At 30.9% G+C, this 71,242-nt stretch overlaps 7 protein-coding genes across 13 annotated transcripts; 4 read left to right on the top strand and 3 right to left on the bottom strand.

The window, feature by feature from the left end:
• Positions 1-3,673: 3,673 nt before the first annotated feature.
• LOC113863334 (arabinogalactan protein 21-like) lies at positions 3,674-4,237 on the top strand. The gene has a single exon (XM_027496886.1). It carries the CDS (start codon positions 3,779-3,781, stop codon positions 3,956-3,958), a length of 180 nt encoding a protein of 59 aa, XP_027352687.1. The 5' UTR covers positions 3,674-3,778; the 3' UTR covers positions 3,959-4,237.
• A 10,650-nt stretch (positions 4,238-14,887) lies between these two features.
• LOC113863472 lies at positions 14,888-16,438 on the bottom strand. The gene is made up of 2 exons (XM_027497066.1): positions 15,486-16,438; positions 14,888-15,166 (listed from the first exon to the last, which is right to left on the bottom strand). Exons 1-2 carry the CDS (start codon positions 16,194-16,196, stop codon positions 15,050-15,052), a joined length of 828 nt encoding a protein of 275 aa, XP_027352867.1. The 5' UTR covers positions 16,197-16,438; the 3' UTR covers positions 14,888-15,049.
• Positions 16,439-20,899: 4,461 nt separating this feature from the next.
• On the bottom strand, positions 20,900-24,050 carry LOC113863126 (5'-adenylylsulfate reductase-like 5). 2 transcript variants are annotated; one of them, XM_027496557.1, is made up of 4 exons: positions 23,547-24,050; positions 22,298-22,479; positions 21,861-21,985; positions 20,900-21,631 (listed from the first exon to the last, which is right to left on the bottom strand). In XM_027496557.1, exons 1-4 carry the CDS (start codon positions 23,691-23,693, stop codon positions 21,213-21,215), a joined length of 873 nt encoding a protein of 290 aa, XP_027352358.1. In that variant the 5' UTR covers positions 23,694-24,050; the 3' UTR covers positions 20,900-21,212. The 2 variants fall into 2 exon arrangements, with proteins under 2 accessions (XP_027352358.1, XP_027352359.1); XM_027496558.1 differs by having other exon boundaries at positions 20,900-21,622; positions 23,547-23,868.
• Positions 24,051-34,912: 10,862 nt separating this feature from the next.
• LOC113863937 (vacuolar-processing enzyme-like) lies at positions 34,913-43,097 on the top strand. Of its 3 annotated transcripts, none has more exons than XM_027497735.1 (15): positions 34,913-35,042; positions 35,528-35,864; positions 35,981-36,124; positions 36,292-36,393; positions 36,759-36,882; positions 37,011-37,162; positions 37,297-37,397; positions 37,542-38,370; positions 38,460-38,616; positions 39,453-39,538; positions 39,644-39,843; positions 40,068-40,116; positions 40,286-40,495; positions 41,196-41,402; positions 42,605-43,097. In XM_027497735.1, exons 8-15 carry the CDS (start codon positions 38,176-38,178, stop codon positions 42,785-42,787), a joined length of 1,287 nt encoding a protein of 428 aa, XP_027353536.1. In that variant the 5' UTR covers positions 34,913-35,042; positions 35,528-35,864; positions 35,981-36,124; positions 36,292-36,393; positions 36,759-36,882; positions 37,011-37,162; positions 37,297-37,397; positions 37,542-38,175; the 3' UTR covers positions 42,788-43,097. The 3 variants fall into 3 exon arrangements, with proteins under 3 accessions (XP_027353536.1, XP_027353535.1, XP_027353537.1); XM_027497734.1 differs by having other exon boundaries at positions 34,914-35,042; positions 37,011-37,196; positions 42,605-43,061; XM_027497736.1 differs by lacking the exons at positions 34,913-35,042; positions 35,528-35,864 and having other exon boundaries at positions 35,872-36,124; positions 37,011-37,397; positions 42,605-43,095.
• Positions 34,927-37,854, top strand: LOC113863936 (ferrochelatase-2, chloroplastic-like). The gene is made up of 9 exons (XM_027497733.1): positions 34,927-35,042; positions 35,534-35,864; positions 35,981-36,124; positions 36,292-36,393; positions 36,578-36,677; positions 36,755-36,885; positions 37,011-37,159; positions 37,293-37,397; positions 37,542-37,854. Exons 1-9 carry the CDS (start codon positions 34,990-34,992, stop codon positions 37,852-37,854), a joined length of 1,428 nt encoding a protein of 475 aa, XP_027353534.1. The 5' UTR covers positions 34,927-34,989.
• Positions 43,098-43,855: 758 nt separating the features above from the next.
• On the top strand, positions 43,856-56,332 carry LOC113863129. 4 transcript variants are annotated; one of them, XM_027496564.1, is made up of 12 exons: positions 43,856-43,907; positions 43,984-44,067; positions 44,554-45,007; positions 45,549-45,596; positions 46,664-46,708; positions 46,809-47,044; positions 47,200-47,282; positions 47,585-47,695; positions 49,402-49,672; positions 50,588-50,693; positions 53,315-53,458; positions 53,995-56,332. In XM_027496564.1, the coding sequence occupies exons 9-12, from the start codon at positions 49,410-49,412 to the stop codon at positions 54,250-54,252; spliced, it is 771 nt and encodes a 256-aa protein (XP_027352365.1). In that variant the 5' UTR covers positions 43,856-43,907; positions 43,984-44,067; positions 44,554-45,007; positions 45,549-45,596; positions 46,664-46,708; positions 46,809-47,044; positions 47,200-47,282; positions 47,585-47,695; positions 49,402-49,409; the 3' UTR covers positions 54,253-56,332. The 4 variants fall into 4 exon arrangements, with proteins under 4 accessions (XP_027352365.1, XP_027352366.1, XP_027352364.1 ...); XM_027496565.1 differs by having other exon boundaries at positions 44,876-45,007; positions 47,200-47,695; XM_027496563.1 differs by lacking the exons at positions 43,856-43,907; positions 43,984-44,067; positions 44,554-45,007; positions 45,549-45,596 and adding an exon at positions 46,371-46,530 and having other exon boundaries at positions 47,200-47,695.
• Positions 56,333-56,441: 109 nt separating this feature from the next.
• LOC113862239 (5'-adenylylsulfate reductase-like 5) lies at positions 56,442-58,952 on the bottom strand. The gene is made up of 4 exons (XM_027495338.1): positions 58,911-58,952; positions 57,708-57,889; positions 57,288-57,412; positions 56,442-57,058 (listed from the first exon to the last, which is right to left on the bottom strand). The coding sequence occupies exons 1-4, from the start codon at positions 58,950-58,952 to the stop codon at positions 56,640-56,642; spliced, it is 768 nt and encodes a 255-aa protein (XP_027351139.1). The 3' UTR covers positions 56,442-56,639.
• Between the last annotated feature and the right edge of the window lie 12,290 nt (positions 58,953-71,242).

The raw sequence follows: 71,242 nt of genomic DNA, 5'->3' as shown, positions 1-71,242 counted from the left end.
ATTTATTTGTCCCACTCTAATTATGAATCCATCCTTTAAAACTTCTATTTTTTTGCATATTGATATCCAAGTAAATGAACAATGTTGGACTTTTGTGGCTCTCAAAATGTGAGATTTTTGCAAGTATTTAGTTGACATAAATTGAACTGTAGCTTCTTCGGCATGTAAAGAAAAAGATCAAACTAATTTTTGGAAGAAAACTATGTTATGTACCCTAACTTGATGCACTCGCAACCCTCCCATGTTTTTGGGTTAGGTAACAACTTACTAATTCATAGGACTCCAATACCTTGTAGCATTATCCTTCAAAGGATGATGATAATGAGCTAAAGACCAAAGTAGCAAGTGTAAGTTATTGTGACTTATTCAATAATTTTTTTTCAAGATGCAAGTCAAGAATAATTTATGTCTTTAAGAAACTTAAACTCCTTCCTGAAGGCTCTCTCATGCATGAGTGAGAGAACTAAGTAGCATCCCAAGTTATTGGTAACTTGAATTATATATATATATATAGCTATATTTTTCACATTTCAACCATCTCACATTCTTGGTGGCATAGAAATGAGAATTTTGAATATTAACTTTAAATTCTGATACTAAATAAGAGGCATAAAGTGTTTTATGCATCATACAAACTTGAGAGGTCTTGGTCTTTACACATAAATGATAGTCATTAGTGAAAAAAATGATGAGATATAGAAGGGCCATACCTTGACACCTTAATAGACTTTCACAAACTTTTTGAAATTTTCTTTGAAATCATTAAAGTAAGTTTCCTCATGTATAAGACAAACAAATAGAGTGAAATGGAATTACCCTGTCTAAGGCCTTTAGATGGATCAAATAATATTGTGGTATTCCTATTTTAAATTAAGTTTAAATTTAATAGTTGATCACTTGTAAAAATTCACGATGGTGAAATGAAGAAAATATCGATATTATAATAAGTCTTTTTTAAATCAATTTTAAAGATTCTTATTTTATCTTTTCTTTTCTCTTATTCCATGTACTAACCTTTAAAGTGAAAGTGTTATAAATTAAAATAAAATTTTGTATAACATTTTTTAATTTCAAATAAAATTATAATTTCTCACATTGATTCAAATATTTAGAAGCAAAACTAATTTTAATATAAATTTATTAAACATATTAAGACAAATTTCAAACTACATTTATCTTTAAATATGAATTTAGATATTTTCATATCCAAATATGTTATTAATACATTAATCCGACACAGATATTTGACAATTCCGTTATAAAAGCATATTTACATACAACAAAGTAGCTAGATTTTTGAGAGATGCACTGGTGGAAGCTATTTGATTTAACAACGAGATTCGAAGACATGTTGACAAAAAAGAAAGTTGGCACATTGCTAAGATTGGAAGCAAGTTAGGGGACCATTTGTTTGAAGTTTCCTTTCCCTGCCTCGGCCAATTCCCCGAAAATAATATGTGAATGTACTTTTGTTCTCTTTTGTTATTTGTTTCTTGCTAATACCCTTTTAAACATATTTGTATAATTAATTAATTTTTAAAAAGATAAACCATTCAAAACTACTTTTAAATTGGATCATTGAAGATCCTAATATCCTATAATTTGTTAAAACAATATGTATCCATTTTGGATAGTGTAAAATAACTTGCCACACTTTCAGTGGAAGATGGGGGGCTGGGGCCCTGTTATGCCCATGTTAGGTGATCAACTAAAGAATCAAAAACCTCTTCATTCTCATTTTCTGAAATGTAAACCTATACCGTTATGAACACTCCTTTTGAAAAACTTATATAAAGTTGCGTTAAAAAAGCAAGTGCTAGCGCTATTAAGGTTTGAATTTGATGTTGAGTTGCATCACTTTAAAAAAACATTGAGAAACCGTTAAGACCAAAGAATTGACAGAAGACCATGTCAGCAACTTTGTCGGTATCAATTATTTGATCTGATTATCAAACCACCGTTCCTAATTAAGCACAGTCCTAGGTCTCCAAATGTAAAACTCACGTTATGTTCATCATCATTACTAAAGTCTCTTTTGTTTGGATTTTCAGTTTAATTGTTTTGCTGAATAGAAACCTCTTGTAATTCATTTGAAGGCAAACAATTAATTTTAGAACAGATTTTTAGTAGAATTATCAGTTTTCTATCCACGGTATTCTTAAATTTAAACCCAAATCATTCAATTTTTAACCCTTAAAAGATTATTATAATGAATTTGTGTAATACAAAATTTGAATATGAAGTCAACCGTTCTTAATTTACTAACAAAGTTCGACATAATTAGTTAATTATATCTCTTAAAGATGTTGTATGAAAAGATTCTATCAAGAGAGACAAATTTGATTTTAATAATTTTATACATTAAAAATACTAATTGTCTCCATATGATATGATCTTTAAGTGAAAAAGCATTTTGCAATAATATTCCTTGCATGCATGTCATAAACTGGATCTTGAATGTGATCAATTGGTTCAAATTCGGGCACATTATGGTTGACTCCAAAATGGTATTAACAGTAACAATGTTGATTTCAAAATGAGAAAGTTATAGTAATAAAACTGAAAACCACACAAATCTGAAAATGCTTCCGAAAATATCACCTCTAAATAAAACGAACAACATTGATTAGGTTCACGCAGAGAATTGTGATGGACATTCATTCGTACATGGATATCTGAATTGTCTCTCGTGAATTCAATTGTCATGTTGCGATATCAGTTTTCTTAATGACAAGGGCAAAGGAGTTACGAATGTGAGGTTCTTATCCAACACTCTCAATTAGAGGCGTAAAATGCAATAGCCATTAATGAACTCGTCCATATAAAGAATATATATATATATATATATATATATATATATATATATATATATATATATATATTTCATGAACTGATTTATATACCCTTTTTAAAATTTAATATGTGATTTCATGCATATATACTTCAAAGTATTTATAGAACATCTCTCACATTTAATACGAAAATCGTGTACCGAAAGAAGAATCATGAATTCTCTTGATTTATAAATGAAAAAGTATTACATAAATTTTATACCTTTTGTTAGAGATATTAAAGTGTATATCAATATGCTTAAAGTACTATAATTATTATTTGAAAAATACTTAGACGATTTTCAGAAAAGATATATCTTTATATATGACAATGACGAACCAAATGACAAGCAAGGGAGAACAAGTTCATGAGAATACTTGGTTAACGTCAAATATATCAATGTCCAAATCATGTTAAAAACAGAGAGACTTGGAAGAATCGATGAATATGCAGGTAACATGAGCCTCCACCAGCTCAACAGTACTACTAAAAACAAATTAATTAAATCAATAGAAATAATTAAGACCCCCAAATTAGTATGAATGGTGGCCAACCACTGTACTCCAATTATTATTCCTTTAAACAAGGCCCATTAAAAGTTACATAATTATTATTTGTTTGTGAAAAAGAAAAAGGGAACTTTTAGAAAATGTAAAAATAAAAAAGAAGAATAGCCCCACAAACGGTTGGCGACAGCTGTATGGCACAAAGAGTTGCAACGAGGACACTCTGTCCAACAAATCGGGCAGGTGCGGCTGCCCGACAACCTCGAACCTAGAAGTCCGGGCAGGGTGCCCGTGTTTTTCCCTGGACTCAGCTATATAAGATGAGGCATAGCAGCATGATGTTGTCCACCCACTGCCACCACCCATTGTCTCAAAAAACTCCTGTTTCTGATAGAAGAAGAAAAGAAAAGGAAAAAGAAAAGAAAAGAAAGCTTTGAGCAATGGAGGCAATGAAGATGAATGTTTTGTTGGCCTTGGTTTTTGCCATGTTGGTGATGGCAGCAAGTGGGGTTTCAGCTGCTGAAGCACCTGCCCCAGGTCCTTCTTCTGATGCCACCACCCTCTTTGTGCCAACGGCTTTTGCTTCCTTCATTGCTTTTGCATTTGCCATTCTCTTCTAATTCCTCAACCGTTGTGGTTGTCTGTTACATATGGGGTTCCATTTGTGCAGAGGTTGTTGTGTTTTGTGTCTAAGGCTCTTTGTTCAACTCGCCTACGTCAGTAGTGGTTGGTCATTACTCTCCTGTCACTAGAATGGAGAAATTTAAGACACACACAGGCTCTTTTGGTTGGGTTTTCTATATTATTATCATTCATATTCTTATGTAACACATTCATTCCTCCTCACTGTACTTTTTATGGGTTGTGATGATATAATATTATTGTGAGTTGTTTCGTTTTACTCGCTTTTGTTCTTTCAGTGTTGTGTCGTATTGAATTTTATAAATCATGGGCAGAATTATTATTCTAAAAATGATATTAGTTATTTACCAAAAAGCATGGTTTGTAGGTGGCAAAATGTGTGGGTTTTGGACCTGTGGTTATTGACACCCAAGGTTTGGTTAAGTTTTTCTCGAAATAATAAAAGAGAATGGATGCCTCTGAATTTGAATTGTGTCGGCAAGTCTACGGCAGGAAGCGCAAGAGGAACTTGCCGTCACAATTAAGCGTCATCTTGCATCTCAAACATGGTATTGTATTATTTTTATTTTTTTTATTTCTCATTATTGAAAATTAAAAAAAAAAAAAAGTAGTTTCACTGTTTTTCATATGATTTTTTTAAACAATATAGTAACAGTTTTCTAAAATTAATTAACTATTAATTTTCTCAAAGAGACTTTTTTTACTTTTAACAATGGATGTTATAATGATGACAAAATAAACAAACTCTAAATAATCTAAACAACAAAAACAATAAGAGTTTTGCTAAGCTTAATTTATTCAACTAAGTTTAAATATTAAAAATAAATTATTTTTTGTTAAAAAATACATTTACTATATTAAAATTAAAAAGCATAATAAATATTTTAATAAATTTTAAACTTTGTATAACTTTATTAAATATATATATGTAATTTAAAATAATTGAATGTATTACTATTATTAAATAATATAATTTTAATAAAAATATACTATACAAGAAGAAAATCTTATAAAGTGCAATATTTTACAGATAATACAAATCATTTAAATAAATACTAATATTTTAATATTTTGATGTGTTTTAAATGTAATTTTTGATAAATTATTTATAAGTTACTATAAATTAAGATTTTTTTATAATTATATATATATATATATATATATTGTTAATAGGTTACTTTAACCCAATTTTATTAAGTTTATAGAGAAGTCATTATAGAAAAAAATTAATATAAATAATAAATAAAATTTCTCTTATAAGTCATAAATTAAAAATAAATCATTTCTTAAAATTTTGGAGGAGTCAAATAAAATAGTCTCTTAAAAAATAAAGAAACAGATTATTTCTATCTTATAAGAAAAAACTATTTATTTTTTATATTGATTTTGTTTTTCTATAAGGATTATTCTAAAAATCTGTCCAAACTAGATTAAAAAGGTAAAAATTATACGTTATCTTTTTATTTTTTGAAAAATAAAATTATTGATAGGCTCATTATTAGATTTTGGTGTTTTGTTTGTAGATCACCGAAGCAAAGGCAGTGTTCTTAGAAGTGGAATTATTATTTGTGTTGGAAAATTTTGAGTGATTAATTTGAACTCGATTCACATATTGTGACCACTTAGATTATTTTTCAATAATTGTATAAGTTAAAAAGAATAACTAATTAAATCAATTAATATTAAATAAATAAAAAAATTGTAGATAACATAAAAGATGTTTTTTAATAGGATATTTTTCAAAATAAAGTTTTTATTAACCAACATTTTTTGAAGAATTAAAATTAACAAAATATTAAAATTGTGTTAATTTACATTAAAAATTACAAGTATTTTAAAAATACTCCATTTATTCTTTTTTATTTGTCACTGTTTAAAAACCTTCCTTTTATTTATTTATCATTTTAGAAGCTTAAGAAAATATTTATTATTTTTTTATTGTATATTTACTTTTCATAAAATTCTTAATCATTTTACACATTTACCGTAAAATGGGTAATTAAAAAATACAAAGTTAAGAGTTAATAAGACCAAATTACAATATTTTCATAATTTTTTCGCACATTTCATTAAATATTTTTAATATTGAGAGTTATTGAGTAAGTTTAATAAATAGAACAAGTTAATTAATTGAGAGAAAAATGATAAAATTAGAAATTAGATAGTAAATTTTATATAAACTAAAATATTAATTATTTATTAAAATTATACAAAGTAATTTACAATAAAAACGAAGAGAGACAGATATAGTTATTTTTATTAACATTTTAAAAATACTAAAAGATAGTTTCCAATAAATGATACTATTAAAAGAAATAAATTTTAATTTTTGAAATAAATTATAAACTTATATGGCTTAACATATTATACGTGCGTATTTAAAAATATGTTAAAAATATGTAAAGGTGAATCTAATAAAAGTTACAATTAAAAGCATTAAAATAATTATAAATTATTGATTATTCAAACATAAATACACGCACGCTTTAAATCAATTAATGTTAACACATGTTTACCTCGCCATGTATCGAATCTGCTCTAAACAAAGTTTGCATAATAATATTATTGAGGCAGTCAAAAGCATCGTGGTCAATCTTCTACACTTTTATAAACTCCTATTCAAGTGTTGCCTTTGCTGCTTGCTAAATAATAATATTCTAAGCACAACTCTTGGATGTTCTGTCCGATATGAATGTACAAATAATTGCAATGAATTAGGCACAATTTTTGCAATTAGCTTTGGCAATCCCCACAAATAATGTAAACATTACAAAATTTAAGTTAAAATTCGTATTTGAAATTTTTACTCAATACAAATTTGGAGTTAGATCGATAAGCTCCACTAATTTTAAAAAGGACCTTTTGTATAAATTAATTTAGTTAACTTTAAATTATTAAATTTAATAAAAAATAAAAGAATAATCACAATCAAAATGTAGAAGAAAATAAAATAATATTTAAATTTATTAAATAAACTCAAAAATAAAAGTACAAGTAACATAAAATAAAATCATTATAAGTCTAAGAGTCGCATACTAAATAACGTTGTTAAAGATTATTATTTTAAAAATTTTAAATGTTTGGAAAAGAGTTCATAACTGATTATATTTTTAATTTTTTTATAACATATTTTTTTCTTCTTTTTTAGTGTATTTTTTTTACTTTGCCTTGTCATTGTTTTCTAGAAAAACCTTTTAAATGGAAATATAAAATTTCTATTTATAGATTACATAGAAAATTACTAAAAAATAACAACTAAAAATATGCTGACTGCGAATTACATATGAGTTAAATAATGTTCCTAAAATATGTTAGATAACTTCTAATATCTATTAAACTTACATTCTTAAAACATATTAGATAATTTCTAAAATTTATTAAATCCATATTTTAGGTTATGAACACTGTGATAACTATTGCCATGCCAATTGTATATGTCCACTTGGTGGATTTACTTTTGATTGAGATTCTTTAATTAGCATTTGTGGTCAAAATACTCTCTAGTTGATAGAATTGAAGACTACTTTAATAAGTTCCTCTTAAAATTGATAACTTCTTGGTTAAATTATATCTTTCAATGTCATCTAGTGCAATGTCAAACTACTTACTTTGATCATTATCTTCCTATATCTGCACCTAACTTTAAAAATTGGCCAAAGGCCAATGGTCAGATTGATGTAATTTAGATTCTAATTGAATAATTGATCTAAGGTTCTAAGCATCTAACGCTTAGCCACTTTTATGGTTGGTTAAACTAATAAGACTTACATTTTTGTCCAATCACTATCCTGACTAATATTGTTGGTTGAATTGTACTAAATATCTAACACTTAGTCACTTTTGTGACTCTAATAGTAAATATATTTTAAACGTCTCTGTGGTCGAATTACACTAAGTAACCAATATTTAGTCATTTTTATAATTGAAACTGATATGACTTAACTTCTAACTAAATCTTGATTTAAGGTTCTAGGTGCTCAACACCTGGCCACATTTATGAGTGAATCATTACCTTGACCAATATTTTAGTTGAATCACTAATTCTTGACCAAAGTGCTTAACAACCAATACTTGATTACCTTTATGGTCAAACCATTATTCTAATCAATATTTTGATTGAATCACTAATCTTTAACTAATGTGTCAAACGACACCAACACTTAGTCATTTTGGAGATCAAACAACGACAATGACCAATATTATAGTAAAATTATTAATCCTTGGCTAAGGTGCCACATGACCAACACTTAGCCAATTTTGTGGTTGAAGTTTGACATAGGTGAATAGATGCCTCCCAAAAATGCATGTCTTGTAAATGAATATGAAAAGAATTGTGTTTTTAAATTATTGTTATTTTTGTTAAAATTTGGAGGGAAATGTGGCTATATCTTTTTTGCCAAGTTAATTTCCTTTGAGCCTCTAGTTTTAGGATTCTCTTGTATTTCTCAAAATGCATGAGTTCATTATCATATATGCAATCTAACCTTTTAATTGATTTAACTATTTTTTGCTTTTCTATGGTCTTTTTAAACTTGAGTTGTTGTTTAACAAGTTTCTTTTTTATTGAGCAGTCTAAACTTGTCGTAGTCATCTGAACTAATTCTTGTTCAAGTATTGGGTTGAACCATCTAGCTTTCATTTGCATGAACTTATTTAAACATTCATCAATAATCTCAAAGGAACTCTTCTTTATATTAATCAAATTCATTAGACTAAATTTACCTTTGCCCTTAAAAAATTATTTGTGAAAACTCATTTCTAATGGTTTTAAGAATAAGTTGAATAAGTGGGTAAAGTCGTGAACTATTTAAAGGCACTCTTAGTTAAAAAATCCAAAAAGTATTTTATTTTTAAATATTTATTATTGACCAAATCACCATATTCAATTTAGTATTTGCCTACATGTTTAACCATAGATTCTCTTATATTGTCTTCAAACTTACTAAATTTTAAGATTTTTCAATTCTTGGACAACTTAATTGCCCTCAAATTTACTAAATTTTAAGATTTTTTAATTCTTGGATTACTTGACTTGAAGTAAGTTCTATTTGCATAGTCATTGTTAAACCTATGTCTATCTCTTAAACCAAGTTATCAACAAAGTGATGCCTCCATCATTTTGTTTAACTGTGCTCGAGTTAGAATTTGGTTCATATTTTGATTTTGACCCACTAACATAATATTACTTTGACTATTAACTCTCTCTGTATCATGTGGTGTAGAATTTGTTACTTGTCTAATTATAAAGTCTTATTGAGGTGCTTCTAAAACTTTAGCCAATCTTAAGTTGTTTTTAATTTGTGTTAAAAGTTTTATTTATTTTTTATATTAATATTTTTTCTTATAAAAATTTGTGTAAAAATTACTTAAATTAAACATTTGTTAAAAATGTAAAAATTACATATTAATTTTTTTAAGTTATTAATAGACACATTTTTAGATTTTGATATTTTGTCGGTTAATTATCGAAGGTTGGTATTATTATTTGTAGTAAAAAAAATTTAAGTGATTAATTTGAGCTCAATCCATGTAATTAGTTAGATTACTTTTCAATAATTGTATTAGTTAAAAAGAATAACAAACTAAATTCATTAATATCAAATAAATATAAATTTTGTAGATAATGCAAAATATATTATTTAATAGGATATTTTTTAAAAACTAAAAAGTTATTAACCTATAATTTTAGAATATTTTTCAAAGATTTATAATTATAAAATATTAAAATCATGTTAAATTACATTACAAATTATAAGTATTTTTTTTTATTTGTCTCTGTTTAAAAAAATTCCCTTATATGTATCGCTTTAGAATTCTAAGAACTTATTTATTATTTTTATTATATATTTACTTTTTATAAAGTTCTTAATTATTTTACAAATTTATCATAAAAATGGAAAATTAATAAATCCAAAGTCAACAAAATTCATAAGACCAAATTACAAATATTTTTATAATTTATTTGCACATTAATTCATAAAATATATTTTATATTCAATATTGAGGGTTATATAGTAAGATTAGTAAATAGAAAGAGTTGATTAATTAAGAAAAAAATAAAATTAGAAATTAGATAGTAATTTTTGCATAAATTAAAATATTAATTAATTTTTTAAAATTCAATAAAGTAATTTAATGACATATTAAAAAGGAAGAGAGGGAGAGAATTTTTTTTTGTTATTAAGATTTTTTTTGCTTTTAACTCGTAAATCAGTGGCATAGCATTTGTCTAAACTAATTTTGATATTTTTATACTAAAAAAATATGTAAAGGACATTGACCAACTTATGTATTGATTAGTTAAACATGATTGATTAAGCATGTTTTCAATTAAGTAAATATTTTATAATTTTATAATAATATTATAATAACTATATATATATATATATATATATTATAATTTAAAAATAGTTGAAGACCTATAACTTGTAAATATTTAGCTAATGACTAATTAAAATTTTAAAATTTTAACTAAATGATTGAATTAGAGTTGTATAAAACTAGTTCTCTAACTAGTTGAAGTGTGTTAAATAAATAAAAAAATGATAAAAAATTTAAAAATACTACAAGCTAATTCTAAATAAATCATATTATTAAAAGAAATAAACTCTAAACTCTTAAATATGTTACTAAGCATACTCTAAGTTGAAATTTAAAAATATGTTAAAATTAGGTAAACATGAATCTAATAAAATATTAATAATAAATTAATGATTATTTAAGCATAAATACACACATGGTCTAGATCAATTAATGTTAAAACACGTTTTCTTTATGTCTTTGCATTAAAGGACTTGTATCAAATCCGTGTGAAGACCAAGTTTCGATAAGAATATTATTAAGGTAGTCAAAAGCATCTGCTCAGTAATCTTCTATATTTTTCCCATTCCTTTTATAAACATTAATGATTAGGCTTAATTTTTGCAATTTGCTTAGGCAATCCCTACAAATAATGTAAAATTAAAAGAAATTAAGTTACTATCATAGAAAAATATTAATTAAATTTCCAGCAAAAAAATTTATTAATTTAATTAAATTGAAACGTATCCACTGTCACACCTTCGGCTTAACACTCATTATAATCATGTCAATGGCATATCAGTTCTCTATTTTCCTTTAAAAGACATCTAAATTGAATATAAAAAATATTATTAAATCCTATAAAAAAATTATTTCACTAACCATCAAATCAAATATGTGGATTAACGAACCATATGATATGCTCGTAATAGTTTTACTCAACTCAAATAAAATTACTTTAAATAAAAAATCCATGTAATGTAAAAAATATCTTCGTTATATAAAATCATTACATCTGCAGTAAAAACAAAAAAATCATTACATCAAATCTTTATTATTATTATTTCATATTTTTTTGCATTTTAATTGTTAAATGGCCCAATATAGTAATTAGTAAAATTTAAAAAGTACAAGATTATTTTTGAAAAATATTATTTAAGATTACATTTTACAATTATAAAAATTATTTATTTATTTATTAATATGATAACAGTGAAATTATATTTAAATGATTGCATTGAAAATTTAAGGATTTATTAACATATTTATTTTATATTACAATAAATATTAAGCAAGTAAATCTTCAGTGATAAACTTACTTACCATATCCAAATCTAAGTACGCGATCTGAGTCAAATCTGAATTAAATCGGAAAAGAAACAAAAATAAAATAAAATAAAATAAGTAGAAAATATTAATTTTTATTAAATATATTAGTTTTCTTCCAAATATTTTCAACAACATTTATTGAAATATATTTTAAATTAAATAATAAAATTATATGTATTCACGATGGGTAATTTTAAGAAAATAATGTAGGATTTATAATATAATTGATATAAATTTAATATAATATTTATAGAATTATTATTTTAATATATCACAAATTTTTATAGAATTTATTATAGTATTTATTTCATTTAAATTTTTAAGGTTTAATTAATATATTTTTTAATTTTATATGCCAAAATATTTGTAAATATATAAAAAATAAATGTTAAATAGATATCTTATACTATGTAATAAAAATGTGATCACTTTGAAAAAAAGTCTCATAACTTTTTAAAATTATTACATGACTTTTATGTTTTACTTTTAACCATTTAAGATGTAACAATTCAAATTTATTTTCACATTCTAAAATAAAATTTAAAATTTAAATATTTAATTAACATTAAATTATTTTAATATATAAGAAAATTTTTTATGAAGAAACAACTATAACATATATAATAATTTAAAAATTAAAATACGGTAAAAAAAATGTATTTCAAAGTAAAATGCAATCATAATTTTATTAATAATTATGTTATAATTATTAATACACTTACTCTTTATCTTACAAATGTATATTTATACAGAAATTATTTTTTAATTACAAAAATAGTCCATATTGTAATTTATTAATTTTTTATAAGATTTTAATTTACATATACTGATAATGTAAACTTTTACAGTGTCACTGGATCATAAATTGTTATATAAAAAATAATCCTTTATTTCTGTAAAAATTAATATAAAATTTTTATTTATGGTGTATTTTTGTTGATTGGCAGAGTAAACTTTTTTACACTACAGTACATCAAAATTAAACTATTTTTATAATAATATTATAGATTAAATTTTAAAAGTATAATGTAACACATTTTTTACCAATTTAATATAATTTTACTGCACAATGTAACAAGTATAGTTCAATTTGATTTTTCAAAATAAAATGTATAAGATCCATTTGTAATTATAAACTTATAACGTCATTAAAATTAATTTTAACTCATTGTAATTTGAATTTAACATGCACATATAATTTTTTATTTAGATAAAGAAAGGATTAGCACTTCTTTAATTTAGAGGTAACGAGCAATCACCTGAACAATGATTTTCTTTTGTTAATACTTCATTAATTTGGGCCTTAATTACCTGAGTTCAGTTTAGGAATTGTTATTAAAACAAAGCCCATGACATGGGCCAAGTTGAGAATTTGACTGGGCCTATTGGCAATTTTGAAATTTCATGAAAATGGTTAGAGGCCGTTTCTATCATTGACTTCTTTAGGAGAGGATTCTTTTTCCCCATAAATACTAAAACTATTTTCTCTCACTTGTTTAATAATTTTTTAAAAATAATTATTTATATCGTAAATTTGATAATGAAATTTATTAGATGCCTTGAAACAACTTATAAGAGTAATAAGATATTTCATAAGTTGTTCATAAATTCTAAACAAGCTTATGCCGTGATTTTTATCTATGATTTAATTTTATCATTACATAGCCGTATATTAATAAGAATTAATTTTTAAATCAATTAATTTTATAATTAAAATTTTTATTTAATAAATTTTAATTATTAAAATATATTAAAAATTATGTTAATAATATATTTTAATATGAAACAATTTCATATATATTCTCAATGTGTTATATTATGGGTGTAGTAGACCCATATATTTATATAAATAATTGAATTTCCACAATTTAATTTATTTTAGTAGTGTATGAAACTTTTTTTTTGTATTTTCAATATAATATTTAAATAAAATTATATTAAGTTTTGCATTTCGTTAATGATTTCAAGTTGTAATTAATGAAAATTTGAACACTGATTTTGATTGCTGATTTTAAATGATTAATAAAAAAGGAACTTTTATTGAGAAAGAAAGTATTTATTATATAAAAAGTATAAAAGTGTAATCAATATTTACTTTTTTAATAAGGAATAATTTCTTTAAGTAATTAAAAATAAAAGATAAGAATTAATATGAACAATATCAATACTTAATATCAATAATACTAGTTAAAAATATTTATAAAAAATTGCAAAACAAGGGTTGGATAAACTTAATGGACTTTTACAGTTTTCAACTTTTAACCATTCTGAGAGAAGTAAAATTATTGAAAATTAGTAATAGCCAGAGCCAGACAAAGTTGCATCAAACGGGCCACACTTAAGAGCAAGGCTCATAACTCTCTAAACCTTTTGATAGTCTTAAATGATTATAGTTATAGACAGGTGGACCAACAAAGCAAGAAAAGATTCATGGAAAGAAGGTGAAAAATAAAAAAAGAGAGGAATCAAAACTAATCGAATCATATTATTGCTTTTGGTAAACTATTGTTTGGCAAAATTCAGTGAGCAAACACATCGAACAAAGATTCCCAGGGGATATTTGAACTTGTTTTTTCTTATCCATGTTTTGATTTTTGAATAATTGGAATCCATGGCTATCCCACATCAGCAAATGACAAACAGCGCCCATTTGTGTTGAATTGGTTGCCATTGTTCCTTTTTTTCCTTCCCTATTCAACACATAATTTGGATGGGGCCAATGGCATCACATCATTGAATTTCTCTTATTCATGTAAACCACAGCATATAGCAAAGTTAGACACTTGAGCCAATGAATAATTGAGTCTCATTTTCTGTCATGTCTCAGTAAGACTCAGATAGTTTGGTTGTTCAATCAGTCACTTTCTACTCTCTTAGCCTTGACATTCATTCATACCACAAATATCTTATTTCAAATGGATAAATCTCATTCTTTATTACCCTTTGGATCCATTTTGGGTTGTTTGTTGAAAGTGTTGATCACTCTTGTAACCTTATACGTGTCGCTGCTCTGAAGCGTAAAAGCAATAATAATTGTAACGGAACATTAATTTTGTAAGCGTTTCGTTTTCTTAATTTTGCCTACCTATGCCAACATTTTTGGTCGACCATGCCTAATATTTTCAAGTTTCTATCCCCATTTCCACGTTTCCACCACTCATTCATTTTTAAAACCTTTCTTCCAACAATTGCTCCACAACTTGCCCCACCTATCAGATGCACTATTTTATCCATCAAAACCAAATCTATAAATTAATTAATGATAATAATAATAATAAAAAAATAAAAATAGACCCCTTAATTTACGAGACAGAAGACACCATACCTCGTTATTTTGTTTTTTACAAGAAAAAACTATATGATAGACCAGAATAGAACATTTTTTTGCCGCATCGTTGACCCAATTTGATACTCAAAAGTTCCCTCAATCAATGCCTCAATCAAAGACCATCGTAGTAACCACCACAGGTTATGCGAGCTCTACTAAGAGGAACACCACTCACTGCTGAAATTGCTTCATTCAATTTGGTTGCATGCTCTACCACTTGCTTAATCCTCTGCAATCACAATCAAGTGTACTTTAAATAATTCAATATCCAAGGATCCATAATCAATTGAATTTGGACCTGATCTAATTAACTATTCAAGAATAGTAACATTGCATACTTGATGCAAAAGTAAACAAAAAACCTTATCTTCCACCAACTGCAATTATTATTTTTTTCCTATGACATCATTTCATAAGATGACAGAATTGGCCCTTCCATCACCGTCCTATACTAAATTATGCAAAAAAAAAAAAAAAAAACTACATTTTTTTTAATTGAAGATAACAAGCCAAGAATTGATAAAGAAAAATTAAATGCATTTGCTCACCTTGTCATCAGTGTAGATCTGGAAGCGAATCTTCTGGTCCTGGTGGACTCTGTTCTTTTGCTGGCTTCCGAAAAACAAGACACAGATTGTAGCAGCAGCAACCCCAAATGAGCAAATAGCTCCAACACCACTTAAGCTCCACTTCCAAAAGTTAAAGCCGCCACTAGAGTCCTCCACTTCTTTGTCCACAATAACCATTCTAGGAGAGGCCATGATCTCTTGTGCCTCACCATTGTCCTCAAATTTCAAAGCACCTGCATCAAGTGGAGGGAACAATCCTTTATCACCGGACTTTGGAGACTCCATTTCCTTGATCTTGAAGACAACATTTGCAACGGTGTCTTGATCAGCTTCCACAATAGTTCCTTTGGTTTTCTCAGTGGTGGTGGGTGGTGATGGGACAATAGTGACTCCATCATGATCCCTAGTGTTTTCTTCCACTAACCCTTCGTCTGGGACCTTCCCAATTCTTGGTTCCAATTGAATTGGAACATGGACAACATGTGTAGCTACCCTTGGATGAAAATTCCTTGATGCTTCTTCAGAGGTTTTTCTTGATTTTGGTGAGCTGCAGAAGTAATTCATGTCAATAACACTTTTTGAATCTGGGTTTCTTTTCCCCGAGAAAATCTGCTTCTCATCACCATCTTCATTGGTGTCAAAAAAGCCATCGTCATCAGAAAGGAGTACCCACTCATTAGTATCCATCATCAGAGGGATTATTCTGTTAGATCAAGTAAGGTTCGGAATTAGGAAATTGGTCTATATAGGAAAAAATAAAAAGAAGGGGTAAAAAAAAAAGGATTTTGATTATTGGGTGTTGATTTGTTGAATCAAAGGTGGCTTTTGTGGAGTTTTGCGTGGAACTTGATCACTTATAGTGAGAGCAAGTGCCACCATTTATGTGTCTTGTTACTCTTGTAATGTAAAAGCTGAGCTCACATGCCATTGACACATGATTTGAGTGTGTGTTTATCCATCTAGAAAATGACAAATTGGAGAAGGGTGAAAGTGGCCCGCCAAGAAGAATAACTTGTACGCTGGGAATTAGGATTCTTCTTCTTGTATCCTAATGTGTTTCTTTTCGGTTTTTTTTATTGGAAATTGGATTATTAAACTCTAAAATAAAATAGTTTAATCATAAATGTTAGGCTGTTAGTGTTGGATAAAGGTGAGTTTTGAACGGTAAGTGCAAAAATAGTGGAGGGGTGACCAAACTTTGTCAAAATTGAAGATAAGAGTAATGGCTAAGCTAACGAAAGATTCTCCTTTTTATTTTCTTATTTTGTAACAATAATAGGATGATTTTCTTTTATTACTAAAAAAAGGAGTGAGATGATAATGATGAGTTGATGTTGTGAAAAAATTATTTTTAATATTTTTATTTACTCAAACAAATATTTCTTGTTTAAACAAATTATAATAATATTTTTTAGAACTTAATTATTAAAATAAGTGAATTTAATTCTTTTCGAGATATATTGAACAAAAGTATAATGTGACCCATATTATATTTTAACGTGTGATAATCCTTTAAAATAAATAAAAAAAATGATAGAAAATAATTGTGAGAGTGGAAGAAAGATAAAGCACACCGGTTGTACAGTGTTAACGTTCATGTTTGGTTAAAAAAGTAAAAAATGAAAGCCATGTGTTTTTTTTTTAATTTTGTTTTTATTTTCATGATATTGTGTCACATTTGAATCACTAGCACACTTCTTTATCATAATAAATATCATTTGCATAACAACTCCTTAAAAAAAGCTACTAACCTCTGAAATTTGTGTCAACATTAATTTTACTAAAATTAGTTTTTAAATAAAGTTTCAAACTTAAAGAATACAACGGGTTAATCAAGAGAACTTACTAAAAATTGAACTTATCTTAAGGCTCAAAAAGACAAAAAGTTTAAATTGATAATATTTTTTAATTTTTTTTTTAAAAAACTCTTTGTGGCAACTAGTGACTCGAGTACAATAAAAATATTTTAAGAAAAAATCTTGCTATGAAAAAGATATTTTTTAAATAACCAAAAGAGTTGTGAATGCCATCAAAATTTATTTTTTAAAAATTTTAAATTTTTAAAAAATAATATGATTTTAAAAATTAAAAATAGATTTAAAAATTATTTACGTGTAGAAAGATATTAGTATCTATGATGTTTGTTTAAAAATAATTATTTTAAATTTATTGTATAAATTTATTTTAATTTTAAAAAATATTTACTTAATTTTTAAATAATAAGTGTTATTTTTTTTATTTTTTTAAAATAAAATTATTTATTAAAATATTAATTAATATTTTAAAAATTATTTTAAAAATAGTTTAAACTTGATGGATTACTACTCCTATGTATTTTAAGAAATTCAAAGTCATATAATTTTAAAACTAAGTAAAAGAAAGTTTATTTTAAGATTAAAAATATTTTTATAAAATTAAACATTTAAGATATAAAATATTACGATTATATAAATATTTTATAATAAATAATATAGATTTATTATTATTAATTTTAATTAAAATATACATTTTCTATTATTTACTAATGTAAATATTATAATAAAATGAAGCCACCTGCATACAAATGGACATAAATGTTAATTACCTAGTACATATATAATGCTTATGAAACAATATCAACATTTAAACCCAAAATTAATAAAATAATACTTAAAATCAATAATATTTAAAAAAATTAAATGGATTGAATTTAATATCAATTAAAAATAATAATAAATAACATTGATTAAAATAATTTATAAAATATTTTTCATCTTCAAAGAATTAAATAATAATTTTCAAAATAAAATATATAATAGCTTTAATACATTATTTTAATTAATTTTTAAAAAAATTGGTCCATACAATTTTTTTTAAATAATTAAAATAATTTTTTTTGTTTTGAATTAAAATTTATCTAAAATTTATTTAAATTTCGTTTTAAGTCTAAAAAGTGATTGGGTCGGACCAATCTTTGTTCTATGGCAAGAAGACATGAAAGTAAAGTCTAAACTACATCTTCAGGCATCTTTCACCTAGCATTGAAGGTTACCATATCATATTATATAATATCAAAGTCTAAACTATATTATGAATTTTTTGGGGTAAACTCTAAATTTTAGAGAAAAAAATATTACTCATCGTTGTATTTAAACCATTCTTCTAGGTATAACTCTTTATTGTTCTTCAATCTTCAACATTTCCCGTTCTTTTTCCTTCAACTTCATTTTCAAGAAAGATATTATTAAATTTTTAATTGGAATAAATCATTAAGGAGTTTTAGTCTAAAACAAGCTCAACTGTTGGGTAACTTTTAATTTTTTTTGTTAATTTTAATTTACATATTTTTAAAAGCAAAACAAAAGAAAAAATGTTTTGATGATTGATTAAATTTAATATATGAATTCATTTGTATTTTTATTATACTTGGTGCCTTGAACAAAAAATATGTAGCTCCTTCCCTAATGTGAATATCAGCTGGTTCCTTAGCAGATAGGATGTGTTAGCTATCAGTTACATTGATTAGCAATGATTGTGTAGCTGCGTAAATGTTAAGATTATGTAGAGTGTGATACTGCTGCGTGCATTCTTCTTGTAAGCTACGTTTTTTTAACCTTTTGGAATATAAATAGATGTTTGTGGGTCATTTTCTGTTGTAAATCAGTGGCCAAAACTATGGCCTAAAGTTTGAAGTTGAAATTATTTGGCCACTTCTTTGTACGCATTCACAGCTGTCAAATAATTAAACATAAACGTGATAACAATGTTAAAAGGGACAGAAAATGAAGAGAGAGAGAGAGAGAAGAAAACACAAAAATTGCATACCAAAATGAACCTGCATTCATGACTCTTGTTCATATGGAAAAGGACTTGAGAGTTTCATTAGGATGATTAAATCCTAATCGGTTAAAATTGAAACATGAAGAAATGGAATTTTGTGGATTCATATATCTTTGTTGATACATTAGAAACTCTTATTATCAACATAACCAGCATTTGGTATTGATGTGAAATTCAGATATTTTGCGTGTTTCTGTGTGCTGGTTAAACGCTAATGAAATATCTTTTCCCATGGATCTTTACAATATTCTGTTATATCTCTGAAATTTAATTAATCGATTTTCTTAACCTATACAACACCGCACATAATAAGATATAAATAAGTAGTATATTTTTTTTTATTGAAAATTATATCATTTAACCATATCAATACATTAAATTGCATTAGTTTGTAAATCATTTTTTAAAAAAACTTATTATATATAACTTGTACCTTCTGAGTGAATTTTTAGATAGATTCTTGTAGAAGAAAAAAATTAATATAAATAATGAATAATTACTTAATAGATCCTTTTTGGCTGTTTTAAGGGGAAAAATTATCATTCAAGTGTTTGGAAGAATTCACACCAAAACCCAAACTTTGAGGAGACTGCGGAATTCACACCCTAACTTGAAGGATCACAAATTGTACATAATTAAACTTCCTAATGGAGGCTTTTTGCCTTAAAATTTCCATGCAAACCACACAGGGCATAATTAAACATGCTCCAATCAAAATTTATATAGGCACTAGCCAACCATAACATAAGCAGAGTTTTACAGAAATAAAGGAAAAAAAAAATCAGTAGAAGAGTTGGCATAGTGGAAAAAACTGGAAGCAGCAAGAGCTGACTAAAGCACTGAAAGCTCTTACAGCAAAGCCCAAGTTTCATAATTTGGACTTACCTCTGCTTGAATAGATGGCGTAAGGGCTAAATTCCCATGGGCATAGTCAAGTGATTAAGCATTCACATGAAAAAGATTTGCCATTTTTCCATCTATTTTTGCAACAGAAACTAGAACATATAAACGAATAGCTTTGCTTATTTTACATCTGTTGACGCCCATAGTTAATTCAACCAGCCCAATAGAAGTTACTATAAAATGATTAAGGCGCGGGTGTTTGAGATCCATAAGCTTTAGTGTGTGTTTAAATTCATATTGAAAAATTAATAAACGTGAATTCAATAATCCAAAGTAGTCACTGCAGGACCAAGCATGCACTTGTTCTTACAGCAAAATCAATTCCAATAAAGGTGACTCACAAGTGTCTATTATAATTAATAAAACTGATTTAAAGGTGAGACCAATAAATTTTCACATACACATACCAACACAACAATACTACGAAAGTAACAACCCCGTAGTTCAACATTGATTCTTCTAAAGGTAAGCACCCTTAGAACAACAAAAATAAATCCGTGTTGTCTTTAACAATACAGTAGTACCATAGTTTTGAAAAAGAATGCCAGTGTAACAAGAGACAAACCTGAAAATGAGAACCTTTCTTGGCACTATGTCATTTCACCCAAATATTAATTTAGTAGTTGGAGTATGGTATAATACCTGAATCAATTTCAATAGATATTTCCTCCAAAAATAGAAAAAAAAAAAAAAAAAAAAACTTTTTATTAAACATAGACAATGTGTGTATACATTCATACTCACAAATTTACAAAGGAAAGCTGTTCTCAAATATACACACCCCTTCACTTTCTCCCAAAATTCAACTTAAACTTTCACGTCCTTTAACTAATAACAAAATTAGAGAGAGAGAGAGAGAGAGAGAGAAACTGTTACGGGTTCCCAAGCTTCACTGCAACTTGAAGATATTATCTGATTAACTCTTCACTACCCTCAAAATGACTATAACAACATGGTTAGTACAAACATTGAGATTTGAGATTATCATCTAGCTGATGAAGATGACTCACCCAGAGAAACAGAAGCCAGAGATGATGCCCAAACTTGGGCACTCCTTGCCCTTTCATGAAAGTTCCTGGTCTTGCAGAGTCTTAGCTTGGTCAAAATCCTCTTCACATCAACTAAGTTAAGAACACGCCCTACCATGTGGCTTGTCTCGCCAAATATTTGCAAGTTCAAGTGAGGAACATAGGATGCCCAGAGTGCTTGGAGACGCAACATAATCTCAGGAAACACAAACAGAATAATCCTCAGACCGAGAAACAACATAGATAATGCTAAGTAAGGTTCCCTGCTTGATATTTCTTTGAGGGAGAAGCCCATCAATGACTTCATAGTTGAATGTTCATCAATAATCAAGTTGCTTAGTCCACCAACAACAATGTTGTCCCTTGCTTCAAATCCTGAGACATGGCAAGGTTATTATCATTTATAAGTCATGGAAGGTCTTGAGACTAGGTAAATGGACGTTGTTTTCAACACATTATTTTCCTATGTAAATTCTGAGATTAGAAAAAGGACTACAAAGGATCATTTGTAATAATCATCAAGCTATCAAATTAGAATCAGGTAAAAAAAGTAGTGTAGGGAATTCCACCAGAAATTTACAAACATGATTTAGGATATGCTTACCTGTGTTACTCTCATAAAACTCTACAAGGGCGTTAAGATTGTTGGGACCATGATATCTCAGCCATGATGTCTGGTTCACCAATAAGATAGCAGGCAAACTATGGATTGCATATTTTGAATATAAGCTGCACGGAACAATATATGAACATACAAATCAAGACATTTGTCAAGTTTGTGAATTGATAATGCCAGATTATCTGTTATCTGCCAAGCTTTACTAATTCAATGCACAAATTACAAAGTAGCAGAAAAAATAATCTACTTTAACATTACTTCGTGGCATTAAACTAGCCACATGCAAGCTAGTGAACTGCCACCTAACTACTGCAACTTGTATATGAACCCTAAACTTTGAACCTGAAATACAGCTAGGGAAATAAATTTCATAATTATCTAGAATTACATAACAGTAACAGAAGCAGAAATAGCTTCAAAACCTTGGTAAAGCTGATGATTGTTCAAGTGCCACATGTTCTACATGAGGAAACATGGAACTAAGAATCTCAAATTCAGGAACGATTCTATGTGAAAAAGGACACCAGGAAGCATAGAAGAGTATAGAAATGTATCCAACCCTCTTTTTGTCAGACAAAAGCCCTTCAATGAAATTCCCATCCACCTGAACATACCAAAACAATAAATAAAATATACGTCACCAGAATATTCATATTGATCCAAAATTAAAAACTAACCAAAGAAATCAGTAAAATATAAATAAATATTCAAATCTATGTAACTAATATTAGAATGAGATTTAAGTTGAGCATATTAATATAGAATTAAAGTTTTATACTGCATGCGAATTGATGAGTGTTCCAAAATTTAGATCAAGACATGATGTAAAGTAATAAATCTTAATATGATAAACCAGCTCATAATAGCAATGCAGTTACCGGTTATGTATGGTATATGTATAGGTATAACTGTATAAGTATTATATGATAATACAATACAAATATCAATACAGCATTTTTTGAAAATTTCAGGATATGAGAATTGTATATTATCTTAATAAATTTCAGAATATGTTTCAGAATTTGCCAAGTTACTAATGCATCACATGACATATCATTTGTAAAGCACAAAAATGTAAAAAAAAATCAAACTAGACCTCAGTTTTCAGTCTGCTAAAAACAACATAAAATTTTTATTTATCTAGATGCCTGGGACAGGATAACAAACAATTTCTAGGACTTTAAATCATCAATGTCAAACCCACAACAATTACTTATCTAATTATGTTTTGAACTAACTAACCTCTGACAAAGACATGACGAAAAATTCCAAAGTTTAATTTGAATAGAAAAATGAAGTTCTAAATAAACATATTATCCAAATAGAGGAGGAAATAGACCCAACATACTATCCTTAAATACTATACCCCCAACTTCCCCAAAAGTTTCCCACGTAGTTAGCCATTAGATAATTGCCAACACTAATATTCCGATTCCCCATTTTCAAATTATCAAGCCCGAACCTTATTCTTCAAACTAGGACACCCACGAATCAAAACACCACTAGTCAGAAGCAAAGCATTGGCATAAAACTAGAAGCGATAAAATCAAAAGCAGTGAAGACTTCATATCAACGAATAAAAACAAATTCCCACAATCAAAATCACATGAATGAACATAAGAACACGTAAAAAAAAGAAACTTTAGAATCGACATAGATAGGGGGAGGCACCTGAAGAGGAGGGTTAGGGGACATGGCGAGAGAGCATTGGGATTGAAGAGCATAGAGAAAGGAAGGAGAAGGAGGAGGAGGAGAGGAATACGAGGATTGTAGAAAAGAGAAACAAGTGATGAAGAGAAGATGAAGAGAAGTGGCCATTGAACATTAAAGAAGCTAAGAAGGGTATGTTACACAAAAACTATATTACAACACAAACAGAGTCTACAGGAAATAAGGTAAGTGTCGTTGTTTATGTCCCTTCTTTGTGTCTCTATGTTTAGAATTGTATAGTGTTGTCTGGTAATGTTGATGGTGTGAAGTGGGGTGGGTTAAGGTGGAGGTGGGGGTGGGATAGCAACCGTGTAGAGGGTAAAGAAAATGGTTGGGTTTGGTTGGGTTGGGTTGGGTTTGGTACGCTGATTCCAAGTTTCCAACACGAGGGGTCCAAGGAAATCGGAACCTACTTTTCCAAGCCAATCCTTTTCTCTGCACTCATTTCTCGAAACAATTTCGCACAAGTGTCTACTTTTCTTTTCTTGTTTTAAAAACGAACTAAATTTTAAGAGGAAAAATATTATTAAGTTTTATTTTTATATTTGTAGTGTATTTTTAAAGTATATAAAACAATAATAAGAGAAAAATAATAATATACAATATTATACGTTAATATTAATTTTCAACGATTTAAATAATAGTACTATTTGAAAAATGTTTTGGCGTCGTTTTACTAAGAATTGATTTAATTTTCTTTTATATTATATCTTTTCAAAGCCTCTAACAGACATCTTTACCAAAAGGCTTCTGATCTTACATTCTTTAAGTATATATTCTCAAGAATCACTTTACAAATTCTGAATATATATATACTTTATCGAATATTTTTATAAGTTTTTATTTTAAATATTTTCTCATGTTATCTTTGAATACGTATCAGCAAAGCCATAATTAAAGCCAGTATGCATTCAAGTGATCAAAACCAAGGAATTTGGAAAAAAAAAAAAAACCATGCTGTTGATATGCATTTGAAAAGACATTTTATCTTATTATTAAATAAATATTTTATTTAAAATGTCTCATGAGTACTTTTCAACATGTAACTACCTTTTTAGGTTCATTAGAAGAAAAAAAAGACATGTAAATACCTTTTATAAGGTTTTTTGACGCCATTAATTTAAATATTAAAACATTTTTTAAAATAGAGTAAAATAAAAATATATTATCGAATTAGATAAACTGTGCTATAAAAAAAATACAGAATGTAGAAGAAAAATGTGCCACATATCTAGAAGATAACACGTGTCACAGCCGTGTTAAGCTGATTCAATAGGTGCCACACACTTACACTTCGAAGTATTGAGGTGGATCAACATGTGCTACACTGCTGCCAGATGCTGACACGTTTTATATTCTGCAAGAAAAAATCACATATAAAGCAGCGTTCATTTGCAACGTGTATTCAATTTTTACGTTAACATTCACTTTTGCGTTAAATTTTTAGTTATTTGAAGTATGAAATTTTTATCATAAATTATTATTTTTTATTATTTTGTATTATATGATCAACATTATTTATGTATAATTTTTTATTAATACATATAATTGGTTATTGTTTAATTATTTTTAATTAATATACTAAATTATCAAACAAACTCTCAAATTAATCTTTAAAACTGTGAATATTAAATTTTTAATTTTCTATTTTAAATAAATTTATTAATAATTTTGTGATAAATATATTATATCTTTATTATTTTATATTTTTTTTAATGAAAAGGGGTTAAGAATCCAAGCAAGAAGAAGAAACTAAAGTCTTACAAATTAGGAATTAGAGACATCTAGATAAAGAAAATAAAATAAAAAAGAAAGAAAATTATGTAAGCAAGAATAAGGAACACAATTCTCTATCTCAAATTTAGTAAGCCAATTAACACTTTGATTGGATTTTCTACAAGCAAAATTAAATCTAACAAATTAGACTTGCTTTAACAAAGACTTAATATCAGAAAGTAGAAAAAAAAACAGATGAAAAATATGTTGAACATTCAAAACAAGCTGTAAAGCATCCTTAGAATCCCCTTATACCTAAATACAATGAAGTTATTTCTAGATGACGAGATGAATAACCCAAAATAAAGCCCATAACTTATTAGAGAGGAGCAAAAGAGAATGCTTCCATGGAAACTAACAATAAAATTATCATGATCATCTTTAATGAGGTCAACATAGCCCATAATCCTTTTGTCAGGCTAAACTAAACCATCCACATTAAGCTTGAAGTGCCCAAAGATAGAAGGAGTCCACTTAACCTGAGTCTGTCAAACCAAGAAACCAGAAATAGAAACAGGTTCAGAATTATGATGGTAAACACAGTTAAATATAGTTAAATTCTCAAGTAATTAACTGAACTAGCTGGCTAGGCAATATAGATGAATTTTGGAAAATAAAAGAGTTTCCATCTTTTCAAATGTACAAAATGACAAAGCCAAAAAGTCCATTCCAATTAGAAAATTTGCTATGATGTTTATTAGATAGATTACTACTTACCCAATTATCAAGACTACAACTTAAAAAGGTAGACCAGATCTCAGGAAAAATAAAATAACTTCAAACCTGTCTTACATAAAAACAGTCATGAAGAACATGAATAATGAATTCAGAATTCTCACCACACCTAGGGCAGGTAGGAAGATCAGTCATGCCTCTGTCATATCTCTCCAAATTGGTCAGCAGTCTACCATAGCTAACTTTCCACAAAAAAGTAATATTGGGAGGACTAGTTCATTTCCAGATTATGTTAAAAAAATCAATACATGGAGTGTGATTCAAAAGGGTATTAGCTAGCAGGGAGTAAGTGGATTTGAGAGCAAAACTAGCATTGGCAGTTATATTCCAATAAAAAAGGTCCTGACCTCAAGAACTAACGGAGGGTTCCATGTCTTTAATTACATTACAAAGTTGAATAGGGAGAAATGCTTCAAACTTTTCCAACTGTCAAACTCCCTGAGATGAAAAAAAGGCCACAAAGTTATCTATCTCAGATTTTAGGATAGGAAAACTAGAAAGACTAGACAGAGGTTGATTGTGAGGGTGCCAAATATCAATCCAAAATTTGACGGTGGACCCATCCCCTATGATACATCCCAAACCTTTTGTAAAAATAGGCCAAACTAAGACCAGCCCTTTCCACAAATGGGAAGCCTTTTGGGTATTATTTGTATAAGGATTCTTACCCAAGGTGAACCTATATTTGCTTTTCATAATTTGGGCCCATAATTCATTTGGAGAGTTAATTAATCTCTAGCAAAGCTTCAATAAGTAAGCTTTATTGAGGACTTTAATATCCTTAAAATCCAAACTCCCAACACTTTTGGATTTATAAATTTATCCCACCTTATGAGATGACCTATTTTCTTCCATAAAGATCCCCAAATACAAATTTTGTTAATTTCATCACAAACAGAGATAGGGAGAAGTAGAGATTTCATTGTGTAAACAGGGACACTCATTAGACAGGATTGGGCAAGAGAAACTCATGGAGGGTGAGTTCATTTTTTGGGAACCTAGTTTATTCCTAATTTTATCCATAATATGGATAAAATCCTATCTATTTGGTATATGATGATTGACAGGAATACCAAGGTATTTTCTAAATTGAGCAGAGACTTTAATATTTAAATGCCCACTAATGGAATGAGAAATATTAGGATCAACATTTTTAGAAAAGTATATGGAAGACTTACTAAAATTAATATCAAGACCAAAAGTAGAACACAATGTAGATAAAATAAACTTGATGACATTTTCTTGTTGTAGGTAAGCTCTAGCAACAAGGATAATATCATCAATAAAGAATAAGTGGGACAAATTAGGGGCAGAACTACTAAAAGAAAAATGGTTCCAATTATTAATAAGGACACTATCTTGAATTAAATGAGTAAATCTTTCTTAACACAGGACAAAAATATAAGAAGAGATAGGATCTACCTGATAAATTCCTCAAGAAGGCCAGTCTATGAAAGCATTCATAAATAAGGTTAAATAGATGGGAGTCCAAACCAACCTTAGATAGGGTATCTAAAACAAATTTCCACCTAAGTTTATCATAAGTTTTTTCTAAATCTAGTTTGATAATCATATGGAAGGAATGAATGAGCTCTTGGAGGATAAGGGAGTTATCAATCCCTTGCCTGCTAGAGACAAAGTTAGTCTGGTTCTTAGAGATAAGAGTAGGTTAAAGAGTCTGTAATTCTATTGGTTATTATTTTTGTGATGATTTTATAGCTAACATTACAAAGGGATATTGGTCTAAAGTGAGAAGCATTTTTAGGATTAGCTATTTTGGGAATAAGAGTAATAGTTGTTTCATTAACATCAACAATGGCTTATGGTTATTAAAAACATCCAACACAAAATTCAAAATGAAAGAGGCAAGATGATTTCATTGGTTTTTTAAGAATAAAGCATGTAGTCCATCAGGACTTGCGGACTTAAAATTCACTATGCTAAAGAGAGTTGTTCTAACTTCATTGATGGTCACAGGGGCCTGAAATCTATCCTTATCAATATCCCTAGGGGGAAGAAAGGAAGATGAACTCAAGAGGATAAAATTAGAAGGATTGAGGTCATGGTATAAGTTCTGAAAATATTGAATAACCAAGGTTTCAAGCTTAGAGATATCATACTCCCACTCATTATTACTATCTTTTAAGGCTTCATAAGGTTTCTATGCTTGCAGGTTAGAGCAGCTCTAGGGAAAAACTTAGTATTCATCTTCCCAAAATTAATCCAATTAACTTTATAACTATGGTACCAATAACACTCTCTTGGTCTAAATAATAAGCACATATTTAGCTTAGGAGAAATATCCTCAATACAGCTAAATATGTGCTTATTCTTTCAAAAAATATTGCCAAAAACATTTTGATTCCACTAAAAAATATTGTTCCTAAATCTAGTCACATTATCAACCCATGAATTTGATCTAATATAGGAACTTTTGACTTGATTCGAAAAATCACTACGGGACAGTTAGGGAGCAAGAAACTTAAAAGTTTTATTATTATTGAAAGGGATATTCTCACCCCTGATTTTGGAGTAGTTTGGTGAAATTCAACAAGTTTTACTAGCAATACAGGTAACTATCCCTCTTATGTTATTTTAACTTTGCACGACAGAGTGTGCACAATTTACAAATTAAATGATTCATGTTTATTATTGGCCTTTGAAGGTAGATAGAATTATTTTCAGTTCATAATTGTATTGTATAATTATATAATTTATTGTTTGTGTTAACATATTTAGTTCTTATGTGTGCTTTAGAAGTTGTAGGCTAGCAAGTTATACCTTATGGTGTATAGGAACTATAATACATTTATCAAATAATACTTAAATGTATTTAATCTAATTTTTATTTTATGTTTGTTTTAATGTATAGGAACTATAAATTATATTATGGATTCTATGAATAAGACTGTGAATATAGATGAATTTGTTTTTGAAACTCTTCTTGTATTATCTGGAAGTGTCGAGATATTTAAGAAACACTTTTTAAATGTTTGAAAATATTTTACTAAAACTGGTGTAGATAAGGATGGAGTTGAAAGAGTTGTCAACAAATATTGTGGCCATTATTATGCTATTGGAAAAAATTTCAAGACAAAAAATCATTATGAAACTTCACATTTAAGTCGACATATTTCGGTTTGTAAAAATATTCGAAGTTCAAGTGTAGATGAAATTCCTACTCAAGATGTAAATTTTGGTGCGAGAAAGATTAACCAAAAGACTCATCGTAACATTTTTACACAACTCATAATCAAACATGATCTTCCTTTCAACTTTGTAGAGTATGATATGATCAAAGAGTGGATCAATTATGTGAATCTTAATGTTATAATGCCCTCTAGGAATATTGTTGTGTCAGATGTTCAAAAAATTTACATGAGAGAGAAGGAAAAAACTAAAAGAAGTCATGTGTAATATTCTTAGCAGAGTATGTCTTACCTCTGATGTTTGGACAACAGCTATGAGTGAGGGTTATATTTACTTAACTGTTTATTTTGTTGATGAGAATTGGAGATTAGTAAGTAAGATTCTGAATTTTTGTCGAATGAAACCACCTCACACTGGATTTGAATCAGAAGCCCTTTTATTTGATTGCTTGAAGTAATGAAAAATTGATTAAAAAAAAATTTCTATTAAATTAGATAATGCTTCTGCCAATGACAATATGCAAGATATTTTGAAAAATCATCTTCATGTACATAATAGTTTGTTATGTGATAGAGAGTTTTCTCATATGCATTGTTCTGCTCATATACTCAATTTGATTGTACAAGAGGGTCTAAAAGTAACTAATAAAACACTCTTTAAAATTAGAGAGTGTTAAGTATGTAAGAGGATCCGATGGAAGAATGGTTAAATTTCAAGATTGTGTGCAAGATGCTGGAATAGACACAACAATTAGGTTAAGATTAAATGTTTCTACTAGTAGAATTCGACATACTTAATGCTTGAGAGTGCAATCAAGTATAAAAAAACTTTTGATATTCTTCAGGTGGTTGATAGGAATTATAAATATTGTCCATGATATGAGGAAATGAGAGAAATTATGTGAATTGTTAGAGCCATTTTATGAGACTACAAATATGATTTCTAGTTCTTGTTATCTGTCTTCAAACTTGTATTTTATACAAGTTTGGAAGATTGAATGCTTGTTAAATGAATATTTATTGAACGAGGATGATGTTATAAAAGATATGACTGCAAAAATGAAAGGAAAATTTGAAAAATATCGGAAGAATTATTGTGTGTTGTTAGCTTTTGGAGCTATTCTTGATCCTCATTTAAAGCTTGATTTTTTAAGATTTTGCTACACCAAGCTTGATCTTTTAACCTCTCACGAGAAGGTCAACAATGCGAAGGATAAGTTTGATAAATTTTATGAAAAATATGCAAACAATTTTAATGTTATAAGTGGTTCTCAACCTTCCAATGAATCCAATTTGTTGTTAAAGTCACGTGGAGATAGAAATAAGTCAAAAAATAAAGATTGTTCAATGTATATTCTTTTATGTCATTTTAATTATGATATGTTTCTTATTTTTATTTTGTTTAAAGGGTTAATATGTTATATTTTGCAGGAGTTTAAAATGTTTCAAAATAAAATTAAGTCTACCATTGGTAAAAGTGAATTGGATTTTGTATTTGGATGAGTCACAAGTTGATTATGATTATACTGAAGAATCTAATGTGCTTCATTATTGGAAGAATAATGAAAAGAGATTTTCAATATTCTCTATATTAGCACGAGATGTGCTTAGCATTCCAATCACTACAGTAGCATTAAAATCTGCTTTTAGCATTGGTGGACGTGTTATCACTAAATATAGAAGCTCTACTCTTTCAGAAAATGTGCAAATGTTAATTTGTACTAAGAATTAGTTGCATGATTTTGTTGAAAGTCTAAGAGGTAATATTTATTCTAATCACCTTTTATGATTATTATATAATTTGTACAAGCATAATTCTATTTTTATTGCTTTTGAGTTTTAGAAGATGATGAGATAAAAACATTAAAGTCTAGTATGCAACAAGATATTGAAGACTAACAAGCAGGTGAAATATGAATCTATTAAGAATTAATGTGTCGAGTTTTATTTTCTACGAACTGCTTTATCACCTTTTTTCTATTTCTTTCAAAGAAAAAATAACAGGATGAATTGACACTTGACAATTTTAATGTGTTCAACATTGTTTTACAATAGATAATGAAGAGTCCTGCACAGTAGCTGTATATTTAGCTGTTATCTGCTTCTTACTTGTGTTGAAAAGATAAAAGAGTCCTTGAAATTAGTTTTGTTTGTAGTTGGACTAATGTTCTTTGGTTATAGATGGATTTATGCAAATATAAATTGTTTGTAGAAGTTATATTACAACACTAATGTTAGAAATTAAATTTACTAAAATTTTGCTGTTAAACTTATTCCACCATTATTTATAGATAGACTGATGTTTTATTTTACTGATATTACATTAATAATTAATAGTTAATCATAAAATTAAATTTAAATTGAAAATTTGTAATTGTTAAAATTTTTTGACCTATAAAACTTTTGATTTATGGAACTTTTTGGTCCCAACCACACGGGGTTAGGACTAGGGTCAATTGAGCTTTTTGACAGCTCTAAGAGAAGGTCTGTGTGTGATTCCCCATAAGCTGGTTCCATGGCATGTTTGAAGCCGTCGGATGTAGAGAGAGCTTTATTGGCTAATGAAGATGAAGGATTGCTAAGTGTTGAAACGTTGAATGAGAGGGACCCGATCTATGACCTGGTGCTCCATCCGACGGCCGTAATGGAAAACGACTTTTAGTGAACACGTGGAAGGAGACCCTCGATTCCATGTTTCCAAACAAAGTGTAGCATTAATTGATAATATGAAATTATGAGGTGGTTCTGGTTCCGCATCCTAGATGTAGATCCAGAAACTGCAATTGGGTTCCTGATCTAGTAGTGGGGCGGAGGAAGAGGGAATATTGAATAAGCTACTCCTTACTTTTTCTTTTTCCTTTCTAAAAATTCAAGGATTTGTTGATCTTGATATGAATGCCATCACATGAATAACAATTGTAAACAGTAAAAAAAGGCATCAAGTTAATTTTCACAATAAATAAGATACCAGACGAAGATTGAAAGTAAATTATTTTCGCATCTTCCAGACTGATTTTATAGATAGAAAAACACACCAAATATATATAGAAATTGAAAGAAAAAATGACAATGGCAAGGAATCACGAACATAAACCTAAACCTCTTAAGAAATCTTAAATTCCCTGCCATCCGTTAGAAGCAAAGCAGGAAGGTTTGGATTTTGATACTAATCTAATTTAAATTATCAAACTTGCTAGTCCAATGATTCTAAGCTAACACGTAAAGCAACACGGCCATGGACTATTTTCTTTTTAATTTTTTTTAAACTAGATCCAATCAGGATTTAGGGAAGATCCTTCTACAAGTCTGTTTTTATTTGTGCCTAAATATCATGCATTAACCCAAACACAAGCCAATACTAATATCCCATTACCTACTTGTGATGATTACAAATAAATTGAGGGAAGTAAAGAAGGGGATCTCACGCACTTACCGTGAGTTCCTCGTCATTGTTCTTTAATTTGGATGAGACATCTGCAAGGACCTGACCAATTTGGAGAGTGGACAGAATATGAGGCTCATATATTCAGCCCAGATGGGTTTTTTTAAAAATCACTGAACTGGTGCCATGTTTAATATTTTATATACAGTACATTTTAAGTTAAAGATTCGTTGCCAAAGATATGAGACTTGCAAGTTGCCTTCATCGGCATATGGCCGGCCCGGAACAAACTTTTGTGGCAGACATGGGGCTGAACAAATTCAAAGGCGCTGCCAAATATGGGCATGGCTAGTTCCACACATTTGCCCCACTACTAGCCACTACACTTTCAACTCATGGCCATGGGCACGCTATGCTTCTTCTATGCTACTTTTGTTTCTATTGCACCAAGAAACCACCACTATTTTCACACACGAAAATATTACTTCCAACAAGTTCATCAGATCTTTGACACAAACCATGTGCTGGGTCGGAAATTATATTCACACTAAATTTTATAATGAAAAAACTTCGTAGATAAGAACAAAGAATTCTTCATCATTTGCTGAAAATACACGACCGCAGCCCTAACTCTATTTTATTTATTTAATTTAACCAAATAAAAAAAATCAAACAAAACGCTGGCCCCCGCAGCAGTGTGCCACCAACACGAACGGATAAGTATGGATACTCAACAAGCGAAAAGAAAAAGAAAGAAAAGAAGATCAAGGGTTAATTTTAAGTAACGATTTTAATTTTTTTTAAAGACAAAACAAAAATATCGTATTTTCCTCCTATTTTTGTATAAAGTCCAGAATATTGCCAATTGCCATACAGCCAAATTACCCTCGTCTCAGATCTGAACCCGAGGGGTATCCGCTCTCATCTCTCTCAATTAGAAGGAATAAAAAAAATTAAAAAACAAAAATAAAAACATCAAACCAAATTTCATTCATTCGTCTAAAGCAGAAAAAAAAATATCGTTGTTGCGGCGAAGATGGTCGTTGACGGAGATTTGGATACCCGTTACTATTATTATTATTGTGAGTGTGTCCAATGTTGTTATTATTGAGAGCAAACATGGGCTTATTTAAAGAATCCTTATCGGTTCAAACGACCCGAACCGTAGTCCTCTGAACCGGGCTGGAAGAGTCATCCTTGACCTGCACCTTCATGCACCTTAACCGCTTCCGGCTTCCCCACTGCAGCACCAAATCCGACGTCGTTGTTTGCCTAGTGCTTTCTGAACTCCCCCTCAACAGCAACGACCCATCCCCTCCACTTTTCTCTCTAACGCTACATATGTTGTTGTTGCTCCGAATAACTGACTCTTTCTCCATCTCCTTGCCCTTCCCTTCTAGCACCCGTGCCTGCCATCATCATCATCGAAAAGATAAATTAACCCAATAATTATTAAAAATATTAACACATTTTCATCTGACAAATTGAAACTGAAACTTAAATTGCCTTCCACAACAACAACCACGGGACATAGTCATTACTCACACTCCGATTTTTAACTTAGGTTACATCATATTATGTGTACTATAGTCAAACGAACGAGGTAAAAGATAACAGGATGTGCATCGGACGGCCCACGATTTCCGACTAGCCATGGGAATTGTGCGCCGTGAGCATGCGTCAAGACAAAATTGGACGATGACAATTACGAGAGGGAGAACCGAAGAGTATGAAATTCTTTAGGCTGAGATATATAATCTTAAGATTCAATTTTGCACATGGAAAAAGAACTTGAATGTTTTGACAGCTAACACAACGTCGGGATAAAAACATAAAGGAATCAATTGAACTGGTCTTGGAAGACTCTACTCAAATGCGAGACTCTCGTCTTTTCAAATACTTAGAACCTCCAATCAATTACATCACTAAACATGGAATCGGCTTCCTTCACTCTATGCGTTGCTGGTTTTAGTCTCAAACCAAATCAGGCCTCACAAACTGTGAAAGGAAGAAAGATCCAAAAACTGTGAAATGCAGGGAGGGACACAAGGCATGGTGAAAAAATTGGGATTCTCAAGGACATTTGTTGAACAAAACACAGAGAACAGAACACCTCAGAATTTGGAACAACACGTAAACGTTGCTTTCATTATAAGGGGAGCACGGACTGATTCTCGGTTTGGTATTTGACTTATGAGTTGATTTGGCTTCAACTTCAACTTCCAATTCAACTTCGCCAACCAAACCAAACTTACAATAAATAATATATAATACGTTCACCTCAGAATCACGTTTCCATTCATTCAACTTTCTTCGCCCATACGCTTTTGGGGTTTGGATCCCGAGCTTGAGATTGTTCCCCATGAAAGCGATTTCCTCGTCTCCTCTTCCTTCGTCCTTTCCTAAATCCTCACCGTAAGCTCTCATCAACTTTTCTCCTTCTCGCATTCCCATTCTTTAGTTTCTTAATTTCATCGATTTTACGCCGATTTCCTAAAACCTTTACCAAACCTATTCATTTATGTGTCTCTTTCTATCTTTCATTTCTCGATTCGACTTTCCAGTTGGTTACTATGGTTTATTAATGAATTTCGCCGCTTGAGTCGCACCATGTAGGTTTTGGTATAGGCGCGATCATATAGATTATTTATGGTTTTACTGTCGCGTAAAGTAAATATAGGATTAAGAAACACTCGGTTTTACCTATTGTTGCGAGTTTTTGACAGTTATGAAAGTTATTGGGTAATGCTTCTGTTATGAAGTGGAATTGTGGAATTATAGACTTTGGCATAATATATCATTATTCTATTTTGTGATTATCTACCAGCTGCAAACACTTGTTTTGGATTTGACACTGATGGGTGGAGAATGCTAATGCCAACCAAAATTGCTTTCTTTAGTGCCAGGTCATGTTCTGATATCCGAAGTTCTACCTATGTCACTTGCCATTCGGATTGTTGCAAGTCAACTTCTCAAGCATCTTTGTTTTTGTGTTCTAGCTCCACCAATAGAAAAAATGGAAAGCTTGGGGGACCATTTTGTTTGAATCCCTCTGGCAAGAGAAGCTTAGTTGGTCCAACATCATATTCCGTGGACACGAGTGTGTATGATCTGACTGCTTTAGAATCTCCTTCCCATGCTGTTGAAGAAGAAGCTGGCGTGCTGCTTCTCAATCTAGGAGGACCGGAGACTTTGAATGATGTTAAACCTTTTCTATTTAATCTTTTTGCCAATCCTGTATGTTGGTTTGTTTTTGTGCTTTTTATACTTTTTTCCCCCTGTTTGCATGAATTCCAAGCATTAGTACCCCCTTCTTATAATTTGTATTCTTATATTTTTTTGTATTGAGACAGGATATCATTCGTCTCCCGAGGTTGTTTCGGTTTCTCCAGCGACCATTGGCAAAATTAATTTCTGTACTTCGGGCTCCTAAATCCAAGGAAGGGTATGCTGCTATTGGTGGTGGCTCTCCTTTACGCAAAATTACAGATGATCAGGTGCACTTCAAATCTTTTGGTTTTCCCATTGTATGCTGGGTGGTGCTCTTGTTTTTCTTAAGAGTAATGCTGTTTTGGATTTTCCCTGTTATACTAAAAAACGTTCTGTATATTGGTGGTTTAGGCTGGAACTAACAATGCATTTCTGGATTCTATTGCTTGTGCAGGCACTTGCACTTAAAATGGCTTTGGAAGCAAAGGGCCTCTCTTCAAATGTCTATGTTGGGATGCGGTACTGGTACCCGTTCACTGAAGAAGCAGTTGAGCAAGTAAGTTCTCATACTATTTGGTCAAGTGTAACCATTCTGCATTATTCTCGTCTGACATCTATGCTTTCATTTCACAATTAAATGATATACAGGAAGATTAATCATGAGTTAGATTATTTATTCTTAGCTCCATTATATCACCTTAGAGTTGAGTCTAAAATGAAAAGCTTGTCTTGTGTGATAGATTAAGAGGGATGGGATAACAAGGCTTGTGGTACTACCCTTTTATCCTCAGTTTACTATATCGACAACTGGGTCAAGCATCCGTGTTATCCAGCATATTTTCAGTTACTACTTTATTGGCTCTTTGTGAATGATCTTTAGTATTCAAAGATTTTTATTAACTAATGTTATTTATTTGTCAGGGAAGATGCATATTTGTGTAGGCTTCCTGTTTCCATTATAAACTCATGGTATCAACGAAAAGGTTATATTAAGTCAATGGCTGACTTAATTGAGAAAGAGCTCGAGAGTTTTTCTGAACCTAAGGTGGTGTATTTATATCTTGTATTGAATGTTTTCTACATGATTCTCACATTAAATGAAGTCATCGTGATGTATTTTACTGCAATCTGAACCATGGCATATCTTTTTTTTTTTTTTTTTCTCTATATCAGGTAATGATATTTTTCAGTGCCCATGGTGTTCCAGTCAGCTACGTTGAGGATGCTGGTGATCCATACCGAGATCAAATGGAGGAGTGCATCTTCTTGATCATGAAAGAGTTGAAAGCTAGAGGAATTAGAAATGAGCACACTCTTGCTTATCAGTTTTGTTTTCAACATGCTTTTCTGACATCTTGAGTTAAATGGAGACTTCATGTTTAATTGCTAGTTTGTATTCTTGCTTTCTATGATGTTTTATTTTTCTCATATCATTTGTTTTTGTTGGCTGAATTTCCAGAGTCGAGTGGGTCCTGTACAGTGGCTGAAACCGCATACAGATGAAGTTCTTGTTGAGCTTGGCCAAAAAGGTGTGAGGAGTCTTTTAGCTGTTCCAGTGAGGTACATTATTACTGTTCTTCCACTCTTGATGATTTAAATTCTAGACAGTAGCATATGGATATTCCAATTTGTTACTCGTTACTGAACTGTTGAAAGTTGTAAACATCCTTGAGAATGGAACTAATCTTGTCTTCTTGTACCCAGTTTTGTGAGTGAGCATATTGAGACCCTTGAAGAAATTGACATGGAGTACAAGGAATTGGCCCTTGAATCTGGCATCAAGAATTGGGGTCGTGTCCCTGCCCTTGGTGTTAATCCTTCCTTTATTACAGATTTGGCAGATGCGGTAATAGAAGCTCTCCCATCGGCAAGAGCAGTGTATGCACCAACTAGCCCCTCTGAAGATGATCATGACCCAGCTAGATATTTTATTAAGATGTTCTTTGGTTCAATCTTGGCATTTGTCTTGTTCTTGTCACCAAAAATGATCATGGCATTCAGGAATCATGTCATTTAGAAGAATTAGGAACTGCTTGCTGATTTTGATCTGCAAGCTATACATAGTTGAAGCTTTCGATAGCATTGTATACCTGGTCTTTTTTGCCTTCGTTTTACTCATTTCAACCTCAACAGTATACAACAGTAATAACACATATGAAGAAGGGATTTTTTGCACTTGATCATAATGGGAACTTGCACGCCGACTTTAGAGTATTCAAAGAAATAGTCACCAGCAATTAGTTCCAGTGCTACTTTTCTTTTCTTTTCTTTTTTTTATCACTTTGTCCCATGTGGGGTTTACTGACAGAAAAAATTATAATTTAGCCTAATTTTAACAATGGCTGATGAGCTTTTGTCATTTCATCAGTCTGATGTTTGTCATGCGTATCAACTACTGAGGAAAGGAGGCCTAAAAGAAAAAAACATTATTGTATTTATGTATGATGACGTTGCTTATAACGAAGAGAACCCCTGGCCTGGAGTCATCATTAACAGCCCACATGGAAATGATGTTTACAAAGGAGTCCCGAAGGTCTGTTATCTTACTTTTAGTTTAGGTATCCCATATCCTGCTTCTAATTGAGGCTTTATAGTCTTGTAATATGGAGTTTGTTATGGCAGGATTACGTTGGTGAACATGTTACTGTTAACAACTTTTTTGCTGCTATACTTGGAAATAAGTCAGCTCTTACTGGTGGCAGTGGGAAGGTTGTGGATAGTGGTCCAAATGATCATATATTTATATACTACTCTGAACATGGGGATCCAGGAGTGCTTGGTTAGTAGTTCTGAATCCTTTCGCAGGAACTTTCTAATGAAAATCATTAATTGTGTATTTTGTTTGTATGCATTTCGGCATGATACGAGCCTTCTTTTATTAGAAAATATTTGCAGTAATTTGGCAAATATATGTTTCCTTTTTCTTCGGTGGGTTGATTATGTGTGTTTTTGCTGGATTGTGTTGGAGTAGAATAAAGGCTGCTTAGAAATTTTTGCATCACCTATAACATAGTTTCCACAAACTGGAACTTCTGTGATTGTATACATTCTAAGTTAAAACTCTCTTTAACCGTCAAGATAAGCACAATAAGCTGAAAACATTAAACTCTTAAGTGATGTTAGGATAATGGTTTAAGAATGACAATTGACATCTTTAAAATTTCTTACCAGCCTTGGGTTGTTGTTTAAATAAGCATCTTAGTATTATACCACATAGTTGAATAGTGAACATATTTGTGGGTTGATTTCATGCTATATTATCTTATTTTCTAAACATATATTCATCAAATAGTTATATTATACCTTGATCATGTTTGATGCAACCATTTTTTAACAACAATAGCTTCACAAAATGTTCTAATTAAAGCCTTATTTCTGTTTATTCAGTACTTTATTACTTCTTCCATATGTGGGTAGTGTGAAGGGTAAGAAGTTCCTCCCTCACCAAAAAAAGAGTAGGGGAAAAAAAGGGAACAGAAGAGAAAGAGAGGGAAAGTGAAGTGGGAATACATGGTCTTCAGTGTCAGTCCTCAATATCCATTTTGTGTGGATCACTAAAACGATTATATTACAATTATTGGTAATTCTTCTAGTAACTTTCGTTTTGAATTTCAGGGATGCCTACTAATCCGTACATGTATGCATCTGATCTGATAGAAGTCTTAAAGAAAAAGCATGCTTCTGGAACATATAAAAGCCTAGTAAGTTACTAGTAATCATCATTTGCTTAATGTTTTTATCAGCCTTCATTCAAACTATTTATTTACTAATTCTTAATATTTACAATTTATGTAACAATGTTGCAGGTATTTTATCTAGAGGCATGTGAATCTGGGAGTATCTTTGAAGGTCTTCTTCCTGAAGGTCTGAATATCTATGCTACAACAGCTTCAAATGCAGAAGAAAGCAGTTGGGGAACGTATTGTCCTGGGGAGTCTCCTAGTCCTCCCCCAGAATATGAAACCTGCCTGGGTGACCTGTACAGTGTTGCTTGGATGGAAGACAGGTAGGATTGCATGAGTGTAAAAAGGAAACGTGTTACCTTGTATTATTTGGTACTCGATCTTAAATGATTATAAAAGTATATCAAGCCATAAAATAGATATATTGGATGCAAAAATTATGCCTTTTTTTCTTGCCCTTAACATTTTTTTTATGATTAATGTAAGGTCATTATGTACTGATTCCCCCCCCCCCTCCCCAAAAAAAAAAAAAAAAACTCTTGAACAGTGACATACACAATTTGGGAACAGAAACTCTACATCAACAATATGAATTGGTAAGATCCTGTTGCTAATTTTGTTTACTTAATCAATCGGTATAAACTGAAAAATGTTATTTGACATACATGGAATTTTATTTTTTTTTCTGTTTTGATTTGATGGGTCATTCGAGGTTGAGAATTTTTCAAATGTGTGATAGATGTTGTCTTAAACATATGCTCACAGGTCAAAGACAGGACTCCCAATGGGAATTCACTCTATGGTTCCCACGTGATGCAGTATGGTGACATAGAGCTTAGCAAGAATAATCTCTTCCTATATTTGGGTACAAATCCTGCTAATGATAATTTTACTTTTGTGGATAAAAACTCATTGGTGCCACCTTCAAAGGCAGTCAACCAACGTGATGCAGATCTCGTCCATTTCTGGGATAAGGTATCATGTTTGAAATGTGGTTTTACTTTATTGTATGAAATAATTGCTTGTTCCCAAAATTTAAATCTTGGGTTGTATAGATTCATAGCTGGGAGATTTTTCTTATTAAAGAGAACAACAATCCTAATAAAATATTGCTGAAATTAGTCATGCAGTGAGGATATATGATAATGGGAACATGCCTTACTATTCACCATTTGGTATTGAGAGTTTAAGTGTAGCATCATGTTTGGTTTGTAGAATGGTATGCAATAAGAATTCCCATTGATTCCATTCCATTTATGAAACAATTGAATGCCATCTCATTATTGAAGTTGCCAGGCTTTAGACTGGGATTCCATGGAAACACACATACCTTGTACCAAATGTGCCATAAGAGTTTATGTATTGAATTCCATTAACCAGATATTGTAGCTATTTGAACCCAGCAGGTCTTTAACTAGCTAAATAAGTAATCTTTCAAGAGATAGTAATAGAATTAAATTTTAAAGTTGTGTGAATCCCATGCCTTTATGCAAGATGAGTGAGTGGTCAGTAGTTCTTTATTTCTTGAAATGTTGGTAAGTGTCATTAATGTAATTCTAAAACTACAAGGAAACATGGGTGTTTGTCACTGTTGTTTATTTTCTTCTTGAAGCCATTATTTTTGTTTATTAGTATTATACTCTATTCTCTTGACATCCTTTTACTGCTTTGCCAGTTCCGCAAAGCTCCTGAGGGTTCTGCTAGGAAAGCTGCAGCTGAGAAACAGGTTCTGGAAGCAATGTCTCACAGAATGCATATAGACAACAGTGTGAAACTTATTGGAAAGCTCTTATTTGGCATTGAAAAGGCTCCAGAAGTGCTAAGGAGTGTTAGACCTGCTGGGCATCCCCTTGTTGATGACTGGGACTGCCTTAAAACACTGGTACCATTTCCCATGATTCCCTTCATTGAGTCATTCTCTGTTGCTGAAAGAATATGAAACTCTTTCTAATATGCACCCTAGAACTGAGGTTGCATTCATCATTCACGTTATAGTCATTAATTTGGCATGAAAAGGCATCCACAATTGGTGATAGAAGGTAAAAAATTTAGGTGATTATGAAGAGGCAATTGTCACACATCTGATGACCCTATGCTATCATGTTGCAAATGCCAAATGTGTTACACGAGATGAAATTTCTTATTATGGTAGAGTCGTAAAATAAAATTAGACACTAATAAAATTCTAAATATCCACCATCTAAGACTTGATTAAGCCTGCCGTTGACATTGTTTATAGCTTAATTTATTAGAAATTGATTATGCAGAAAAATTTAGCCCATCATGCTTATTTCTACTTGACTCACTTTTGGTCTTACTTGGATATGATGCTAATTTTAATTCAAAATGGTAAGGTACAAGATAGATTCAAATTGACCAAGGTTATTCTTATTTTTCTTTCCTTCAAATTATGCAAATCAAGTAATTGGGATCAGCTCAACTTTTATCTAAGTTGTTCAAATTGTTTTGTGAGTTATATTTTTATAGGGGAAAAAAGAGAGTCGAGTTTATTTTGATATATGAGAATTTAAATAGACTACTAAAGTTCAAGTTATAATAATAATTTTCTCATTTTCTGTTATATTTGGAAAGACAAAATACTAGACAAAAATTAAAAAAAATTATTACTCGTAAATAAAGTCTTAAATTTGAGTTTTATGTGCAGAAAATTTTTCGTTAAGAAAAATAGTACCATAATGCAGACTTTTAGTTTGAATAAAATTATCTTTCATAAAAAATACTTGTAACTAAAAAAAGAAATTGGTCAGTATATTTTAATTTTAATCTTTATATTTGTCCCTTAAAAAAAAAAAGTGCCTAGCTCCGGTCCTGGGTGATCGATGCACCAATTCAAGAATGGTGCATCTTAGAATTTGTCTAGAATATGATCGAATCATTGCTTTTCTGTTCGCTACTAATCCTCTACTTCACATATTTGCAGTGAGATGTCAACAAAGCCTCCTACAGTTTATTCTTCCAATAAATGATGTTGTATTTGAACCAGAAATTAACATTCATTTCGAGATTGCAGTAAAGCTTTTGATTTGTGAGTGTACGTTGTGTCTTAATCTATTGTTTTTGCAGGTTAGGACTTTTGAGACACATTGTAGATCCCTGTCTCAGTATGGGATGAAGCATATGAGGTCCTTTGCAAACTTCTGCAACGCTGGAATACAGAAAGACCAAATGGCTGAGGCCTCAGCACAAGCCTGCGTCAATATTCCTGCAACTCCCTGGAGTTCTCTGCACAGCGGTTTCAGTGCATAATTCCTAAAATGCGCTCCATTAAAGACCCGACGTATAATCATTGTGGCATTAGGCTTAATCGTTGTTTGAAATTTATTTGCTGTACTTTGGTCATGATTTCTTACACAGACTTTGTAAATACAAATGGGACGCTGGGGGGTGCCTCTTTACATTGTAACTTCGTGCAAAATAGAAGCTGTAACGAAGGCATTTTACTTGAGGAGAGAGAGTGGAACAGCCATCATAAGGGCCCTTGGAACTTATAATATGACAAGGCACAATGTCGTGTTTGTATGTCAATGCTTTAATGTACTTAGTAAAATATATTTTCAAATCTATAATTGCAGGTTACTATATAGAATAGCACGCAAATAACAAAACATCTACTGATGAAGTCTACTCCGACGTTAGCCACTAAATACTAATTTAAAAATTTTAAAAGTATAAGAATAAAACGGGATTTAAGCAAGCTATTTTAATGTATTTTATTTAAGAAACATTGAAGGTTTAAATATTTATTTAAATGTTAGATAAAAAAATAGATTTATGAAATTTATAGAAATCTAAATTCGGCATTTGATCAATCCGTAGGTACTAGATTCAAGTAATTGAATTTAGGTTTTATTTTTACGACATACGAAACTGAGGATCTTCACAAACAGAACTGTCAATGAAACCAAATTCACAGTTACCACTTTCCAAGTCGTAGATAATCGATGCTTTGGTTGGTTTAGAATAAAACCAACCTAAGGACCAGGTTAACTAACTCTGGTTAACTTCTCATACCTTGACCTGACCTAGTCCCATAAATATCATTTCTTGGCGCGGGAATGAGATGAACTTGAAAGAGAAAAAGCAAAAACAGAGAAAAATTTTAATTAAGGTTTATCTTTAAAATTAGAGCTAAAGCCCTAGGATTAGGTTGGATCGTATCCAACTCTAAAATAATTTATTAAATCTTATTTTAATAGTAATTAAAATAATTTAATTTGACCCAAATTATTTAGTCCATATATTATGGGCCGGATACCCATGGGTTGGTCTGACCCAAAAAATACTCTCAAATACTTTAATTCTAATTTTTTCAACATTCTCAACCCTGACACTTTCTTCGATGCAATCACTCACCGTCTTCATCGAGGTTACCTAAATCCCTTTTTATCTCAATTAGAATTCAATATTTCCTCTCTTGAATTTGGCATTGAATTCGACTGCAGAAACTGTTCTACATTCAGATTAGCTACACCTTTCGCTCTCAATCTCCCCACATTTAATCTTCTTCTTCCTCATCAACTGCCCAGGTTTCAATCTTTTTTGTTTGCTTAAACATTTTTTTGTTCAAAGCGTGTTCTTATTCTGTTTTGAAGAATGTTAAAGTTCTCTTTTTTGTGACATTAGCAAATAGCAATGCATGAAAAGAAAAGGTGGGAGTTTTAGGTTTTGCACAAAATTAAGGAGGGGTAGAAATTTTTTTTTAAGATAAAATACACGTTATTAATATAGTATTATGGTTTGTTTGTTTGTTCCCCAGTAGTGGTAGATCTCTGACCTTACTATCTTTATTGAGAATGCTACTTTGTTAGTTGAAAAATGTTTTAGGAAAGAGTTATATTTTTATTCTCACTGTTTGCTCATAAGAGTAGCGGTATATGATACGAAACAATTGTGCGTTTTATTTCTTTCTGAATGCTATTAATGAGAAAGTTAGCATAGTGTTAATTGGATACTCAAATCAGCATAATTTGTTTGCTATTAGCTGAGGTTACAAAAATACCACTTTTCTTCAGTGCTGCTGGATTTCTCTGTTTCCACCTAGTGAAGCTCATGGCTTGACGTAAACATGCTATTCAACTACATAGCTTCCTTACTTCAACCTGCGCTGTGCATAATTGGTTATGATCTTCTATACTAACATGTTTCGGTCTTCTGCTTTTCGGTTGACATCAAATGATTGTTTAAATTTTTGTTGGATTCCTCTATTTTCCTCCCATCCATGCTTTTGTGGTTTTGGCAATCAAGAAATATTTACTGCAAACGTGACTTATTAGTCCAGAGCTTCCTGAAATTACTGTAATATGATGTTTTTTATTATAAGAGTTGGTTTTGCAGAGACTGGTCCAGCATCAGCCCACACAGTACACTACATCAGAGGAGTTAAGTATTGGGAAGATCAAGTTTAAAGCATTTGATCTTGGGGGTCATCAGATTGCTCGCAGAGTTTGGAAAGATTACTATGCCCAGGTCTGTCTTCTCTTCTCGCAACATACTTTGTGGCGACTGTAGCCTTCAAAAGAAATTATCTTAATCATGCATTGTTTGAAAATTATGGTTGGATACCACTAACCCTTCCCTAGATATATTAAGATCTTAGTCTTGCTTTCTGATGCAATATTTTTTTCCCTCTGATATATTATAGTGATTACAGTTTTGGATACCATTAAACCACTGTTGGATTTGATCACTCCAAGATATAAATCTTATCCTAGAATGTAGTTAATCATGAATAATAAGTAGTAACTTGAAAGTATAAAAATCATCGATCCTCTGAATAAAAATAAAATAGCAGATTAATATGTTTGCAAGTATATTTCATATCATATGTTATTTAGTTACTGATATTTCAAAAATCACTTGTTAGCCAAAAGAAGGTGATGATTAACGAGCCCAATATTTACTGTCTGTGAAGATGATGCTTCTTTTTTTTTTCCCTGGTATTTTGCCTTCGACTTGATTTTGTTGTTCAATTTGCTGAGTTTTTGTTATTCTATGTTGGTTTGAGCAGATTTGAAAGCACAAGAAATACAAGCAAAAGATCTTATCAAACTATCCAGTAAGTTTTCTGCTGAATGTCAGATTTAGAACAACCATTTTACTCATTTATAATTTGAAAATTTTATAGATGGGTTTATGTAAATCTAGATTGTTTATAGAAATTATGTTACTGACTGTTAACTTATTTTATTCCACCATTGTTTATAGATGGATTGATGTTTTATTTTGCTGTTATTGCACTAATGATTGATAGTTAATTATGAAATTAAATTTGAGTTGAAAACTTACAATTGCTGGAATTTTTTTTGGCCCTTGAAGCCCTGACTACCTTGACCCACAGGACTTTTTGACTCATAGAGTTTTTGATTTATGGGACTTTTTGGCCCATAAGAATTTTTGACCCTAAGCCACATGGATTAGGACTAGGGCTGAGATAATTGGGCTTTTTGACAGCTCTATTTAAAATTTTTAAAAATACATATATATTTTAATATTCTATTATATAATACTGCATATATTTTTATAAACTCTGCTTAATCCAGAATTATTCAAATATATAAGAAATAGGGAGGCACTTAACTTGATAATAATATAATTGGGATCTGACGACTGTATAGATTCCGTTAATGTAGTTAACGTCGTGAGAGAAAACAATAACAGCGAAAGGGCAAAGATGAACGCCGTAACAGGGTTCGTAATAGGAGACCGTGAAAGGTTTGAGGAAAGGCGTGAGATTGTTGATCTACGGTCATGAACTGAGGAAGTGAACGGTTGGCGCAAAGGAGTGTAGTACAAGATGTATATAAACACCTCCATCGATGGAAACACATCATTTCTTTCTATCGCAAGAAGAACCTGCTTCCTCTTTTACACTCCTCTTTCTTCTTCTTCTACATTATCTTCCATAACTCTCTGCTCCGCAATTTACGAGACTAATTGTGATAACTGAAACTTTAATGTTGAGGATCTGACACTTCTCAAGATAGAATGAGGTCTAACATTTAGAAAGAAAGCCTCTGATTCTTCTTTTTTGTTTTTCTTTTTGGCCCCGATAAGAGATAAGCTTTTTTTACATCGACTTCAATTTTTTTCCCCTAAATTTTTTTGTCTCTTTTTTGTTTTCAGATGCACTTTCGAAGGGTAGTTGCTGGAGTCTGTCGGAATTTCATTGTAAATTTTCGAATGAATTCTGTTCTGAAGATTTCCTTCATTCATTGTTTCATTTTTGGCCTCTTTGCTAAGTTATTCATGGTTTTCTGGGCTTTTGCAGATACATTTCTCTTGAGAAATAGAAGGATTTTGGAACTGTCTGGTAATTCTAGATTACACAGATGATCATCGTTTCCCGGTGTTAATAGCTATCATTGCGGATAGAAGCATTGAAATGTCATTATTAGTTGAGTTTCACAAATAGATTTGCATTTTGAAAGCTTCAGAACTGAAATCCGGACACTTTCCCAGTTGTCCTACAACGTGGGACGCGAGTTTTAGCAGAACCAGATTTAGGTGAGAGAAACTAATGTACTTCATCAAAATTACAACTAAATAATTGATTCTCATCACAACCTTGAAGTCTTCGCCGCATCAGTTAGTTCAGTTTTGATTTTCATTTCTGCTGGCTATACTTATCTGATTTCTCTTTGCTGTCTCATTTCTCACAGGAAATTGAAAAATCTTCTCCTTTTCTCTTTCGGTTACCTTAGTTTCAGGAGTTAATCGCTCAACAAGTGTAACTCTTTTTAAGGTAACATTCATTTTCATTAGAGTTGTCAATCAGGGTTATAGCCCAAGACCCAGCCCTGAAAAAACTCATCCAGCCCTAACCCTAGGTTAAATAAAAAATAATAGTTAAGCCCTAAATTATATAATCCAAAATATATGGGTCAAGGTGGGTTGGCCCGGACCCTGAAATACTTCACGCGATACGTTAATCCCCTTTGTCTTTGAGTAAGAACTTTGTCTTTTTTCTCTAAATTACAAGAACCCTAATCCCGTTTCTCTAAATCACACAAAGATTGAAGTGGCTAATGCAATAGATTTCCACAGATTCTCAATTCGCAGATTTCACACATAGATGTAAGTGGCTCCTCCAACACTTATCAGATTCGCTGCTCTGCGAAAGGTGGTCATTCAATATTTCTCAATTCATAGAGCAAGGTAATAGTTACTTTGCAACTCCTTGCATCTTTCATTGATATACATTGGTTTATATACAAGTTGCATTGTGAAACAAACATCAAAACATACGCTACAACCTCCAATGAGCATTTGCTCACCGAGGTGGCATCTTCTTCCAAATACATATAACTAGTAAAAATTTACAATTCCAAACATAAGCTAACTAAAATCTAAGCTCTTAGACATTAATATTGCAAAATTTTTCACCCATTCGGTTCTGAACAGCTTTCACTGCAGCAACTCTAGCATCAGTGGCAGCCTTGTTTGCAGCTATTACTGCTTTGCTCACTTGCTTATCCTTATGGGGAAGGTTTATAGCATTTTTTGTTGTTTTTCTAGCAGCCTGCAATTTAAACCCGCCAAAGGGAACAAACATTCATCAGAACAGCAACATCATTTTTCTAAAGAGATTATAGGAAGGAAACAATCATAACTTGTTCTAAGATTGTAAGTGTAATAGCACGTTTGGATTCATGGTTGATCTACTAGTTGTAAGACAAATATTTTAAGGTGTTATCAAAATCACTAATTCCAACTTTATAAAACTCACGCTTAACAAAATTCAGGTTAAGGATTTTATAAGTCAGATATTAAAGAGGTTTAAGCAACCAGTTACAATCTTAGGCCAAAACAACGTGAATGTTAATGAGTAAATGACCTTGAACTGCTCGAAGGATAGAATCATTTAGTGGTGGAAGAGAGTGCTTGAGGTCATAGTCTACAATAGCTTTCCATGTAATAACATTAGGTTTTACCAGAATAGGAACTTCGCGATACAACTATTATAAGTACAATTAGTATCACAAACTGTTAGCATGAACTTGAAAATATAAATTTAATTTATATCTATTGAACTCATATGCAAAGCATATACAAATGTTTGCTCTATTCTGTTTTGGTTTGGAAGTTTTTCTTTGTTTTCTTCTTCTAAATTTTCTGCTCATTTATGCACCATCTATTCTATTAATTATAATCATTTTTTTACTTTATTTATGTAAAATAATTGTTACATTTTAAATAATTATATGCATAGAACTTAATAGACAGTTTTTTTACGATAAAAGTATACTTTTAAATTAATTTAAAATATAAAAATAAACTAAAATAAGTTTAAATTGTCAAATTTATTAGTATAATATCCATTGTAACATAGAAGCAAGGGATACTTTAGATAAATTAAACGTTTATTTTTATTAGTATAAAAATAAACGTTATTTCTTTAAATTAAGATAAATTAACGTTTATTTTTATAACAAGTAAATGCATAATTTTCGATATTTTAGTTGTTCCCTTGCATTCAAGAGAACCCATGCGACCGTTGTTTACTCACTCTTCACACCTCATACTACTTCATTCCTCAGCATCTGCACTTGCATAGTAAGTAAACTCTAATTCATTGAACTTCATTTCTCTTCTGTGTACAAACCTTCTGTGCTCCCCAGATTTTTAAATTCAATAGTTTTCTAACTTGCTCGTTCTATTTGAATGTACATGCGCTACCATTAGGGTTTGAATGGATATTGCTTTTCTCTTTTAGATGTGAAAACTTTCTTTTCAGTTTATAGTTCTATGTCTATTGTTTAGATTATAGTTTCTGTATTTTATTTCTCATAACTGTGTTCTTATGTGTCCACCATGGATGTGTTGCGCGCCATCTATTTATTGACAATGGCTTCTGAATGCAGGTTTCGTAATGGAGGACGGAGACAACATTTTGGATGCCATAAATGAGGAGGATAACTTCGATGATGTGGATGACGATGTTGACATGGTTGATGTTGAAGAAGGAGAGTTGATAGAGCCTGATTCCCAAAATGTTTTTGGACAAAGCAGTGCTGGAAATATCAATGAAGCAAATCAAGAACCTAATAGTAAGAACCACAGGCGTAGGGGTAGCAAGAAGAAGAATAAGAGAAAGAGGAAGAGTTCTGGATCTAATCCTGTGGATATAAACAGGTTGAACATTCTTCCCAATAGTTATATTGCCTAAGTTTTAAAGTGTAGTAAACCATTGAAATTAATTTTTTATTGGAGTATGGTACTCATTATTCACAAATGTCATTCAAATAAATGACATTGGTACCACAAAAAAGACAATGTTTGGATACATCCCATATCCAATTTCTGCTCAAAGCTCTTTGCTTTGTAGTCTCCCCCAAACTGAAATCGCCAGCTCAGAAACAATTGGAACATGCAGTTCTGATCCCTTTGGCCATTCATTTTTGCTGTTTTTCTTTGTTTCCTTTCACCTCGTGCAACAGTGTTGTCTCATTTTGTTTCCATGTTGTCCTCTCCTCCCTGTTTAACTTAGAGGAAGAGATGGATGGTCTGAGTGAAAGGAATGACACTAACTTCTCTCCTGATCTCAAGATAATGAAAGTACAAGTGATGCTAAGGCCAAGGGCAAAGCCATAGTTGGGAAAGAGGTGGTGCTCCACCTGATGCTTAATGAGCAACACCAAGCCCCCCTGCAGTTGAAATTAGACCTAACATTGTAGTTGTGTATAATATTTACTAGTTTATGTGGTTCTTTACATTTTGTTATGTAGGATAATTGAATTCATAATTAATTATGATTTTTTTTATTGTCTTTTGATTTGATAACAATTCTGCAGTTATTTAAATCATGGTTTATCCAATAGTAAATCCCTGAAGCATTGCTGATGACTTAATAAGCTCATTTATATTTTGACCCAATAGAATTTGAAGCATTGCTTGCTACTCTTTGGCTATCCTAAGTCATATAGTATACAATTCGCCACCCTATAGTAAACCAAATGTGGGTATAAGGTTTTTTCTGTTTGTGACATTAACAAATTTTAGCAGCTTTCTTGCCCGCCGATTGAATTTCTAACAAATTGTGTTTTTCAGATTTGTGCTAGATACATGTCGACGTTTGAAAGAGAAAAAGTCATACATGCTATACACTGCTGTAGGTTGCCTTGGGGTCTCTGCATTAAGTGATCTCATCAAAGAGGTAGTGAAACCTTGTTATACACTCAAGTTAGTTTAATAAGCAAGCTTACTGTATTTGTTTTTATTTCTGTAATTTTTTTTTTATGTGAAATACCATGACCACTAGGAAATTGGAAAATAATTTAAGAACTACCTAAATATTAATGCATCATATGACTTTGATACTATTGATGATTGAGTTTAACAACTGGTATGATTTTATCTACCCATAGGATCTTCTGACTCAACTATCTTTTTTTTCTTTCATCAAATTCTGCTAAAGGATTTACTTTTAATTGTATTATTGTACTGGAATTTGCAGTCTCCCTTCAGTAAATTTCTTACCATTGCATCTTGTCTTAGTTTCTACTAGTTGTCTCTGTCCTCGTATACTGAATTCATAAGTCTGAGTAGTGAAATCTCCCTTTTTCCCCCCAATTATATGGAATTTGTTGTCCCTAAAGATTGATTGCCTATGTTGGTGTTGGTTTGGTGGGATTACTCTGAGGTGTAGCTTTTGGCACCATGCACAGTTGTTAGAATGATCTTTATTTACTAGTTTGTCTTATTTTAGCCGCTTGAACTCCTCATGTGATGGCAACTTTCCACAACATTGGTTCTAATCTTACAAATGTTGTAACGTTTACATGGTCATAGGGCTACTTTTTGAATATTACCATTCTTGGCTTCATTCACTGGTTGAATGGCTTCCACTCTTAGTTTCCTACTTGATGTGCATTCTATTTCATAAAAATAGTTTTTTTTTCATGAATTATTTTCCTTTCTTTATCGAGAATGTGGTTATGGTTGGGAGTACACATTATTTGTTCATTTATTGTTGAGTTAAGGTTCTACAAGATTTGGGCAAGCTTTGACCTGGTTATTCTTATCCACTCTTTCGAGCACCATATGGCCAGTCATAATTTCTGATGTATTCAATTTTGTCCCTAACTGCAGATTTTCTTCTCCTTCCAACTCTCTGCTTGAGCTTCAGTGTTCCTGGCTGAACCCCTTTATTATTTACTAAAGTGAAGGTTGATGTCCATATTTTTTGCTTCATGTTGTCAAGTATTGTAATACGTATGTACAGAATGTTTTCTTTTTTCATCCCCACAATCAAATTACTAAGTTGTGCAATGGTAGGCTGGTGAAGAGGAAACTGATAATTATTAATTAAGGGCCCATTTGTTTAAACATAAAAAAATCAATTCTATGATATAACTTCTTTCAAACTTATTTTTAGGAAACTACTTTTTTAGCTTCTGAACAAAAAATCTAAAATAACTTGTTTTAAGGTTTATGAAACATTTTTCCATAAAATAAAGGAATGAAAACAAACAGGTCCTTGGTCATTTTTGTTCCCCTCAATGTAGCAATGAACAATTTCAAAGCAAATTTGAATATCTCTCTAAATGTACAGTGCAATGCCACAAGGATTAATTTACTTAAAACATGATCTCGTTTTTTACAGGCAAATGCTAACCAGTGCTCTTAGGGTACCGTTTAGCAGGACCTTTTTTAATATTGTATCTTTCTTTATTTTTGTTCAATCAAATGATAATACCTAATAGCTAATTGATGAAAGAACTACTGATGTTACAGCTAAGATTTTAATGTAAACATACTAGGCATTATTAGGCATTCTCTTAATAAATTGTAGGCCAGCATTTAGTTTAATTGGGTTTACCCTAAAACTTAAATGTGAAATAATCACACTGGAAGTTGTATTTAACTGTACTTCTAGTTTTCTTTTGTTGGAAAAGCTTTTGACTTTTGGGCATCTCTAGCTGGAATCTGTAGCTGTATGATTGTTAGGATTTCTGCACTATCAAGCAGTAGGACTGGGGACTTCTTGGTTGAAATTTTGTAAAATTATACCCTATGAAGAGCAGTTACTCTCCATTTGATGTAGTGACTTTGGCATTATATTTTGGTTTACAAGCACTCTTTTTTCCTCTACTGTGTTTAATTTTGGTCATCCAATGGATATGTTCCCTTAATTTTTTAATTGCTACACTTGAGTCTTTTTGTTAGTCTCCCTCTACCTAAATCCTACAAATCCTCCTATTCTACTTAAATCTTTACAAACAAAACTGGTCAAACTATTCTAAACTCCCTTCTAGTCTAACCTACCAATCAAAGCATCAGGTTTAATGATCCAATATCAGAAAAACTTTAATTTTTACCCTCTTTAAAATGCCAACCTTATAAACTTCAAATTTCATCAAAATTTCACCAAATCTATGGCTTATAAAACTTTCAAATTATTTAAGATCTCAAGTCTATCCTAGACCCCTAATTTTTTTTAGCAGAAAATGAGGATTTCAGGTTTCTAGGTAGAGAAAAACTGACTGAAAGACTTGATTGTAATAATAAAAAATATTACAGGACTAAATTTTAGTAAATCATGCATTAGTAAAAGACAAAAAAATACAGTTAAGCCTTATTTGTTACATGTGTCATATGCTTTGATGGAATCACAGTAGATAATATCCACTATTTGTATATTATGTATTGATGAGATATGATTGCTTAAATTTTAGACTGAAATGTCCCATTTTTATTCTTATTCTCTTTTGTTATTTTCTAGTCTGTGCAAGTTGATATGTTGTAAACTTGTATAATGATGTGTGGAGCTTGCAGGTGGATGCAATACAAGCTTGTGGAGGCCAGAAAACTGCTGATGGTAGACGATTCCGTACAGGGGGTGGCATATTGTGGAGCATCTTAAAGGTTAGGGAACCAAAGGTCTACAAAGAGATAATGAAAAAAGCAAGGGAATTTGAGGTTTGTGATTAACCTTTGAATTTTTAGTGTGATACTCGTCTTAAAAAGGAAAAGTAATTATGCTCCCATTTATGCAGTGATAATGAAGGGTTATTTTTAGTGTCTGGTGGGGGTGTTTATCAACTGTCTAGGATCCCATAAAAGGGGCAACAAATATGGAAATAATATTTATTTCATGAGAGGAGTGAAACAATTATGATACTGAATGAGGTGGAATATAACATCATCTGCTCTTGTAAATAAATACATGCAGGGTAACAAGAAGCCTTAGTGTGGTTGTTCACAAAACTAAGATTGGTATTATTTCAGCAGTCCCACTGCATGTTTGTAGTAAGAACGTGTTATGAACCAAAGAAAGATTTTGTCGAATGAACATAAGATGAGAAAGAAAACTTCTCGTTCAATGGTTTCTCCTTACAAAGGACAACTGTTATCAATTGTAATTAATTATGAGGAACCAACTCGGCAAATTGTTCTTTGCTTTGTGATAACTACTTTTGTTTTTGTCTTTTCTCATCATTGTTAAAAAAATGCAGAAACAATTCAAGCAGCCAAATGTAAAGCAACGACTTGTGCCAAAGAAAGAGGATTCTTCTCAAGTAGTGCCCTTTTCATTTGTTGGCAGGGATCAGGGCAGTATTTCGGACGGTGATTTTTGTGCATCCCAAACTCAAAATCAACATAAACCAGTAACTTCTGCAGAAAAGCCTATCTCTGTTCATGATAGGTTAAGGATACCTGTATCCTATGATGATAACCTGCTTGGAGAGCATGCAGTCAATGATGCAACCTGAGTCTGGAAGTAAATGGGTAACTTTTAATTCTTTTTGTTAATTTTAATTTACCTATTTTTAAAAGCAAAACAAAAAAAATGTTTTGATGATTGATTAAATTTAATATATGAATTCATTTGTTTTCTTTATTATACTTGGTGCCTTGAACAAAAAATATGTAGCTTCTTCCCTAATGTGAATGTCAGCTGGTTCCTTAGCAGATAGGATGTGTTAGCTATCAGTTACATTGATTAGCAATGATTGTGTAGCTGCGTAAAATGTTACGATTATGTAGAGTGTGATACTGCTGAATATAAATAGATGTTAGTGGGTCATTTTCTATTGTAAATCAGTGGCCAAAACTATGGCCTAAAGTTTGAAATTGAAATTATTTGGCCGCTTCTTTGTACGCATTCACAGCTGTCAAATAATTAAACATAAACGTGATAACAATGTTAAAAGGGACAGAAAATGAAGAGAGAGAGAGAGAGAGAGAAGAAAACACAAAAAATTGCATAACAAAATGAACCTGCATTCATGACTCTTGTTCATATGGAAAAGGACTTGAGAGTTTCATTCGGATGATTTAATCCTCATCGGTTAAAATTGAAACATGAAGAAATGGAATTTTGTGGATTCATATATCTTTGTTGATACATTAGAAACTCTTATTATCAACATAACCAGCATTTGGTATTGATGTGAAATTCAGATATTTTGCGTTTCTGTGTGATGGTTAAACGCTAATGAAATATCTTTTCCCATGGATCTTTACAATATTCTGTTATATCTGTGAAATTTAATTAATCGATTTTCTTAACCTATACAACACCGCACATAATAAGATATAAATAAGTAGTATATATATTTTTTATTGAAAATTATATCATTTAACCATATCAATACATTAAATTGCATCAGTTTGTAAATCATTTTTAAAAAAAACTTATTATATATAACTTGTACCTTCTGAGTGAATTTTTAGATAACTTCTTGTAGAAGAAAAAAATTAATATAAATAATGAATAATTACTTAATAGATCCTTTTTGGCTGTTTTAAGGGAAAAAATTATCATTCAAGTGTTGGAAGAATTCACACCAAAACCCAAACTTTGAGGAGACTGCGGAATTCACACCCTAACTTGAAGGATCACAAATTGTACATAATTAAACTTCCTAATGGAGGCTTTTTGCCTTAAAATTTCCATGCAAACCAAACAGGGCATAGTTAAACATGCTCCAATCAAACTTTACATAGGCACCAGCCAATCATAACATAAATAGAGTTTTACAGAAATAAAGAAAAAAAAAAATCAGTAGAAGAGTTGGCATAGTGGAAAAAACTGGAAGCAGCAAGAGCTGACTAAAGAACTGAAAGCTCTTACAGCAAAGCCCAAGTTTCATAATTTGGACTTACCTCTGCTTGAATAGATGGCGTAAGGGCTAACACCCCATGGGCATAGTCAAGTGATTAAGCATTCACATGAAAAAGATTTGCCATTTTTCCACCTATTTTTGCAACAGAAACTAAAACATATAAACCAATAGCTTTGCTTATTTTACATCTGTTCACGTCCATAGTTAATTCAACCAGCCCAATAGAAGTTCTTATAAAATGATTAAGGCGCGGGTGTTTGAGATCCATAAGCTTTAGTGTGTGTTTAAATTCATATTGAAAAATTAATAAACGTTAATTCAATAATCCAAAGTAGTCACTGCAGAACCAAGCATGCACTTGTTCTTAGAGCAAAATCAATTCCAATAAAGGTGACTCACAAGTCACAAGTGTCTATTATAATTAATAAAACTGATTTAAAGGTGAGACCAATAAATTTTCACATACATATACCAACAATACTACGAAAGTAACAACCCCGTAGTTCAACATTGATTCTTCTAAAGGTAAGCACCCTTAGAACAACAAAAAATAAATCCGTGTTGTCTTTAACAATACAGTAGTACCATAGTTTTGAAAAAGAATGCCAGTGTAACACGAGACAAACTTGAAAATGAGAACCTTTCTTGGTACCAAGTCATTTCACCCAAATATTAATTTAGTAGTTGGAGTATGGTATAATACCTGAATCAATTTCAATAGATATTTCCTCCAAAACTCGAAAAAAAAAACTTTTTATTAAACGTAGACAATGTGTGTATACATTTATACTCACAAATTTACAAAGGAAAGCTGTTCTCAAATATACACACCCCTTCACTTTCTCCCAAAATTCAACATAAACTTTCACGTCTTTAACTAATAACAAAATTAGAGAGAGAGAGAGAGAGAGAGAAACTGTTACGGGTTCCCAAGCTTCACTGCAACTTGAAGATATTATCTGATTAACTCTTCACTACCCTCAAAATGACTATAACAACATGGTTAGTACAAACATTGAGATTTGAGATTATCATCTAGCTGATGAAGATGACTCACCCAGAGAAACAGAAGCCAGAGATGATGCCCAAACTTGGGCACTCCTTGCCCTTTCATGAAAGTTCCTGGTCTTGCAGAGTCTTAGCTTGGTCAAAACCCTCTTCACATCAACTAAGTTAAGAACACGCCCTACCATGTGGCTTGTCTCGCCAAATATTTGCAAGTTCAAACGAGGAACATAGGATGCCCAGAATGCTTGGAGACGCAACATAATCTCAGGAAACACAAACAGAATAATCCTCAGACCGAGAAACAACATAGATAATGCTAAGTAAGGTTCCCTGCTTGATATTTCTTTGAGAGAGAAGCCCATCAATGACTTCATAGTTGAATGTTCATCAATAATCAAGTTGCTTAGTCCACCAACAACAATGTTGTCCCTTGCTTCAAATCCTGAGACATGGTAAGGTTATTATCATTTATAAGTCATGGAAGGTCTCGAGACTAGGTAAATGGACGTTGTTTTCAACACATTATTTTCCTATGTAAATTCTGAGATTAGAAAAAGGACTACAAAGGATCATTTGTAATAATCATCAAGCTATCAAATTAGAATCAGGTAAAAAAAGTAGTGTAGGAAATTCCACCAGAAATTTACAAACATGATTTAGGATATGCTTACCTGTGTCACTCTCATAAAATTCTACAAGGGCGTTAAGATTGTTGGGACCATGATATCTCAGCCTTGATGACTGGTTCACCAATAAGATAGCAGGCAAACTATGAATTGCATATTTTGAATATAAGCTGCACGGAACAATATATGAACATACAAATCAAGACATTTGTGAAGTTGGTGAATTGATAATGCCAGATTATCTGTTATCTGCCAAGCTTTACTAATTCAATGCACAAATTACAAAGTAGCAGAAAAAATAATCTACTTTAACATTACTTCGTGGCATTAAACTAGCCACATGCAAGCTAGTGAACTACCACCTAACTACTGCAACTTGTATATGAACCCTAAACTTTGAACGTGAAACACAGGTAGGCAAATAAAATTACATAACAGTAACAGAAGCAGAGATAGCTTCAAAACCTTGGTAAAGCTGAGGATTGTTCAAGTGCCACATGTTCTACATGAGGAAACATGGAACTAAGAATCTCAAATTCAGGAACGATTCTATGTGAAAAAGGACGCCAGGAAGCATAGAAGAGTATAGAAATGTATCCAACCCTCTTTTTGTCAGACAAAAGCCCTTCAATGAAATTCCCATCCACCTGAACATACCAAAACAATAAATAAAATACACGTCACCAGAATATGCATATTGATCCAAAATTAAAAACTAACCAAAGAAATCAGTAAAATATAAATAAATCTTCAAATCTATGTAACTAATATTAGAATGAGATTTAAGTTGAGCATATTAATATAGAATTAATGTTTTATACTTCATGCAAATTGATGCTTCTCATCTCATGGTTAAACCAGGAGATCAGTGTTCCAAAATTTAGATCAAGACATGATGTAAAGTAATAAATCTTAATATTTAGATGCATGTATAATATCAAATTATCAATATAAGTTCATCTTTGAGAAAGCTTTTATCAGGAAAAATAATTCGTTCAGCTTTCAATAGCTCTCTAAAGATGTTGCCGCGAATAAATGATGATTTCTTCAAAATAAGCTGAATCAAATACACTAAGTCTAATTAACATCGATGTATGAAAAGAGCCTATTTTCTTGAACCCAATAAAAAAAACCATTCATGTAAAAATTGATTCGCTTTTAAAATTGATATGTGATACCATAATCTAATTCCTGTTATTAATATATAGCCCAATTATTTTGGAAGAAGAATCAAGGTCAATTAGCCAATTGCAAAGTCAAATCTCTGCCACCCATATAAAATTTAGAGTCCATTGTTATCACCTTAAAACTAGGGGTTAGGGATGAGTTTTTCATAAAATGTTTTGTATATATTTCATCCATAAGAATTTCACCCCTCTTTTTAATATATGGCAAACTGATCCTCAAGGCAATGTCTTTCTTATTCTTTTTAACAAGTTGGACAGATTTTTAAAAAAATTATAAGTTTATAAGCCTTCTCATCGTTCTCAATATTTTACTTTTCAAGTCAGGGCAAGCTATATTAGCAAAATATCCAGTTTCATACAGTGAATATCTCACATCAAGGAGAAAGAATGAATGAAAATGTTGGCCACTAAAGTTTTAAAACATGTATATGTGCATAAATTTGGTTTGGAATTGCCTAATTTTAGCAAACATGGGGCTCACTCTGGGTGGAGAAGGGTTGTCCACCGACCCTGAATCCGCCATTTCATTCACTATTCTGAATTGCGTTAGCACAATGGCACTCGCATTCCATTGTAACACTAGTCACCGACGCTCAACCCGTGCCATTTTTATTTGTACGTACATTTAATTCCTAAGAAATTTTGGAATTTGGAAAGATATATATATATATATATATATATATATATATATATATATATATATATTTATAGACAAAACAAATCTTATTAAAAAGAGTTCAAAGGGAACTCAAAACTTATATACACAAAAAATTACTTACTCAGAGAAATAAAAAGCAAAAATATACTTATGCAAAATTAAGACAGATGCAATTTCGTGGGTTCAAATACCAATCAGCTAACATAATAGTTTCTCCCTTACTAACAAGTGATAACCATTTCCAGGATCTCAGAATAATAGAATCTAGGACTTCCCTCTCATCCAAAACACCATTGGAAAATATAATTCTATTTCTATGCAACCACAAAGACCACACTGTACTTATCCAAATAATTAATAAGCATATTCCTTCTCTTTTACTACAGCCAACACCAACCCAAGAAAGCAAGTGAGTCGATAAATCTAAAGGCAAAACCAGTGAGAATCCAAGCTAACGCGCAGTAAAGTACCAGATTTGAGATGAAACTGAGCATGTTAAAAATAAATGAGTTGGAAGTTCCTCCAAACCATGACAGAAACAACAAGTTATATCATCAATTTGAATACCACGATCAATCAGTAAACCTTTACAAGGAAGTGCATTCAACAACAATTGCCAAGAAAAAACCAGACACTTAAGAGGGACCTTCCCTCTCCATAGCCTTTGCAAGGCATCTGCCGTACACTAATCTACACTATTAGGACCACCAAAAAGTTCAAATAGCCATGAATACGCAGATTGCACTGAATAACAACCTGAAGAATCTGCCCTCTATACCCATTTATCTTCTTGTAGTAACTTAATAGAAACTTCATCCACAAGCTCCAACAAAAGATTAAAGCTCGAGATCTCATGTTGAAAGAGTTCTCTTCGCCAACTAACATTCCAAACCCATATAGTGCCATCATGAAAACCATTCTCTACTACACGTGATTCAGCATTTCTCGCCACTGCAAATAATCGCGAAAATGCTTCACACAATCACACCCCTCCTACCCACTTATCTCTCCAAAAAAGAGTGTGTAAACCTACACCCACACTTCTATCAAACTTCTCATCCAGCCATGAATTCCCTTGATGAATAACCTCCAGCAAATCACGCCACCACAAAGAACATCTATTGTGAACTGATGAACGCTGAAGGGAAGAAGCTAATCTTCCATATCTAGATTCCAACACCCGCACCCACAATGAACTAGAACAGTTAACACCTCGCCACAACCATTTATCAAGAAGCGCCCAATTAAACCACTGCACATTCCTAATGCCCAAGCCACCATTCTTCCGCGGTCTACATACAGTTTTCCATTTCACCCAGGGGATTTTAGATCCATCCTTAACACCCTTCCATAAAAAATTCCGTTGGATAGTGACAATTTCCTTTATTACCGACTTCAGCACCTTAAAAAAGGATAACGAGTGCAATGACATAGAATTAAGAACGACATTAATCAAAGTCACCCTACCTCCAATCGATAAATACCTATGCTTCCATGACACTAACCGCTTTTTAAGAGCCTCTAATACACCCTTCCATGCACTAGGCTTTCTCGGGTTAACACCTAACTGTAACCCGAGATACTTTAATTTGGAAAGATATTGGATACGATTATATTATTATTTGTCGTTAATCGAAGATACAGACTCGGTTAGGTCTCTACTCTCTAGTCCCTAGACATCGTGATCGTGTGGTTATACGACGAAATAACACTATCAGTTATAGGTATGATTAATTGTTTGAAATTTTTACCAAAATATTATAAAAAAAAAATAAAAATACTCAAATAAATCCTCACATACTTTATTTACCAATCTAGACTTAATTACTGTTGACAATTTCGGCAATTGAATATAAGTGGAACCGAATTCTGAATTGCATTTTGTAAAGTTTTTTTAATTTTCAAATTTTATTTTATATTTTTATATAATAAAATAAATATTATTATTTTAATTATATTTATATTTTATTAAAATAAATATTTATGATATATTATTGAAATAAATATTTTATTAATTATATATAATAAAATAAGTTTTATTATTTAAATTATGTTTATATTTTTATATTATGTGAAATTGAATAAAAATAATAATAATATTTATTTTACATGTTTATTAAAATTTATTTTACATATTTATGATAATAAATAATTTTTTTGTTTTTTATTATATTATTTAATAAAATTTTGATTTTTTTTAAATGATATTAATATTATATTGTGAAATTATTTTTTGGTAATTTAATATTACATTTTGTTAAAAATAAAAATTACAATAAAAGTTGAGAAATTTTTATATTTTTATAAAATAAAAATTATAATAAAAATTTATTTAATTTTATATTTTTTATAAAATAAATAAAAGTATTAAACAATGATAGACTTTTTTTTAATATACTAATTTTTTATTTATTTATCTCAATCACCCATTTTAATATTTATTTACCTAACTAATAATATTTATCTCAACATGTTTTTATTTATTTTAATAATATTTAATTAATATATATATTAATATTAAAGTTATTAATAAATTAAATAATAAAATTATATTTAATGAAAATAAAATATTAATTTTTTTAAATTAATAAATTAGTTTGCAAAATTATATTAATAAAAATAAAATAATTTGATTTATGATAATATCTTTATTTTTTAATTTATTGTATGCAAAATTAATTAATAAAATCATTAAGATTATTTTTGTTAGATAATATGAAATGAATTTATAGATAAAAAAATTAAATAAAAAAAGATAAACAACAACTAAATGAAACTTTCATAATTAAAATAAAATGAAACAGACATGGAAAGCAGAAAAGAAAATACAAAATACATATTTAATTGGTTAAAAATTAAAAAAGATCTTCTATTGCATATTTTTTCTCTCCATGATGGTCAATATACCTACTGTCATGCCAATCACGAAGTCTTTCTTCAAGTGTTGGGGGTCGTATGTCTTTTTTGTTTCTACAAACAATTCAATCTTTCACCAGTTATGTGTACGTTGAATGCTTGAATGAAGTTCAAATATTTTTTTTCCATTGTGCGATCATTTGTTGCACATCAGAATGATTTTTTATTTCTATGCAATCATAGACGAGTTTTTGGTTGATGACCCGGATCGGTCGTCTATAATTGATTATTGTAATTTGTTTCCTATCTACATAATCCAGTACCTCACTTACATCTTGAAACAATTGATTGAAAGTCCAGTTGTGTTGGATGATCATTCTTATTGGGTGAAGACATTTAAACATAAGGCCATAACCATGTGGACAATTCATGATGGTGGCATGCTGGATAGGTCCCCCAAAATATATTATAGCTTTGCTAGAAGTAATGGATTGAGGGTTTGATGAAGAGCTTGGGGCTGGAGGGTTTAGAAGCGTCATAATTTGTTATGTTGATCTTTGATAGATGACATAAATTTCAATGATTAAAGAGACTGAAAAATTAGATTTCCAAGAAAGCATCTGCACCACATGAACATCAGTTAAAATAGAAAAAGCTTCAAATATAATTAAACCCTCACCACTGTGATTTGATTTGCGATAGTACAAGTTAGTGAACTGGGTGTTATGATCAATGCCTAAAGCATTACAAATTCTTTGTTTCAGCTCCACGAATGTGCACTCATGTGGGATCGTAAATAATTTTGGAGATGAACACTGAAAGCTCACACCTTCGTGATTATGGGTAATCTGGCCATTTCCAAATATAACAACTAGATCAGAATTTGTGAAATTGTCGATGTTTGTTATATCAAAGTCTTCCATCTAAAGTGTCAGATGTTAATGTTATATTTTGTAATGAATGTGTGGTGTTTGTTAACTACATGATATGTCTTTTATAGACAATTTGTAAAGTAGGTGCTTGAAAAAAAAGGATGGTCAGGATCGTTTATAATGTGTTCAATGGTTGAGATTAATTTTATATTTCTTGATATACTATTGAGTGGTCAAATTAAGACATAATGCAACGTGTCATTGTTTTATGAGATTTTTGATAAAAGTTGTCAATGACTTATCTTATTTCAGATGAGACAGTTGAAGTGAGTAGTTGCGGATAAAGTTGGTCTGAGAACATCGTGCAGTGTGTTATTGTCTTTATCAGATTGTTGGTAAGTGTGATAATTTATTAAAGGGTTTTGTGTACAGACATTGACCTTAATAATGGTACCATTAGATTTTTTTGTACGATTAAATTGTTGAGGGATAAGTCTTTTTGTTTATCTTGTTTGCTATTAATATTTATCTTTGTTGTATGTTTGTCATTTATTATTTCCAGTATTGTAATTTTTTGATTTTATTTAATAAAAAAAATAGGATACTTGGTGATTAAAAAGGGTATATGCATAGAAAAGACAAATGATTATACACAGTGGAAACATATTCTAATGACACTCTGACGCAGTGACATAAAACAATTTATTCCTGCCACCCTAACATAAAGTCAATGATAATTTGACACACTGACGCAGTGTCATTAATTTCTGACGTAAAGTTAATGACACTCTGACTCACTAACATAAAACAATTGATTCCTGACACCCTAACGTAAAGTCAATGACAATTTGACACACTGACGCGATGTCATTGATTCCTGACGTAAAGTTAATGACACTCTGACGCACTGATATAAAGCAATTGATTCCTAACATCCTGACATAAAGTCAATGATAATTTGACGCACTGACGCAGTGTCATAGATTCCTGATGTAAAGTTAATGACACTTTGACGCACTGACGCAGTGTCATAGATTCCTGATGTAAAGTTAATGACACTTTGACGCATGGTTCATCATAATAAACAGTATCCCAAATAGTGTAAGACTCCATTGATAAGATGTTTCAATGTGATGCATTGTACACTTTGGTTACAAAACCTTATATAATATCTCTTCTCTTCTCTTGGTCGAATGCATTCCTCAATATTCATATTTTCATTCTTAAAAAATGTCAGCCTCATCTACAACTATGCTATAGAAACAACATCTCCATAGATCAAATGAAGCTCTTGATATGGTAAGATACAATGAGACTTGCTAATGTTTAGATATAATATTAAATAATATTATGTAGATATATATATATATATATATATATATATATATATATATAATATAAATTACAAATACTAAAAATTTATAAGTTGCAATGACATTTATAAAATAAAAAATAACAATAAGAAAATTTTAAAGTCATAATAACAACAATATAAATCAATGGTGGGAAGTAGAAGTTTGAGCGATGTTTAGACATGTCTTCCTTGTGTGACCAGGGGTGTGACAATAAGAACAATTTTTTGCCCGACTTTGTTGTTCTCTAACGTCCATCTCTGTTCTTATCCTACTGGACTTGGGCCGACCCTTTGAAGTTCTTTTCAGTTCTGAATTTGGACACAAAGTTGGACCCGTGTAAGTTGGCCAATAATCTTCGTGTCTGAGTTCTCCAAACTGACCTTCGTATACCTTAAAAACTTGTTGTAAGGTATACACAGGAGATATGTAGATGTCAAAGTTGTGGTGTGCGTGTAAGCATGAGGCATGTACATGCGAGCATGAGATGTGAACCTTTTGGAACTTGCCACAATCACACCACATTTCATCTAACCGTACTGTAAATCTTTCTACGGGTCGAATTTCTGTCGGATGTTGCATTTCTTCGACTAAAAATCTAGTGCTTGTTCTGTTAAAAGAGATGACTCTATGAGTGTTTGCCTTTGACTATGCATCTTGAATTGCTTTAGTTGTAACCTCTGAGTACATATGTCCAGCATTAATCATTGCATATACTTCCCTGCCTCTCTCAATGAAGAACTTATTGCAACGGGTGTATGTTGCCATGACCATGGAGCAAATTGGCAGGTTTCTTGTTTTCTTTAAGAACGAATTGATTGACTCTACTAGGTTTGTTGTCATGTGTCCCCAGCGTCGTCCATTGTCCCATGCCAGCGTCCATTTTTCCCTTGGGATGTTGTCCAACCATTGTGCAGCTTCAGGATTATTATCTTTTACTATATTGTAATAGTAAAAGAATCTTGGTTCAGTCATCCCATATGCTAAAAAAAGATTACAGATTAAATTAATATAATAACTAAACAATTGTATAAAATATTAACGATAATATAGAGTACATAAAGAATTAAAATTACCTACATTGACAACATCTTTCTTCAGTGCAGCGTTTTTGAAATGTCACATGAAGTTTTGTATAATGTGTCTAATGCAATAGACATGGACAGAATTGTTTTCTATCCAACCACTTACGTTTCTACAGTATGCACTTCTTATGGCCTCGTGACGATCCGAAATGAGGCACAACACCCTTCTTGCGGGGTTACATACCTCCTTAAGTTTCTAAAAAAAAAAGAACCATGCGTCGCTGGTTTCACCTTCAACTACAGCAAAGGCAATGGAAATTATGTTGTTGCGACCGTCTTGCGCAACTGCGACTAATAAAGTCCCTTTGTATTTGCCATACAAAAATGTTTCATCCATTTGAACAATTGGTTTGCAGAAGGAAAAACCATCAATGCATGGCTTGAAGGCCCAAAACAACCTCTTGAAGAACACATTTCCCTCTTCGAACAAGTCATCCTTGTATGCCGATTGTGTACTCAATTTCCAGATGAAGCCTGGAACATACATTTGCATTGCTTGCAACTGTCTAGGTAACTTATGGTATGACTCCTCCCAATTTCCAAAGATATTTTCAATGACATGTTGTTTCCCTAGCCATCCCTTTCTATAGCTGATTGTGAACCCATTGTGGACTTTATATGGGCTAAGATGGTTGCGATGAGTGTGGATAGATCAGTCTCAATAATTTCATGAATGGTTTGAGAAATCATTCGTGATCCTAGCTTGTCATGATCCTGTGAAATGAGTGGGGAAGCACATGTGTGATACCCTTCAAGCTTTATTATTTCCCAATGTTGCTCTTTGGTACGCAATATAGCTCGACATCTCCAGGCACAATCGTTGTAAATGCATTCGACTACAAGTCTGGTTGTGCTTGACATCTTCATCTTGTAAGTGCAATGATTAACAATGTGAAATCTATTTATGACATCTTGCACTTGTTCTTTTGTCAAGAAGCGCTGGCCAACAAATATGTTTCAGGCGGATACACAACCATTTCACGATCAAGGACATGGCCAAACTCAGAATCATATTCTTGTATTTGACTGGGAAAGTCTACAAAATGTGGAGGTGAGTTATATAATGGTAATGGTTGTGATGGTTGAATATTTGGACGTGGGAGGGAGTCTTCTTCTTCATCCTGCTGTTGAGATAGGATTTCATCTTCATCCTCGCTAAAAGGATCAAATACTTCGGCTGGCAGACCCACAACACCATGTTCTTCAATGGGGGTTTCTTCAAGATGCTGGGAGGGTAGGGTTTGCTCAAATGGTTGAGAGGGTATTTCATTGAGGTCCATGAATGGATTAGTTAAAAGTTGTGTAGGATTGAAGATCAGAATTCATATCATATGTTGGAAAAGATGGATTTGTAGTTTCGTATATTTGGTAAGGTGAATGTGAAGGTGAATGTGAAGGTTGTGGTGCCTGGGTTACATTTGTAGTAAAGGTAATATATAATTCTATACCTGATTGAAGTTGATTTGAATCATGGACGTTGAAGAGTGTCTCGACATCTTCATCATCGTTCAACTCAACACATGTGTAGTTGCTAACCCCTGGGCCAAGTCTAATTGGGTAGCGAAAATTTATGGTTGTCACCCTTTCATTTTCGTCTCGGTTTAGTTTTGTGTGGATGACTTTCTTGAGCCTTTGTAGAGTCACTCTTCTCTTTAGATGTACTAATTTGGCTAATGGTGAGGTGAATATGATTCCTTCATTAGGACATTGATTAATGGCACCATTTGAGTGAACAATGACATAGATTGAAGACATTTTTATATTAAAGAAAGTGAATAAGGAATAAGCATAGAAGGAGAAGTTAATGTACTAATAAGTGAACAATGACTAGTCAGTCACACTCAACATTGGATTCTCTTCTCATTCAAACCATCTCACATACTTCCAAACAAGCTTTCTCTCCTCCAACCAATAAAGATGCCTTCTGACATTCACGTAAACTAATAGATAGTGACTAGTCAGTCATGCTCAACATTGGATTCTCTTCTCATTCAAGCCATCTCACATACTTCCAAATGAGCTTTCTCTCCTCCCAACCAATAAAGATGCCTTCTGATATTCACGTAAATAAAGAGATAGTGACTTTTCAAGAATCAAATGCTACTCTTTGGCACCAAAGTTAATGTATAAATATGTTCATCTAAGGTCACATGTTTTCATTCAAACTTCAATCCATCTTTCTTCTTCGTTTTTGTCTGTCTTTACTCCCATTACTAAAAATGTTGTTGTGGAAGCAAAATGAACACAGGTCCGCATTCATTGGAAGAATAGTAAGTTTTACACATTACCATTATTTACTTAATATATTAGTCAATATTTTCGTATAATATTATTAATTTGTTAATAACTGCAGGAAACTGAAAACATTATTTCATCTTTCTGTCATTCAATGCCAGAACTCAATCCTCTAATTGTTCCTATGCTTGAACAACTTGGTTTTGTTGGGATTGCAAAGTTAAGGCATCTTAAGGTGGATCACGCATTGATAACAGCTTTGGTCGAAAGGTGGAGACCTGAAACTCACACATTCTATTTTTCAACAGGGGAGTGCACCATAACCCTGGAGGATGTTGCACTTCAACTAGGGCTAAGAGTTGATGGATTACCAGTGATTTGTCCAACAATGTTTGATTGGGAGGAAATGTGTCACACATATCTCGGTATCATGCCAGTTAAAGGAGAGTCACTTATTGGCTCTATGCTGAAATTGAAGTGGCTGAGAGACAACATGGTTCCATTACCAGAACAACCATCTGAAGAAGAAGTTCACGCCCATTGTATGACTTATATACTAGGTTTAATTGGAGGTGTTTTGATGCCTGACAAAACAGGCAACAAAGTACATCTTATGTATTTAGCTTTATTAACTAATCTTAGAAGAACAAAACGATATAGTTGGGGTTCTGCTTGTTTAGTTATGTTGTACAGGGAAATGTGTAGAGTCACAGAAGTTGGTAACAAAAGAATGGGTGGTTGTTCATTATTGTTAATGTCCTGGGCATGGTATCGCATTCCATATATTGCGCCAATTTCAAATAATTCACCAACATACCCTCTTGTGTGTAGATGGAGCGGGGGTAGAGTACTCAACTTTCGAAATAAACCTCACAATGATATTGTGGGGTACAGATCAATGTTTGATCACATTCAAGCTAATCAAGTAACTCTTCATAACAAAAATTTGAATTCATAGTAATTTTTTTTATCTTTTACATATCATTTAAAGTAATAAAATTAAATTTATTTGTAGTTTTTATGGGCGCCATATCAAGACTTGCAAACATCAATACCTATGGAAGCATATAGAGATGTCCAACTGTGGACTTCATGTACCGTCATCCTTTGTTTTACAATTGTTGAATTTAAAGTAACAAAATTAAATTTATTTGTAGTTTTTATGGGAGCCATATCAAGATTTGCAAACATCAATACCTATGGAAGCATATAGAGATGTCCAACTATGGACTTCATGTACCGTCATCCTTTGTTTTGCAATTGTTGAATGACACCAAATAGATAGAATCAAATTACAGTTTCGTCTCTTCCAAGATGTCCATTCTCCACCTAATAATTTGAAAGACCTCCATAAAATTGACATGAGAGGAAGACAGGATGAAAATTGGGTTACAAGACATGCTCAATGGATCGACATATGGAACAACAGACGTGACCTAACAATAACATGTCATCCAATGCAAAGCCCATTGTGTCACACACAAGAATACATTGAATGGTACATTGCTAATTCCATCTATTTCCTATCTGTGCCACCCCTACTACAAGATCCAAGGATAAGTCACCAACAACTAAGGACTACTAACACATTTAAAATCGGTACGACTTCCATACCATCGTACCATGAGACTGCATCAATTTCTCCGAACATTACACTAGAAGCAAACATAATTAACACAAGACATTCGTCTGCAACAACATCGGAGGATTTTTTTACAAACTTATTTAGAGTTGATTGTACAACTCCATCTTCAACACAAACTTACATGCAGTCTCTTTACCAACCAAATTTTACTAATGAACCTGGTAATTCATCAACTGCATTTCAACAACTAGATCTTTATAATGATCCAAATCTTCCACAAGTTCATCCTAAAATCCCAGAGCAACAATCACAACGACAAAATCCACCACGTCACAGACGTCGCCCTCGTTGTGGAACTAGTCATCATTACAGAGATAGTTAATTATTAATTTTGTTATGAATTTGTTATCATTTTTATTAATGCACTTTATCTTCATCAATATTACCTTAGTAATATAAAAACGTCAATTTTAAAAAATTTGTTTCAAATATAAATAATTAACTTATAATTTAATATTTTATTTACTTAATAAAAATAAATTTTTTACTCTAAATTAAATTTTATTAAAAATTATAATAATACAAGTTTAGAGTTTACAGTAATAAACATTGAAAATTATGATTTATATTTTAGGGTGTTAAAAATTATAATATTAAATAATATAATTTTCAAAAAATTAATTTAATTCAAATATCATTTTATTATACTAATATTTAAATATATTAACTTAAAATTTTATATTTAAATAAATAAATAAAACAATATTTAATATATTTATTATTTTTTAAAAATATAATTATTATTATCTAAAAAAATTATTTATTATCATAAATATGTAAAATAAATTTTAATAAACATGTAAAATAAATATTATTATTATTTTTATTCAATTTCACATAATATAAAAATATAAACATAATTTAAATAATAAAACTTATTTTATAATATATAATTAATAAAATATTTATAAATATTTATTTCAATAATATATCATAAATATTTATTTTAATAAAATATAAATATAATTAAAATAATAATATTTATTTTATTATATAAAAATATAAAATAAAATTTGAAAATTAAAAAAACTTTACAAAATACAATTCAGAATTCGGTTCCCTGGGAACTGAATTTTGACTTATATTTAATTACCGAAATTGCCAACAATAATTGAATCTAGATCGGTAAATAAAGTGTGTGAGGGTTTATTTGAGTATTTTTATTTTTTTTTATAATATTTTGGTAAAAATTTCTTAATTGTTTTCTAAATTAATAACATTAAAATGTATATTTTTAAAGTGTGATCGGAAATGCTCAATAAAAAATAATAAATTTATAATAAAATTACAATATTTAATGTTATTACTTAATTAAATTTGTTATAATTTATGTTTTATACATTTTAATGAAAATATCAATACTAAAAAATATAATATAACACTAATTTATATGAATTGATAGGTAAAAAACACCAAAAAAATATTTAATTTAAAAACGGCTTCAATCGGCGTGTTGGGGTTTATTTACTAAACTAATAATACTAGCTTTTTTAAAATTGTCTCTGTTTCTGTCGACAAGGACCGGCTTCTTTAGTTTTTGATGCAAAGATAATAACGCGACAAACCTCAGCAAGAACTTCATTGATGAGTTTCTCAGCAGAGGCAATAGCCTCAGGAGTACCCGTAAGCTCAACCAACCTGGATTTTAGCCCCAGACTGCAACTGCAGATACTTAATAGTGTCTCCACCTTTGCCAATGGTAACACCCACCCTACCATTAGGTATGTCTATCTTCTTGCTCGTCAAATATGAAAGTCAATCCATAACTAAGCCCAACCGGTTTTAAAAATCTAGATTTTTTCAAAATTCAGAAAACTAAATCCGTAACTAAGTTCAACTGGTTCTAAATTAGTTTTAATATATTAAAATTGGATTAGATTTTAGAAAACTGGATTTATTATTCTTATTTCTTCTAAACCCTAGATTTCTTTCTAATCTAGTTCGCAGCAACAAAGTGTGATTTGGTTCACAGCAACATAGACGCAGCAATAGAGATTTCCAGTAACAAAATTCACTTGTACTTTTTTTCTTCCTCAATTTGTGATTGAACACCTTATTTCCTTACTACAAACATGCAGTGGGGCTGCTGAAATAATAGCAATCTTAATTT

This window comes from Abrus precatorius, unplaced genomic scaffold (assembly GCF_003935025.1).
Source record: "Abrus precatorius isolate BTA unplaced genomic scaffold, Abrus_2018 Scaffold3, whole genome shotgun sequence".
Taxonomy (NCBI): domain Eukaryota; kingdom Viridiplantae; phylum Streptophyta; class Magnoliopsida; order Fabales; family Fabaceae; genus Abrus; species Abrus precatorius.
This window is presented reverse-complemented; position numbering and strand designations above follow the sequence as displayed.

Coding starts and splice junctions, on each gene's coding strand:
- LOC113863472 (XM_027497066.1), bottom strand. CDS start 16,196: ATGATGGATACTAATGAGTGGGTACTCCTTTCTGATGACGATGGCTTT. Junction 15,167..15,485: donor AGATCTACACTGATGACAAG/GTGAGCAAATGC, acceptor TTGTGATTGCAG/AGGATTAAGCAAGTGGTAGA.
- LOC113863937 (XM_027497735.1), top strand. CDS start 38,176: ATGGCTGATGAGCTTTTGTCATTTCATCAGTCTGATGTTTGTCATGCG. Junction 39,844..40,067: donor GTTGCTTGGATGGAAGACAG/GTAGGATTGCAT, acceptor ACTCTTGAACAG/TGACATACACAATTTGGGAA. Junction 40,496..41,195: donor TCGTCCATTTCTGGGATAAG/GTATCATGTTTG, acceptor CTGCTTTGCCAG/TTCCGCAAAGCTCCTGAGGG.
- LOC113862239 (XM_027495338.1), bottom strand. CDS start 58,952: ATGGCGGATTCAGGGTCGGTGGACAACCCTTCTCCACCCAGA. Junction 57,890..58,910: donor ACAACCCTTCTCCACCCAGA/GTGAGCCCCATG, acceptor TGGTATGTTCAG/GTGGATGGGAATTTCATTGA. Junction 57,059..57,287: donor ATTTTATGAGAGTGACACAG/GTAAGCATATCC, acceptor ACCATGTCTCAG/GATTTGAAGCAAGGGACAAC.
- LOC113863936 (XM_027497733.1), top strand. CDS start 34,990: ATGAAAGCGATTTCCTCGTCTCCTCTTCCTTCGTCCTTTCCTAAATCC. Junction 35,043..35,533: donor TCCTTTCCTAAATCCTCACC/GTAAGCTCTCAT, acceptor CTTTAGTGCCAG/GTCATGTTCTGATATCCGAA. Junction 35,865..35,980: donor TTAATCTTTTTGCCAATCCT/GTATGTTGGTTT, acceptor GTATTGAGACAG/GATATCATTCGTCTCCCGAG.
- LOC113863129 (XM_027496565.1), top strand. CDS start 49,410: ATGGAGGACGGAGACAACATTTTGGATGCCATAAATGAGGAGGATAAC. Junction 50,694..53,314: donor TAAGTGATCTCATCAAAGAG/GTAGTGAAACCT, acceptor TGGAGCTTGCAG/GTGGATGCAATACAAGCTTG. Junction 53,459..53,994: donor AAAAAGCAAGGGAATTTGAG/GTTTGTGATTAA, acceptor AAAAAAATGCAG/AAACAATTCAAGCAGCCAAA.
- LOC113863126 (XM_027496557.1), bottom strand. CDS start 23,693: ATGGCCACTTCTCTTCATCTTCTCTTCATCACTTGTTTCTCTTTTCTA. Junction 21,986..22,297: donor CAATCATCAGCTTTACCAAG/GTTTTGAAGCTA, acceptor TGTTCCGTGCAG/CTTATATTCAAAATATGCAA. Junction 21,632..21,860: donor GTTTTATGAGAGTAACACAG/GTAAGCATATCC, acceptor GCCATGTCTCAG/GATTTGAAGCAAGGGACAAC.
- LOC113863334 (XM_027496886.1), top strand. CDS start 3,779: ATGGAGGCAATGAAGATGAATGTTTTGTTGGCCTTGGTTTTTGCCATG.